This window comes from Rosa rugosa, chromosome 5 (assembly GCF_958449725.1).
Source record: "Rosa rugosa chromosome 5, drRosRugo1.1, whole genome shotgun sequence".
In the NCBI taxonomy this organism is placed as follows: Eukaryota; Viridiplantae; Streptophyta; class Magnoliopsida; order Rosales; family Rosaceae; genus Rosa; species Rosa rugosa.
In genome coordinates, this window is record NC_084824.1 from 32,510,524 (window position 1) to 32,582,612 (window position 72,089).

At 39.1% G+C, this 72,089-nt stretch overlaps 3 protein-coding genes and 1 long non-coding RNA gene across 4 annotated transcripts; 2 read left to right on the forward strand and 2 right to left on the reverse strand.

Moving 5' to 3' along the window:
• The first annotated feature begins 8,041 nt into the window (after nt 1-8,041).
• Nucleotides 8,042-12,034, forward strand: LOC133713136 (probable transcription factor PosF21). The gene is made up of 4 exons (XM_062139255.1): nt 8,042-8,724; nt 9,401-9,533; nt 10,142-10,226; nt 11,470-12,034. Exons 1-4 carry the CDS (start codon nt 8,042-8,044, stop codon nt 11,922-11,924), a joined length of 1,356 nt encoding a protein of 451 aa, XP_061995239.1. The 3' UTR covers nt 11,925-12,034.
• A 14,712-nt stretch (nt 12,035-26,746) lies between these two features.
• On the forward strand, nt 26,747-29,556 carry LOC133712472 (gamma-secretase subunit APH1-like). Its single transcript, XM_062138577.1, has 6 exons — nt 26,747-26,952; nt 27,092-27,247; nt 27,684-27,769; nt 28,258-28,383; nt 28,569-28,696; nt 28,910-29,556. The coding sequence occupies exons 1-6, from the start codon at nt 26,840-26,842 to the stop codon at nt 29,045-29,047; spliced, it is 747 nt and encodes a 248-aa protein (XP_061994561.1). The 5' UTR covers nt 26,747-26,839; the 3' UTR covers nt 29,048-29,556.
• A 2,418-nt stretch (nt 29,557-31,974) lies between these two features.
• On the reverse strand, nt 31,975-35,689 carry LOC133710592 (uncharacterized). Its single transcript, XM_062136701.1, has 8 exons — nt 35,537-35,689; nt 34,934-35,092; nt 34,701-34,763; nt 33,921-33,987; nt 33,627-33,727; nt 33,435-33,479; nt 32,578-33,051; nt 31,975-32,445 (listed from the first exon to the last, which is right to left on the reverse strand). The coding sequence occupies exons 2-8, from the start codon at nt 35,066-35,068 to the stop codon at nt 32,275-32,277; spliced, it is 1,056 nt and encodes a 351-aa protein (XP_061992685.1). The 5' UTR covers nt 35,069-35,092; nt 35,537-35,689; the 3' UTR covers nt 31,975-32,274.
• A 6,494-nt stretch (nt 35,690-42,183) lies between these two features.
• On the reverse strand, nt 42,184-42,946 carry LOC133710593 (uncharacterized). The gene is made up of 2 exons (XR_009846772.1): nt 42,664-42,946; nt 42,184-42,546 (listed from the first exon to the last, which is right to left on the reverse strand). It is a non-coding gene; the product is annotated as an uncharacterized LOC133710593 (long non-coding RNA).
• Between the last annotated feature and the right edge of the window lie 29,143 nt (nt 42,947-72,089).

Consider the following 72,089-nt stretch of genomic DNA (forward strand, 5'->3'; position numbering starts at 1 on the left):
AAGATCCAATTCAAACTCTAATCACCCATAAAACTCATCAAAAGAAACAAAACACACACAAAAGTGATCTATACCAATCTCAAACCCATTGGGCAAGCATATATTCAATAATTTCCAATCAATTTGAGTACCTTCTGGAGCTGATTGTAGTTGACATCGTCGCGATGCTTGGACCAAAACCCATTGGGCGAAGAGAGTGTGTAAATGGGTGAAGCCCCATCACTGAATTGATCGTCCCTCTTAGCTAAGCCGAGGATTTTGGGTTCAATCAGAGGCAATTGTAGGCCAGAGAATTGAGAGTGAAGTTAGAGGCCGACGATGCCGACGAAGGTCTGGAAAACGAGGATGCAGGGGGTTAGGTTGCCCATTGCTGAAGAGGACGAGGGTGAAGAAGAAGAGGACCATGAGGAAGAAGAAGGGTTTTGCAGGAGATCGAGAAAGGGAATGGGCTCGATGGGCGCGGCGGTGGTGTTGGTTGAACTGATCGACTGGTGTGGTCTGGATTTGGTTGTGGTGGTGTTGGCCAGGAGAGAAGGAGAGTGAGAGGAGAGAGAGAAGAAATAAGAAATTTTTTTTTTTAATTATTATTTTTTTTTATAATAAAAATTTGTAATAAGACAATTTTACCCTTAAATTTAACGATTCCGTGACGGAATTTGGTCGTAGGTACGATGTTGATATGAAAAAATGAGTCCAGGTATCACATTGATAATTTTGTAAGTTCAGGTATCATTTTGACAACTGTTGGTGCATTTTTCCCTTTATTTTATGGCCAAGATTTAGATAGATGTTCAGTTGTTCGATTTTCTTTTTCCAGCTCTCGTTAGTATACTCAACAAACTATGAAACATACCTTTTCTCTAATTCCTTTTGAGTTCTTAAAACTTAATTATTTGTCGTTGGACAAGTGCAAATAAAATTATATTTAAATGATGAAAGAAGATTTGGATGTACATATGAATTTTGATTATGTACAACTGTACAAGAAGATTTCACGTTTCAAAGCAAAAGCCAAGTTTTGGATATATAACTCGTGATTAGGAAGAAAGAAGCATGCCCCTATTATCTTTTTTTTTTTTTTTTTTTTAAATAAGGGTCGGTTTTAAATAAGGGTCGGTGCGGCTGCCCTCAAGTCTTGATTAATGAAACTGCAGAATACATTGTTTGGGGGGGGGGGGGGGGGTGGGGGAGAGAGAACATGGTGCCTAAACCTCGGATTATAATAAGCATCAAGAGAACTTCCTAAGATAATAACAAGAGTCTTAACTAAGACAATGTATTATAGCAAGCACCAATTAGCGAAGAGTGCTCTGATGGCTACTCCATTCGCTTTACAATTGTGGTGACATACCAGAAAGATAACTCTATTACGAAGAAACATCATTACCAATAGCACAGCTTTGCCACTATGTTGCCACCGGAAAATAAATCCTGCGACATTTAGTTTCATCTTGCTACTAGGAGGCTGCGACAATTTGACCAAGCAAAGAACTCGCCGCCTACCTAGAGTAGACACGTTACTGCAACTAAGAGGTTGCTACCATTTGCCATTGCAAGAAAATCGTCGCCTACCTAGAGCAGACAAGGCACATAAGGTGCATAGACCGAGACCAAGGCCACTTTGTCCTACCAAAAAAAGGTAGTAACTTATTGACGCAACTAATAAGAAAGCATAACAATAACTATAAACTTGAACATAAAAAATAAAACATCTTCGACCTAGAGTGGAACCCTAGGCCCAAGACACATTAGGCCCAGAACAAGCCCATAACAGGCTAAGGCCAAAAAGGTCCAGCCAATGATCCTAGCCCAAGAAAACTGCTGCACAGGCAACCCAGCCACAACCAGCCGCGCCGCCGCCGCTACCAAATTCCAACCATCGTCGGAGTACCATCGTCGACAGAGCACCGTCGCCACATCCCCACCACAACCCCAAATCGCGAGAGCCCACCAGCCTCTGTTACACACACCAATTGCAGACCCCAACCTTCCTTCACCTGGTTTGCAGCAAGATCCGAAAGGATCCAACCGCAAAACCATAACCCAGATCGGGCCATACAACCGATGCTTGCATCAAGATCCGGTCGGATCTGATCCGTCACCACCTTCTGCTGTGAAACCTCTACCTATGCCGCCAAAGCTAGCAACTGAAACCGACTTGTCATGAACCCTCTCAGCCCTAATCTCCGATCACCAGACCGTTCTCCTATACCAACATCCTGTCTGGCCACACTCGACGCTCGCTAGGGAGGCCGGAGGCCTACGCAGCCTGGCGGCGTAGCCGGACGAGCACAAATGGGAAATTGGGAATATAGACAAAGCCTAGGTTTTAGGGTGAGCGCGTGGGGCGCATTCCTTAGAAAATAAAAGTTTACTAGTCTTTTTTAATATTTAACTTAATTTTAAAAGATTTACTTCCTTTACTTCTCAAGTTCTCATAATTAGATGAAGCATTTTCTTGATATTATAGCTGATGAACTTTGAAGATTTTTATGGCAATCACTTCTCACATGCAGCAACTCACAAATCAAATATACCAGCCAATTATCCACCAAATAATCATTTTGAACATGATAAATTTTTTGTATAAGTTTAGGGATTAGAGATTTAGAAAATAATATATGGGGTGGCTTGAATGCTCGATGGTTTCTAATTTGATTCTTTTTTTTATTTATTAAAATATAACTAGAGTTTATGACTCCAGCTTTGTATCGAGGGTAGTTATGTTAGTTGAAAGGGGTGTTGTGATTTTTTTTATTTATTGTCAAAAGAATTTGTGAGCTGGTGCCAAAAGCCACAACCTTTAAGGTCGTATTGATACGTTAAAGCAAAAGATAAACTAACATAAAAAAACTGGATGAGAGCTCTCTTCTTCTCTCTCTACTGGCGGCGGCAAACCCTAGTTCTAGGGTTTTGCTCGTCGAGATCTGTGGCCTCCGATGATTCCCCTCGTGACGCCTGTTTTGAAGGAATGGATGGATTTCAAAACTTTTTAATTAGTGCAGAATAAGTTTAACAATTAAACTACTAACTAAACATAAAATCCATTCCTTTAACCCATGATCTTGGCTTATTGTGATATGTATATAAACAAAGCATGCATAGTAAGGAAGAACAAAGAGGGAGTTTATGTTCTACTCACCCTTGGCGCGTGATTTTAATCCGATCCAAGTGAACCACCAAAGTTCCTCTCCTTGATCTCTCCTTGTGTGTGTTTCCTCCACCTTGAAGCACCTTGAATTAAGAACTACTTCTTATACTCCTTCTTGTGCTTGTAATCTCCTCCTTGATGTAACAAGCTAGTAAAGCCACAAAAATATATGGCCTCTAAGGATCTTCACCAAGTGAATCAAGAGATGAAGAAAGATGAAAGAAAAGAAGAAATTATGCAAGTGTTCTTCTTTCCTTTAATTTCTGAAAAATGGACCAAGAGAGAACTCTCTTTCTCTCTCTCTAATCTGAAAATAATAGTGTGGAGACACTCTAGTTATTATGTCCACACTTTCTCTTTTATATAATAGGAAATAACTCCAATTACTAAAAGAAAAATATTGACTTTAATAAAGCCAATATGTTGGCTGGCCAATATGTTGGTTGGTCCATTTAAGTTATTGGGCACTAAAAATGTGTCTTGGGCTTTCATTTAAATCTCATTTAGTGAAGCCCAAGTCCACACCAAAACCCGACAATCGTTTAGGCCCAATAGGTTCGGTTTTTACCCGAAAATCCTAATTATGTCCAAATAATAAATCTAATTAATTATTTGGTCATAACCAACTCTTGTTTAATCTTCTTCATATACAATTTCAAGGATCCACTTATATGGTGTGCGATCTCTTAGGTTCTAATTAACAAGGCAGTGAAGTTTATAGAAACCATTCTATTTTGTTTACGAATCAAAAAACTCCATTTTTGATTCTCCCTTGTTATTAGGATTATAAATGTTTATTAATCCTCGGGGACTTCACAAGTCATGAGTGACGTCTTGCAACATATCATGACTACCCTAGTTAATGTAGAATGACAAAGAACCTATTCAATTGGAATTACAATACAATACGGTCCTTCTCTAACACGATGTTCTAAATCACATCATCGGGGTATGGAATTGATATGTCAATCCCTTAATGTGATTTTCATTCTTATGTGATTCTTAGAATGTGATTAAAAACTCCTTTTTAAATCTCATTCAATGCTTTGGCCAAAGACTCATTGAATCACATCTTTGAACATACACCTTATTTACTTAAGGATATAGATTTCTTGTTGTACACTCACATGTCTCCATGACCGAATTGATTATACCAATGAATGCATCTATTATATCCATTAAGGGACACAATATTATTGCATCATCAAGAGATAATCCATTCACTCATAAGACAACTATGGTGTCTCAGGTCAAAGGACTAATTTGTATTATTACAATTTAGAGTTCAAGTTTGACATGTAAGTAAGACTTCATACAAGAACTCTAATGATCGCGTTCAGTGTACTCTTTAAGTTAAGAGCACCCACATACTTGTATTAGTGTCTCTATACAAATGACAAGAGACATATCATCCTCCATATTGAGCATACATAGTATGTGCTAGTCTTTCCGGATTATCAATGTCCAAGTGATAATCCTATGACTAGGAACCTTTTAGGATAAGAGTGTGAAAGAGTAAAGGTCTCACACATCTAACTCTTTAGATTACTTTCTCTTTAACTCATATTCCTTGGACCTTGTTCAATCAAATATTAAGTATAAGCAATGAACAATAAACTTGCCCTTTTGAATAATAATAATTACAATAATAATTACATCAAAATGATTGTTTTAGGACACGATTCCTTCATGTTTGTCGTCCTCCTTGAGGTCGTCTGTATCCTATGCTCAACCATTGGGTTGTGGCATCCGTTTCTTGATGGACTGTCGCTCTAAACTATACGGCGGTGCTCGTGGGGTGTCTGCTCGGGAGATCATGTGCTCGAGGGATTCTCGCCGGAGGAGGTGTTTCTCCAAAGTGAGTTTGTGGGTGAAAATCCGTCTGTGGGATCCTGGATCTGTTTCGTCTCTTTCGCGGGGATGGAGAAGTGGGTGCGATAGGGACTTGGTAGGCCTAATGGTGGCAGTCGGTGACGGACCGCAGGGGCTGAAGAACTCCAGTTGGTATAGGGGTCTGATCCGGGTTGCAAGGTTGCTTTGGGATGGTGGTCTTCGGAGCGTTGTTTCCTTCCGGCGCACCTATGCTTCCTCTAGTGGCGGCCGTTCATTGCCCTCGTGCTCTGGTGTACTGGCAGCAGTGGTCGGGTGGTGCCGTCGAAGGGCTAGGGAAACCGATCGGAGTGGTCTGGGTGCCCATAGTACCTCTCTGTGGGCTTGGGTCTATATGTTGGGCTTTGCAGGGTGTGTGTGGGCTTTCCCTAGGCCTTACTCACTCTTGGGCTCGTTTTTGGGACCCAGGTGGTTGTTGTTGCTTTATTCAGGCTCTGGTTCAATTCTGGGTTAGAGACTCGGTCTCATGGTTCTGGTTCTTGAGAGTTCGATTGCTAACGTCCAAGTTTTTGACACCCTTGGTCGCCTTCGTCCTCTCGGGAGCCTCACTTCACTCTCTTGAGGTGTATCTCCCAAGTTACGGTTACGATCCTGGTTACGGTTACTACTACAGTTTCGCTGCTGAATTGATATATGCAGTGCAGTTCTTGGCTTTTCGGCTTCTACTCATGTCCGAAAGGCATTTAGTCATACCCTGGTTACTTTTCAAAATTAGATGCACTTGTGCATCCTGTTATGTTTTATTGCTTTCTTTCGATGCGTTTGCATCGCTCCATGTACTCTTCAGTTTTACTTAATAAAGCTTGTCATCTTCTCTTCAAAAAAAAAAAAAAAAAGCCACAACCTTTAATAAGAGTCATATCATATAGATAACAATAATGAATGATTCCTTAACTAATTTGACTACATTAATTAAAAATTAACGTCATTCTTAAAGGACAAAGATTAAAAAATTAATGGTTGCTAAGGGGGGCTGATTTGTGAAAATTAAGACAATGAGTGAAATTAGAAACGGAGTTCTTCTCTTGATCTCGTAAGTTATAGTATTGAAAAATGTATATGACAATCTTTAAGTTATAATACCTAGTTATAGAGTGATTAAATGGACAATCAAAGATCCATAAACTTCAAAAACGTAAAGAATAAATTGAATGACAAGTACTCAATACACACCTCACTTTTTACTTCACTTAATTCTTTCGGCTCCTGGTTAAATACTATATAGCACACATGAGAGTGTGTGGAATTAGGCGAGAGTTGGTGTCAAAAGGCTTAGATTTAAAAAAAAAAAAAATTATGGTAAGAGGTAATTACTAGCCACAGCCTTTAATAAGATTAAAATTTGAGACATATAGAAATAATAACTAATGATTTCCTAACTAATTTGACCACATTAATTAAAAAATTAATGCAATTCTAAAAAAAAAAGATTAAAAAATTAATGGGTTTGCTAAGATCTGCAGGCTGGTGAAATTTAAAACTATGAGTGAAATTAGAAATAGGGTTCTTCTTTTGGTTACGTAAGTTATAGTATTGAAACATGTATATAGATATCTTTAAGTTGCTAAATATATTATCTAGTTATAGAGTGATTAAACGAACAATCAAAGATCCCACTACTCTACGATTAGGGGGTTTTTAAATTCTGCATTTTTATCAGCAGTTCCTTTAGAATTTTAGTCTTTTGGACTTTAGTTTTTTGGATTTCTTTTGGATTTAGTTCTCTTCGTGAGCATGCGTTGTAATATGAGGGGTGTTATGTACCCTTCATGCTTGACCGAGTGAGGTCGTATGATTTACCATCAATTGATTAGTCTTCCATTACCCTAAAAAAAAAAAAAAGATCCCACTACTCTAAAAATATAAAGAATAAATAGAATTACAAGAACTCGATACGCACCTCACTTCTTAATTACTTCACTTCTTTTATGTTTTTCAGTTCTTGTTAAAATATTATTTAACACACATAAGAGTGCGTGGAATTATGCAGGAGTTGGCATGGTGGCAAAAGAATTAGATTTTTCAAAAAAAAGAAATTTAATTTTAGTAAGAAGTAATTAATACACCCGGACAAAAGAGGAAGTTAATTTCAGGCCTTGAACAACCAAGGTTGACTGACCAAGTAGACAGTGTGTCTGAATGCTGTACCAACCAATCAGATACATACACGCGTCTTCTTACTAAAGAAGTCTAATGTCATTAGTATAAATTGTCACATTTTGAGTGAAAAGAAACCATCTAACACCACTATCATCATCGTCGTTCCAGAGATCTCCCAACAATGAAATGAATTAATGAAACCTAGTGACCAGATAGAATCCTAGTTTACAGATCCTTGTTTGCATCGTTGATTATCAGAGCTCACTCAATTCCAGTCATTCTTCTTCATCTCATCTGTAAGCCCTCTTGGTTTAATTCCAATTGCATGTATGGGATGCTACACTTTACTTGCAATATTTCTCTACTCTATGAAAAAAATTGAATTTCATGAATTGACCAAATTTCTTGTTTTGATTTTGTATTTGTCTGTTTATCTTTTTTTTTGTCTGTTTATCTATTTTTGATTGGTTTGGTGTATTACATTTGAACAAGCTGTTAAAGAATTTTGATTCTTTGGGTTGGCTGCTTTAATATCTTTGGTGTTGCAGAAATGAATTCTTGCATTGTCATATGGAAATTTGGTTCATATTTTAAATTGTGGCATAATGTTCAATTGTTAATGTGATAAAGGTTGGTTTCGTATCCAGTCTCGACTTCTTGACTAGTAATCAATTATTTGTCTAAAACCTAAACAAAATCTATTTTTGTTCTAATCCAAAAATAAAGCTCTCTTTCTTTTCAAAAATGAAATTTGTTTGACTAGTTGTGACTGGATGTTTTGGCTTTGCAGGGTTTGGTAAATACTGAACCCTAGATCCTGGGTAAATGTTATTTTTATCATCAAGTTGAGCTCATTTCTTGGGTTTGGTTGTAACATTTTAATGTTTGTGATTATTCTAGATGGATAAGGACAAGTCTCCTGCGCATGGTGAAGGTTTACCACCACCATCAGGCAGGTACTCAAGTCATTTGCCGACTTACAATGTGAAAACTGAACCCTCTTCATCACCATCATTTCCACCATTGGCCTCTGGTGCTACTGCAGAACCAGATCATTTTGGTCACGGAATGTCCACTGAATCTAATCACTTTAGTCATGATATTAGCCGAATGCCAGATTACCCACCAAGAAAATTGGGTCATAGACGTGCCCATTCAGAAATCGTGACCCTTCCAGATGATATTGGCTTTGATAGTGACCTTGGTGTTGTGGGTGTTGCCGATGGTCCTTCATTTTCAGATGAGACAGAGGAAGACTTGTTGTCTATGTACCTTGATATGGACAAATTCAATTCTTCATCTGCTACATCAGCCTTTCAAATGGGCGAACCATCAGCTTCTGCTACACCAGCTGCTCCAGCAACAAGAGCGGTCACTAGTTCTACAGAGAATATCAGCATGGGTATTCATGAGAGACCCAGAGTTAGGCACCAGCATAGCCAATCAATGGATGGATCAACAACAATCAAAACAGAGATGCTGGTGTCGAGTTCAGAAGAGATGTTTGCAGCTGATTCCAAGAAAGCCATGTCAGCTACCAAGCTTTCAGAACTTGCCCTAATTGATCCAAAACGTGCAAAGAGGTATGTTTTTGATTACTCGTAGATATGTCTATATAGACCAATATTTGATGAAGTACGTGAATGGATTTTGTATTATTTTTGAGTTGATAAAGTTCTTCAGTTGTTATTATCCTTTGACTGAGTATTGCTATTTATGTTCTATTTAACTTGAACAAGTGAATCTTAGTCTATTTTGAATTGTTGTTACTACACTATGCAGTTCCAATTTTGTTAGTACGTAGTATATAGTGTCTTGTTGTCGGTGAGCCGTGATCTATTGGTTAGTTAGCCTAACTAATATTATAGAGGTCATGGATTCAAATCTCACTGGCATCAGAGGTGGGGTGGGGACATTGTTGTCCAGAATAAAAAAAAAAAAAAAGCAATAGTTATTTATCAGTGTATGTAAGGAGCATACCTCTAAAAGTTTACTTCAAGCAAAAGTTTATGATTTTTACTTCAAGTTCATGAAATTTTTTCAGTATGTTTATAATTAGAGGTGAATAAATTTGTTCTTATTGAATAAAAGGTATGGTTCAATTTCTGTATCTCTATTTATGCCTTTATAGGTTCCCTTCTCTTTACTTTCTCACTTGAAATGTAATAAGAATATAATGGTGCCTTGATTTCTGTTTTGTTTCAACATCATCATGCATCATGATTAATTTATTTATTTATTATGTTTTGCCATGCATAGGATCTGGGCAAATAGGCAGTCAGCTGCAAGGTCAAAGGAAAGGAAGATGCGGTACATTGCAGATCTTGAACAGAATGTTCAGACCTTGCAAACAGACGCAACATCGTTGTCAGCTCAATTGACTCTCTTGCAGGTGCTTTCCATAAGCTTAACCCTAATGTCTAGTTGATTATTCCTCTTGAAATAAGTGTTCACTAGATAAAAACAAAACAACAGTACGATACAAGGGACAAGAAGTTTTTTGTAAAAACTAGAGAAAACTGCATTAGATAGAGACAAATGGTACTATAACATTCCAATAATAGATTGCATGATAAGAATTATCTCTTAACTCAGATGATACTCATGCATTGGAGGCCCGAACACGGGCTTTATCCCACAGAAGATCCACCTCTTCATCCCCTTACTCTATTCCCCCAAAATGGACTTTATCCCACAGAAGCCCTACATCTTCATCCCTTACTCTATTCCATCGAAATGGACTTTTCCCATAGAAGCTCCACTGCTTCATAGGTCAATTATCCATCTCACATCTCAAAACCATTGCCCACTCCTTAACTTTTCTTTCGGGAATATATACCTCTGCAATTGAGCACCTACCTCTCTCGATCTTCGATCACGAGAAAATACCTCTTTTCACAAGAAGATCAATTTGAGAAATTTGCAGTCACCTTAGATTTAACTAACTTACATGTATTGAGGAAAACGAGTGATTATTTTTCTTGTTAATTTCTTATGCAGAGTGACACAAATGGGCTGACTGCTGAAAATAGTGAACTGAAACTGCGCTTGCAAACGATGGAACAACAGGTTCACTTACAAGATGGTGAGACAATTTCTACTTTCATGATTATTTTCAATAAGTTCATTCTCTCTTTAGCTCTCATATTTTCTGTTATTAATATGGAGAATATTAGAAATCATGGACCCTTAGTTTATTGGAATGGTCATGTGGGGGGGGGGGTGCATTAACCACTTTTCATCTCGTAATCCAGTTAATTTGGTATTTTACTATTTTACTTTTATTAGATTAAAATATTTTTTTCAACAATATCCAGTACCATTTGGTCTAGTGGCATAAGTCTCCCCTTTATAAGTGGGAGGTTGTGCGTTTGACTCACAAAAAGACTAGTTGTTGATGTGATAAAAAAAAAACAATATCAAGCATAGGCATTGTTTTTTTTTTTTTTTTTTTTTTTTTTTTTTTTTTTGCAAAATTTAACCAGGACCCCTTTTTCCCATTCTTTGGGGGGTTTTTGTTGGAGTTGGCAATGATGCAAAATTTTGTTTCAAGTTGTTACATTTTAGTTGCTGACTTGCTTTTATTGTTGAATTATAAATTTTTAATTGTTTTGACCATTTTTACAGCTTGTTTATCAAGTTGAGTAGATTTTTGCTATTAGTGTCTTTAATTGATCTTGATCATATCTATACGTACAGAACTAATTTATGCATGCCTATAAAACTGTACTCGAGAGCTTTATTTGGGTATATGTTCTTTTCTATTCGTTTCATTTCAGTGTATACGTTATCTCATTCATTTCCCTTTGAGCTTATTTAAAAGAAAATATGACCATTGATTTTGTTGACAAAAATGCTTCCTCCGCACTTTGTCATATTATGTTCTTATTCATTATGATGCTTAATCATGGGTTTAGTGCCTATATGTGTAAAAAATTCTGGTCTTCTTAACCATGGGGTTGGTGCCTGTATGCTATTGTACTGTCCGGTATATGGTATGTTTTAAACTGTATTATGCTGATGTAGTTCCCCTTATATGACTACACGGTTTTAAAATTTTAACTCCATAAAATGTTCTTGTAGACATCCCATTAGTGGATGACATATCATTAGAATTTTCTTCACTCATATTATAATAAAGCCAATAGCATTAAATCTAGAAGTCTAGCTTCTTAGGGAACAAAGAGAGTCTAGCTTGTCGAGTTTTGGAGTCACACTATAGTATAGTTTTCTTTTAACTTAAATTCTAGTTTGTTCTTATGTTCCTTGCCTTTTTGTGGATGAGATTAAAACTTATCAGAAAATGTTGTTTTTGGTTTTTCTAATAGCACTTAATGATGCACTGAAAGAGGAAATTCAGCACCTGAAAGTTCTGATTGGCCAAGCAATGCCAAATGGTGGACCTATGATGAACTTTGCTTGTTTTGGTGCTTGTGCTGATGCTGGTCCTAGTGCTAGCCATCAATTTTATCCAAACAATCAAGCCATGCACACTTTTCTAACTGCACAGCAATTTCAACAACTCCAGATACATTCTCAGAAGCAGCAGCATCAGTTTCAGCAGCATCAACTACATCAACTTCAACAACAACACATGCAGGAACAACAACAACAGCAGCAACCACAACCACAACAGCAGCAACAACAACAACAGCAGCAACCACAACTACAGCAGCAGCAACAACAACCAAGTAAGGACTTGAAAATAGAAGCGACCATGCAGTCTCCAAGCCAAAAAGATAATGCTTTAGAGGTCAACCAAGTAGTAGCAAAGGATTGTTGAGAGAAATTCTCCAGTTGTCAGAAGTAGTGGGGTCAGATATGCCTCCCCTCTTGTTTCAATTTCTGGATAATTTTTTTGTAGTCTCTTCCATAGAAAACTACAGTTCTAGGTTATATTTCATATGATATAGTTTTAGTGCTGGACCTTGTAGTTTTGTTCTGCTCTTGGTGATAATAAATTTAGATTATGCAGGATTATTTTTAGGTTATCCTTGCCTCCCGGCCACCCTCTTTTCTTAATATTAGGATTGATAGGACAAGCATGATTACATTTCCCCAGTCCATGTATTCTTCCTAGCTTCGAAAAATTGTTTTGCTCTCGGTGATGATAAATTTATATTATACATGATTGTTTTGAGGTCATCCTTACCCTCTTTTAGAAGATTAGAATCCTCATTGATTACTTATATGGCCCCTCGCTCATTCTGCAAAGTGTGTTCCTTAGGGAAATTAGGACCAAGACTGTCCTATGCAAAAGATATGAAGGATCTCATTCCGTTCTTACATAGAATCCAAGGGGATATATGTGGATCAATTTAACCAACTCACAGACCTTTCAGATATTTTATGGTGTTGGTTGACGCGTCGACACTCTGGTCACATGTCGCGCTATTGTCTACTCAAAATACTGCTTATACTAAACTCCTAGCACAGATCATATAAGTACGGGCTTAATATCTGGATCATCCTATTAAGTCGATTTGACTTGATAATGCTGGAGAGTTTACATTGAAGTCTTTTGATGACTATTGCATGTCCGTGGGGATTGATGTTGAGCATCGTATTCCTCATGTACACACCCAAAATGGTCTCGTGAAAGTCGCCATTAAAAAGCTACAAATGGTAGCTCAGACATTGGTAATGCGCACCAATCTCCCTATTTCCTCTTGGGGTTATGCAATATTACATGGAGCTACGCTAATTCGTTTACGACCCACCGCCACCCAACCCTTCTCTACGTTACAGCTAGCGACTGCGTACGAGCCTGATATCTCACACTTACGCATATTTGGGTACGTATTTTATGTGCCAATTGCGCTGCTGTGACGCACCAAGATGGGTCCTCAGAGACCAATGTGCATATATGTTGGATATGAGGCTTCCGATCGTCTGCTACTTAGAGCCCTTCTCTTTACCTCTCATTTTGTGGATTGTCACTTTGATATGAGATAGTCTTCTCATACTTAGGGGGAGATAAGAATGTAATGTTCAACAAGAACAACAAGATTGTCATGGTCTGTCTCCACTTTGTCTCATCTCGATCCTCATACCGCACAGTCCAAACTTGAAGTGCGAAGGATTATCGAGCTTCAAAACGTAGCAGATACTCTACTTGATGCGTTTTCTGACATTGCTAAAGTGACGAGATCATTTATACTTGCTGCAAATGACATCCCGAATTCAGGACGTAGCGCCTCCCATAAAGCACCAAGGGATGGCGCCACTGCCCCTAGTGGTGGTGATGTGGCGTTATAGGCCACCTGCCTCATGAGGAAGCACGGGAGGCTGAATCATTCGAAGTCTCCCTAGAAAGAGAGTGATTGTGGCACAACCAGATCCTTTGATCATCAATACTCAATATTCGTCTCATGAGAATATTCCGGATTATAGTTATGTCCAAGAGACATCGTTGGGGGACGCCTCAACGGCAGAACTTATTCCTAAGAACGTAGAAATCTCTGTGAACTACATTAGTGTACATGGAACATGGGAGAGAACTCCATCATTATAGATGATGTATTCGCGTTTTCCGTTGCGCTTGAGATTATTGAGTTTGATGATATCGAATCTGATGTAGGACGAGATTTTAGCCAATTTCAACAAAAAATCTCGAAAAGGAAGAAGTATTTTCACATTAAGAAGAATAATTTGAATATTGGAAATTGGTATTCAAATAGGCTTCTTAATGATGGAATTAATCATAAATTACTCTTTTGGATATATCGGGTCCATTCTCATCCTACATCATTAAATGATGCGGGAAGAGTGTACACGATAGTAAGAGGCTCCGTCAAGCGTCGAAAGCCATATGAGATGAGCTAGAATCCACTAGCAATTACGGGCACAGCCGTAAGAAAGATAGAGAAACTTCTCTAATATTTGGTTTTTTTATTGATAACTTGAATTAAAATTACAATTTAAGAGGTGCCTTATATAGGGCACATAGCATAAACCTAATACAACTAGAAAACAAAAAGAACAATTTATTGTAGACTAAAACTAGGAAACCTAATTAAACCTGATTAAATAAAAATCAAAAATAGAATCCTAGATACTAAAGAATATTACGCTTGGAATTCCAATCAAGATTTTGCTCGAGAATCCCGATATATCCAAAAGAGTAATTTATGATTAATTCCATCATTAAGAAGCCTATTTGAATACCAATTTCCAATATTCAAATTATTCTTCTTAATGTGAAAATACTTCTTCCTTTTCGAGATTTTTTGTTGAAATTGGCTAAAATCTCATTCTTTGTTAGGTTTATTGCTGGTAAACCTAGGTTATCAATCTGATCATTCCGACTGCGTCAGAATCACGCTCCGTTGATGAATGCCAACGTAGAGCAGATTGGCCTAAATGGAAAGGTGCTATCCAGGCAGAATTGGATTCTTTAGTGAAAAGGAAGGTATTCGGGCCTATTGTGCCAATACCGCCTAACACAAAACCCGTTGGACACTGTTTCTACTGAAGAATACGGAAACGAGACTAAGTGTGGATCATGAGAGGGAGAGAGAGAGAGGGACACAAGCATGTATAGTGGTTCACCTTGCCCTTGAGGCAAGGCTACGTCCACTTAGATATTTTACTATGTAGTGAGGCCAAGTAGCCTTTGTAGTGATACAAGTGTGGGGATCATGGATCCATCCACTCTAAGAAGGGGAGGACTTCCCTTTATAGCTAAGGGAAGTCCCACTCTATTCTATATTTCCAATGTGGGATACAACATACATATTGCTTCTCTTGAAGCCTCTTGGAGAGCATGGGAGGGTGGCCTCCCTACGAGGTACCGGTCGACCTCCACCATGACAACGTAGCTCGGGTGTCGGCCTACCGGATGCATGCCATAGGCGGGGCTAGCCATGTCGCGGGGCCCACCTAAGAGGTCGTTGCTTATGCTTGGCGGTATGTGGTATAAGTGATATCAACAAGTCCCCCAAGTCCCCGAGTAAGAGGCGCTTCTTGGTTGGGGAGTTTAAGTATGATGCCGCCAAGTATGAGTGATGACCTTGTTGAACGCCATACCCATACTAGTCCCCCAACTCCGTAAGTAAGAAGGGACTCTACGGGTATGTTGGTGCCCCGGGGCCCTCATCAAGCTAGTACCTGCAAATAAGATGAGTGCACACAAAGCATATTGATTGCGCTAGGGCAATCGAAGTGACATTTGAGTCAAATGCATCGAGGTGCATGAATGTTTATATGAGATGTATGTTACACATTGTGTGTATGCACGTATTATGTAATGTTTGACATACGACGTATAAGTCGAAAATGTATGTGTTTGTGATAGCATACAAAGTGCATATGATGCATAGATGTGTGATGAACACAATGATATGTACATAATGATATGTATATGTTGTATGCATATGATGAACACATGTCAGGATCGGGAGTGTAGTTACTCGCCGAGTCCCCCAAGTCACGTAGTAAAACAGGAATTTGGATTTAGGCTACGTTAGACGAAGCCGGTAAGGCTAAGAATGAAGCTCCGGTATCGAAGCAACCATTGACAATACTAGCAAGACTATGGCGTGACCATGATAGTCCCCGAGTATAGGTTAGAGGAAGGAACTCTAACTTACCTAACCCGAACGTATAAGCCATAACCTGATTGTTTGGCTCATGTGTAACGGGAACGGAAGAGATGAGCTCGCTCATGTTGAGCTGGTGTGAGTTTTGTTAATGGGATGTAAAAGAAATTTAATTGTTGCGATCAACAATAGATGAAAAATTTCAATATTTCCATTAATAGACCATAACACGAAAGTATGAGCGTGAAGCTCAATGATAGTCCCGGTCGGGTACTACCTCCACTTGTGATAAGTGGTATGAATAAGTCCCCCAAGTATAGAGAATGCTCGGGAGGTGAGGGCTTGAGCCTATGGTTCCCGATGGGGTAGAATGAGGATTTGGGTCTCTGATACCCGGAAGGGTATATTGAGGATTTGAGCCTCTGATACCCGGAAGGGTAGAATGAGGACTTGGGCCTCTGATACCCGGAAGGGTAGAATGAGGACTGGAGCCTCTGATACCCGGAAGGGTAGATTGAGGACTGGAGCCTCTGATACCCGGAAGGGTAGATTGAGGACTTGATGCCTCCGATACCCGGAAGGGTAGAATGAGGACTTGAGCCTCTGATACCCGGAAGGGTAGGTTGAGGACTTGATGCCTCCGATACCCGGAAGGGGTAGAGTGAGGGCTTGATGCCTCTAGTACCCGATGGGGTAGCATGAGGGCTTGATGCCTCTAGTACCCGATTGGGTAGCATGAGGGCTTGATGCCTCTAGTACCCGATAGGGTAGAGTGAGGGCTTGATGCCTCTCGTACCCGATAGGGTAGTATGAGGGCTTGTACAGCGTGGCCCGGTGGGGTCACGTGAGGGCTTGAGCCTCCTTAACCCAATGGGGTTGAATGAGGGCTTGTAGGCCTCCTTTACCCGGTAGTGTGACCCCGGGTAGAATGATGTAACCCCGTTGGGGTAACCGGCGGCCTTCGCCTCCGGTACCCGGTGGCGTGGCCCCGGGTAGAATGATGGCATTGGCCTTGTAACCCCGTTGGGGTACCTCGCCGATTGGAGAGGATTTATGTAATGATATGTCCTTGACTTACCCCTTGGAGGTACCGCACTCGGGGCGAGGATTTATGAGATGCATGTTGCATTTATTTTAGTGAGTGTCATATGTGTATATGTAGCAATTTAATTGGATTGCAATTAAATTAAAGCTTGATGTTAATACATAGTCGTAATAGATATGATATCGAGACTATCACATATCGTAGGCATGCTTAGATTATAGAAACCGTTATTTGAAGCATGTGAATAATTGCATTAGCTCAAATTTAAAAGTGTAAATGAGAACTTATCTTTTGCCGATTGGGGAGGTTGAAAATTGGGATTGACCCAAATATCAAACCATGTTGGAGTCGTCCAAGTATAACGCTCCATGTAATCGACAAATGATCGTCGATAGTTTACTTGGCCTTGTTGTATAAACAAACGGCCCATTGAACAAGTGTACCACTTCAAGAAGAAATAAGCGATTAACAACTTATTAATGTGATGTAAAATGACTAATTATTTGACCATAGAAATATGGAATTGATTAATTTGTGAAAAGGATTGAACTGAATCAATGATCATGCTCAATAAGCATTGAGTGTACAAGAATAATCATGGCATGGCACGGCACATAACTCATACTTGATTACACAAATTGAATGGCACTAGAAATCATGCAAGTTTAACCATGAGTGGTCATGGACTCATGGTACTGTAAATATCAACAATGAATTAAAGCAAAGGTGCTTGATTGGTACGCATGAGTTTTGCAAGTGGGTACGTATATGGGGCCATGTTTGACATGTGTAAGACGGCATGTATGAAGTCTGTGTCTTAAGAGTCATGGCATGGCATATAGCAAATAAAAACTGAGTGCAGTGAAACTTGATTGTTTGAGTTTATCATGTAGAAGGATAAACTAATAATTATGTTTCTTGTCATGTAGCCTAAATGAATAAGCATATACGTGTAGATTGTGCCAAATAACAGTTATGTTTGACATTTGATGTGGATCACATGCACACATTCACTAATATGCACCACGTAGTGGTGAGGACATGTAGAGAAGCTAACAGATGTCATATATACGTGAAGCATGCTTTGAGGTTTTGAGCTCTCATAAAGGACAGCGAAAAGAACAACTTATCTCTGAAGAGTGGGCGAATAGAGTAGATATCAGTAAGCCCAGAAAATTTTGTTGTCAAAGTGGACCTCGTTCCCGCTGGGATCAGTACTTTCGTGAGGATAAAACGAAGTTGCCGGGAGTGAAGAAGGTACCGATGATATCAGCGAGGTGAAGAAATTTCCAGGTTGGTGGGGAGCCAACGGGTGCCATGGATTGTTTCCGGGTTTGCTCATCGAGAGGTGAATGACAGTCTGCCGGAGCTCTTTTTTTTTTTTTTTTTTTTTCAAATGCTGGAGCGTCTCTGTTGCCCGGGAGAACAAAAATTGGTGGAGACCAGCTGGTACCGGTGATAGCAAGGGTACCGGTGAAGGCTGTAGGTACCGGTGATGGCAGCAGGTACCGTGAGGGCTGTGGGTACCGGAGATGGCAGCAGGTACCGTGAGAGCTGTGGGTACTGGAGATGGAAGCAGGTACCGTGAGGGCTGTGGTGGGATGCGAGTCACCGAGTTCCCGGGGAAGGGAGTGACTTGCCTGTTACCGGTGAGGAATCGAGCGAGAGCAGTAGAAGAGGTTGGCTTACCGGTATGCTAGGGCCCGGGATGCTGGCTCCGTCGGATTGACCACCGGGAGGTGAGGAAGGTAGCGAGGCCCGAAGTCATTCCGGGTGTACCGATCGAGTAGCTTCTCATCCAGAGGCAGTGTGAGGTGGTGGATAGAGCCGGCGGGTGAAGTTTGTGATGAGGCACCGAGAGGATGTCCAGGGAGGCATCCGGGGAAGCCATCAAGAATTTGCTTGGGTGAACTCAGTGTTCCCGGGACGTCGATCATGAATTGGACAGGGATGCTAGATGTAGTAGCTGCTCGGTGCCAGAGAGACTACCGGGGTGCCCAAATCAATGTTGCTGGTGAAGTTCTAGATCGAGGAAAGATCACCGGGATGCTAAGTTGTGAGCAAGTGATAGTGGGCGGTGGTGATCACAGGGAGGTGAGGATGCTGTCGGTGAGGCCTGATCCCAGATCAATTTTTGAAGTGCCGGGCGGGGTTGTACAATGGTACCCAGAAGCTCATGTACCCGATGGCCTGTGGTACCCGTCCATGACTCGTGGTACCCATCCATGACTCTTGCCCAAGGTCGGAGGCTCGTTACCCAAACTTAGGGACCCTCCTTCTAGCGCCAATGTTTCTACTGAAGAATACGGAAACGAGACTAAGTGTGGATCATGAGAGGGAGAGAGAGAGAGGGACACAAGCATGTATAGTGGTTCACCTTGCCCTTGAGGCAAGGTTACGTCCACTTAGATATTTTACTATGTAGTGAGGCCAAGTAGCCTTTGTAGTGATACAAGTGTGGGGATCATGGATCCATCCACTCTAAGAAGGGGAGGACTTCCCTTTATAGCTAAGGGAAGTCCCACTCTATTCTATATTTCCAATGTGGGATACAACATACATATTGCTTCTCTTGAAGCCTCTTGGAGAGCATGGGAGGGTGGCCTCCCTACGAGGTACCGGTCGACCTCCACCATGACAACGTAGCTCGGGTGTCGGCCTACCGGATGCATGCCATAGGCGGGGCTAGCCATGTCGCGGGGCCCACCTAAGAGGTCGTTGCTTATGCTTGGCGGTATGTGGTATAAGTGATATCAACAGACACAAATAGGTCTTCGTTAGAAAGGGTAATGAGAAAAACGAGATCGTAAGATGAAAAGCTCGCCTTGGGGTGCAAGGCTTCTCACAACACCCTGTAATTGACTACAAGGAGTCATATTCTCCCATAATAGACGTCATTAGGTTTCGCTACCTTATCAGTTTGGTAGTTTCCAAAAAACTGAACATGCAACTTATGAATGTGGTCACTACGTATCTTTATGGGGATCTAGATGCATAAATATACTTGAAGGTTCCTGATGGACTTCAGTTACCCAAATCAAGTGGCTCTAGGCCACAGAGCACGTTTGCAATAAGGTTGAAATGCTCACTATATGGATTGAAACAATCCGGACGGATGTGGTATAACCGTCTAAGTGACTATTTGATTGGGAAGGGATATGTCAACAATGAACTATACCCGTGCATTTTCATAAAGAAAACAAGTTCCAGATTCGCTATTGTCACAGTTTATGTTGATGACATGAACATTAATCCTTGATGAGTTAAGGAAAACCACTGAACATCTTAAATCCGAGTTTGAGATGAAAGATCTTGGGAGGACATGGTCTTGTCTCGATTTGGAACTTGAGCACCATGTTGATGGTATCCTGATTCATCAAACAACTTATACCCAAAAGATGCTTAGACGCTTTAATGAAGACAAAGTTAAGCCTGCAAGCACCCCCATCGTCGTTCGTGGTCTTGACCCTAAAAAGGATCAATTTCTTCCCAAGGATGATTACGAAGACGTTCTAGATTCAGAAGTGCCATATCTAAGTGCAATAGGTGAATTATAGTACTTAGCACAATGCACAAGATCAGACATCTCATTTGTTGTGAACTTGTTAGCTAGATATAGCTCTACTCTAACGTGACGCCATTGGACTGGCGTGAAACATATCTTTCGATACTTGAGAGGTACGATAGATATGGACTTGTTCTATCTATACAAAGAGAAGATGGATTCGAACCCATCATACACCAAAGTCACCGCCGCCAACGCCGGCCTGTGCTTTCTATCCCCACCCCAAAACATGAACGATGTTGTGGAAGGTTTGACTAATGCTGGGTATCTTTCTCACCCCCACAAAGATCATTCCCAAACTGGTAATGTGTTTACCATGGCAAAGAGCGCAATATCTTAAAGGTCTACTTTGTCACTACATTTTCGAATCATGTAGAGATTATAGCTCTTCACAAAGCTGTTCGTGAATGTATATGGTTGAGATCCATAATTACGCATATTTGAAGTACTTGTGGTTTGAAGTCTATCACAGATGAGTCTATGAGCATTTTGAGGATAATGCTGCCTGCATTGAGTAAATGAAGCAAGGCTACATCAAAAGCGACAACACCAAACACATATCGCTCACATTTTTCTATAATCAACAACAACAGACTCTGCCCAAGATCAAGGTGAACCAAGTTCGATATGAGGACAATGTAGCAGACTTACTTACTAAGTCATTGCCCAAATCCACTATTGATAAACATGTTAAAAGCATTGGTCTACCGAAATTATCTGAGCTCTCATGATCATTGTAATCAGGGGAGGTGCAGACATTAGGGGAAGATGTTTACATGTTTCGGTCTCGAAACGTGAAGGGTGTGTTGTATTCTTTTTCTCCTTCGACTGTGGTTATTTTGTCCCACCGGGTTTTTGTTACTTGGCATGGTTTTTGACGAGGCAACGAGAGGAGCACCAACGTTTGAGCGACACGGGGAAGTGTTTAAGGATACATTAATATGTGTCTGTCCCAAATTCTGATTACTTGTTTAAGTTGTAATAGGGTAGAATCTTCTAGATATCTCTTAGATATCCTAATCATTATACGATTCAGATTCTATATCTTATAATACTCTATATAAATAGACCTCTATTATTAATGGATTCACAATCATTCTCTAAAACAAAGAGACCATTAAAAACAAAAGGGGAGTAAAATTTATACTCTTCATTTTACAATCCACACTCTATGTTTCATTTTTTAGTGTCTTAAGTTTTTTTTTTTTTTTTTTAATTTTTATTTATTATTTTTTTTTTGTAGTGTAGATTGTAAAACTGTGATGTTGAGATACTAAAAAAAGAAATATAGAGTGTGGATTGTAAAATGGGGAGTGTGAATTTCACTCACCAAAGAGAAACTTTCAACTTCAATTAAAAATAGAAAGATAGGACAAAAAAAGAGTTAAGAAAATTTTGATAATGTTTAAGGACACCTAGATTGTGTGTCTGGCCCAAACTCTAGTTTCTTGTCTGAGTTGTAATAGGGTTAGTCTTACAGATATTCTCAGAGATATCTTCGTAGATATCCAATCATTGTACGATTATGTTTCTTTGTAAGACTCTGATTCTATGCTTGTAATCCTCTATATAAAGATGCCCCTATTATCAATGAAAGACACAACTCAATTCTCTCACAATTTTGATTTCCTAAAACACATTATCAGCACGAAGACCTAACCCTGAAACCCTAGCTACCCCTGCCGCACGTACACCTTGATGCCCTTGCTCCCTAAAGTCTAGAACTGGTGGCAGAACCACCAGAATAGGCTGGAAAAGCTCTGAATCGGCCACCAGAAGCTCCAAATCGGTCTGGTTAGCCTCGCTTCGCTAGTCTCGCTAGCGCCTCCTCCTGCTGGCATCAGCGCGCCCCTGTGCCAGCGTTGGCCTCACTTGCCCCTGCGCGTTAGCCTCGCTAGCCCTCTGTTAACCTCGCTTGACTTCAGCCGCCATCTGTTGAGACTTTTAGTCTCGCTTCGATAGCACACTGCGCCCTAGCGCACTGCTGTTAGCCTCGCTCGCCCAGACTGTTAGCCACACTTGCCCTCGATCAGCCTGCACCCCAGCACCGTCAGCCTTGCACGCTAGCCCGCACGCCCAACGCAACGCGCATTAGCCTTGCTAGTGCTAGCAGATAGCCTCGCTAGTGCCCATGCCCAGCACTGCCTATGCCTGATGCCCCCTGCATGCAAGCACGCACAACAGCCTAGCAGATAGCTTTGCTGCCAGACGTGTTACGCCCCGAATTTTGAATAAAAATATTCAAAATCCGAAACGCGAGAACAAACAATCACAAGAAGACACTTAGAAAAATTTTCATTTAAATTAAGCAACTAAACAAACTGAGCTCACAATGTCAATACCGACTCATTCTTTAGAGTCACATATTACATCACCAAGTGTTTCCAAATTAAACCGAATAACAATTCAATAAGTAAACACACCCACCACAACTCTCTACACAGCGGAAGACTTAAAACTAAGAGTACCCTTCCCCGTCCACGCTACCGAACGTACACCTTAGCTTTGGCGATGATCACTCGATAATCTAACCTGCACAATAAACCCTACACCATAGAATAGTGCACCGGGTTGAACAAAACAAACTCGGTAAACTTTTTAACCCGTATGAGTAAACTCAATTAAAGTGACTCACGTCACACATGCTTACAATTTCTCAACTCGTGAGATAATTAAAGCAATAACATTTAACTCCACAAAACACAACCAAACATACAATCACACTCGGTAAAAATTAGTAATCCCTGCATAGAGAATTAGTTCAGGAGATCACCTAAATCACGCAATTCAAATCATAGCAATTCCTGCATATAACTTAGTTCAGGAGATTACATTAAAACAAACAATTCAAAAGGCAGTAATCCCTGCATATAACTTAGTTCAGGAGATTACATTAAAACAAACAATTCAAACGGCAGTAATCCCTGCATATAACTTAGTTCAGGAGATTACATTAAAATCAAACCATTCAAATAAAACCGAAATCAACTCCACACTCTAGAAAGAACTCAAGTCCCTCAATGGATAATAAAAGAAAGAATCCACCCGAACTCTCTTTTAAAAACACGTGTACTCATGGGTCTCAAGTAACCCAACGCATCACCCCCATGCAGTACAATGACAGACAGACTAGAGCTCCAACTGTATCGTAACCTGCCCCCTTGACCAAGGTACAAGCATCCGATAACTGAATCGTAACCTACCCCCTTGACCAAGGTGCAAGCATCCGATGACTTACACCCTAACTGTATCGTAACCTGCCCCCTTGACCAAGGTACAAGCATCCGATAACTGTATCGTAACCTGCCCCCTTGATCAAGGAGCAAGCATCCGATGACTTACACCCTAACTGTATCGTAACCTGCCCCCTTGACCAAGGTACAACTATCCGATAACTGTATCGTAACCTGCCCCCTTGACCAAGGTACAACCATCCGATAACTGTATCGTAACCTACCCCTTTGACCAAAGTGCAAGCATCCGATGACTTAACAATAGGTTACCACTGTAACCATCGGACTTCGGACTACCTGGCCCTCAGAACAAAACCCCCCCTAACAGGTTACCACTGTAACTGTCGGACTTCAGACCACTTGACCCTCAGAACAAAACCTTTTAAGGAAATCCCACACGACTCACAATGTCACATCACAGTTTCAATTCACTCTTTCAATAGTATAATCATCAAACATATACATATCACAACGCCACACCATCCAGATATATATATTCCACGTAAATATATATATACGTAGTCATTCACGCAGGAATGACCACTAATACCAACTATAGTTTTACAAATTAACTACTCGAAAATCATTTTATATCAAAACATGTTTTAACTTACCCAGAACCATTGTCGATCAAGTTCATATATTTTAAAACAAATAATTTGTTTCGAAAATGATTTAACAATTAAACAAGTAATTCCGAGTAATAAATAAATCCATTCGTAAATTAACCACGTGAGATTTACTCACCTCCAAATCCTGCTGCGTCTTCTCTAACAACCAAGATACAATTCACAATCGTCCGCCAACTCAAACCATCAATCACCTAACCAAATACGATAATTAACTTAGCGCACAATTCATAAAACGCACTTATACAAAGATCCAGCGGTCGGATCTTCACCCATGACCACACAATGTCATCGGAACAATCCTACGATCATTATATCAAAACTACAAGTCGATCGGATGGCCCGATCCTCACGGATCACAAACCGATCGATCGGAATCGATCGAAATCGTAAAATTCATAACTAAATCAATCGATCTCCAAAAATTATGCATTGTACATTAACATGATCGTATCAACATATAGAACATAAAAATGGGCAGAAACTGCCTTAGAGGTCCCCGGAGGTGGCCGGAAAAGGCCGCCAGAGTTAGAGGCAGAGCCGCCATCGACCACTGCCAATGGTGTCGAGGCTAGGCTGCTCCTCTTCGTTTCATCAAGCCTAACAACTTTCATAACTATCACAAAGCTTGAATCGAAGTAAAAGGGGTCGAAAACCTACCCCGAAAATCGGTGAACTCGGAATTTTCCCAGTTTTCCGGCGAAGCTCCAATCTACTTCTACGCTCTACTACAGCCTAAGTCCGTCTAGGAGCATCATCAGCGTCCTCAGGCGATCCCAGGGTGTCCAACAACTCGAGCCATGGTGGCCGGAGAAGAGAGAAAACATATTAATTGATCAAAATATGATATAGGACTTTTGTAGTAAAAAAAATAATTTAAATGGGTATTTTCATCAAATTACCCTGCTTTGAATATATGTCATGTGCTATGCAAATGTCAATTTTGAATGAAAGATTAACAGAAGTTAGTGATTGGTATCATTTAAAATGAAATCGAAAAGTTCAGGTACTGGTTGTGATCAAAATTGAAGTTTAAGTACCATCGATAAAGAGGATAAGTTCAGTTACCATTTATGATAGTCAAATTAACCTTAATTGCCTCATTGAGTATTATGATAAGACTAAGTAATCAAATTCGAATTATGTTGCAACATATTCTGACTTTGGTGAAGTTATGATTTAATTAAAGCCCTCAAAAAGCTTATATGAGATTTATTTAAAGAGCTCAAAAAGCTTATATGAGATTTATCAGTATATTTACTAAAAACCAAAAACAAAACCAATGCAACCCAAACCCAAATGCAAAATAAGACAAACTTGTTGTCTCTTAAATGGTCAAGTATTTTATAGTGGACATTGACTCAAATGAATATTTATTACTCTGTCTAGCTAGTCTGTTCGATCTCATTCCTAATCTCTCAACCAACATAAAGGTACAATATAGATCACTTGATGTTTATGGTTAATTGTTCTTATCAATTTTGTTTTCGCCGATTAACATATATCATAACAGTACATTGGTCAATGTCTTGATCTATATCAATCAATTGAAATTCAATTGTTCAAAGAGAATAATTAAGAAGACACAATTCAGTATTTCATTGCAACATTATTCAAGATTGTAGGAATAGACCACAATATTTGGGTTTTGGGGTTTCATAAATCATTTTTATTGCTATTAGGGTTCCAAGTATCCCAATTAAAAAAATAAAAAAATTACATTCAACAACCATAATGAACATGTTTGGTGTAAAAAAACGTTGATACCATAAAAGATTAGAGAAAAGACAAAAAAAAAACCAGAAAAGAGAGATGATGGAGAGACCAACCTCTTCGCTCTCTACGCGAAGAACTTTGTTAGATTTTCCAAAATTTTTGGTCTGGTGGCTGGAAAATTATTAGAGTCAATTATACATATCATAGATTTATCCTTGATTTTCTAATTCTATAAGTATGAATGATATTTTAAAAATCCTAATTGAATACCTCTAGACTTTTTTAAAATCTTGATTGAATATCTTTCCAAAATTTTCATGAAACTGCTAAAAGTCTATATTAAATACACCGAAACTTTTAGAGTGTGTTTGGATGAGGGAAAAAATGATGGAATTTAATTGAAAGTGAGGATTTCATAATTCCTAAAAGCCAATTCCCTCGTTTGGCATTATCAGATTGGAAATTTTAAATTTCTCTGTGGAAAAAAACGAAGGAATTCGTTATTTAAATTCCTCACTTCAATTTCCACCAAAATAGGTGTCATTTACGAATTCCTTTGCAGTATTCAATTTTTATTTCCAAAACCAGACTTTTTTCTATTTTATCTTTTTATTTTTTTTAAAACTTTCTTAATTTATTACACATTTCAAATCCTCAATAGATGCAACCAAACAATAGAAAATGCAATTAATGGAATTTTAGATTGATGGAATTAAAGATTCCATCATTTATAAATTCCTACGGATTTTATAATTTTCTCATCCAAATGCACCGTAAAAGAAATTAACTTAATATTTTAACAGAAGTCAGAGTATAATTCAAGGAAAAATAAAAAAATAAAAAATAAAAAATAAAGGGCGAACCGAGAGGGCTGGAAAGTGTGTAAGAAGAAGTGGCACAAAACCCTGAATAATATGGAATGGAATGAAGGGATGAAGTGAGTGAGAGAGAGAGAGAGAGAAAGAGGTGAATGACGATAGCAGCAGGGATCGGTTACGCCTTGTTAGCACTCGGCCCGTCTCTCTCCCTTTTCATCTCTGTTATCTCCAAAAAGCCCTTCCTGGTTCTCACCGTCCTTTCCAGGTATTCTTCTCGCCCTTCTACTTTCGATTTAGGGTTCATCGCTACTCCTCTACAATTTTTGGGAAAATCTGAAATTGGAAGATCGAATTCAAACTTGAGGTCAGGAATTCAAATGGGTTTGTTGTTGATTTGTGTACAGTACATTGTTATGGCTTGTAAGTCTCATCATGTTGTCGGGACTGTGGAGGCCATTTCTGCCTCTGAAATCATCCGCATGGTGGCCCTATGCCCTCCTCATATTCACCTCAGTTCTCTTTCAAGAAGCCCTTCGGATTCTTTTCTGGAAGGTCTATAAGTAAGTTTAAATCTTTTCGATTCATATATCATGTTTTCTTCTGCCGTTGGCTATTAGCAAGTTTGATTTGATGTAAATCAATGTGTAAGGGAAGCTAAGGTATAGTAAAGAGTCAGTAGTGTAACAAGTTGGGTATTGTAACATCAATTTCTCTAATCATTCTTCGATTTAAAACATCTATTGCCACTCGACGGAAGCTAACAGAAACCCTTTATTTAGGTGTTCCGAATGTAAGTTTAATAATTCATTCTTCCTCTCTGGCATTTCTATGTAATTTTTTTTTTCCCTCAAGTTTGTTGTACATAAGATTTGTTCATTTGGTTGGTAAGGTATTCACTTTTCCAAATACGATTATATCTCTAAAGTCTGGGTTACTAAAGTCTGGGTTACTAATTGGTAAAGGTATATAACATCAGTTGCTTTATATATTATCTAGGAAGTTGGAAGATACATTGGATGCATTTGCTGATAGAGTATCTAAACCACGCCTGTATCTGACTGATAAGATGCAAATTGCTCTGGGTAAGGTTTATGAGGTTCTCAGACTTGTATTCATCATATTTCAAATAGGCTACCATTCATTCTATTTCAGCAGTTTGTTATTACAATTCAATTTCTTTCCATGTCGACTCCTAAATCTGGTGGTTCAGAGGGAGGTACTAAGAACCTCTTGTTGAAAGATTAGCTTTGTCTGCCTGCAATAGCACCCTTTGAGATGTTTTGATAAAATACTGTATTGGGCTAGCAATTGCATGTCTTAGTGTTATTCATGCTGATACTTTACCTAATGTAGGCTATATATATGAAATCATTCTATTTTAAATAGTCTAGCAACCAAAGTATTGAACCTTCTAATTTTTCTGGTGATATGTATCCATCTGCGGCATAGTTTCATGGTTTTCCTCTCTTACCATACCTTTAAACTTCAAGAAAGGGATAACTATTTTAATCATCTTTTGCCACAACTAGACATAGCTGTAGCTGATATCTTTTCAATAAATTCTACGCAGCTGGTGGTTTGGGTCATGGCGTGGCACATGCTGTGTTCTTTTGTCTCAGTCTTTTAACACCAGCATTTGGTCCAGGAACTTTTTTTGTCGACAGGTGCTCAAAGATACCCTTTTTTCTTCTTTCTGGTGAGTCAAGCCTTATAGTAGCTTCCATGCATCTATTCAAGGTTGAAATAATTCAATATATGGTACATGAATTTAGGAAAACTGAAATCGAATTCTCTGATGCTTATACAAGTGCTGATTTGGTGGTTCAGAAAAGTTCAGATATTCCGTCACTTTATCTAACATTTCTTTCTTGTATTTTGCAGCTATCATTGCCCTTGCATTTGTTACAATTCACACATTTTCGATGGTCATTGCATTTAATGGATATGCAGAAGGCAATAAAGTGGACCAGATTTTTGTACCTTTAGTTCATCTTGTTGCAGGGATGGTGGTAAGTGTCACTGACCTCATGAGACTGTTGGTGTTTAAATATGTTAAGATATCCTACTGATTGTGAATGTCGGGAAGAATGCCTTATATACTCATGCATGATAAATGTAAAAACAGATTCACAATAGTTTTACTTTTTATTTTTATTTGGTGTACTATTTTTTAGAAATCTTGCTAAAATGCATCTCATTGACCCTTTGACTCTGTTTCTCAGACACTAGTTAATTTTGCATCTGGGGGATGTATTATCGGTATTCCTCTCCTCTACTTTGTCGCTGTGTTAACCTTATTGCATTGTGGGAAGATGGTGTGGAGAAGGTTAACAGAGAACAGACACAGACCGGTCATGTAGAATGCAGTCACTCATCTAACTACACGTGCAGGTCCTTTGTGTATCCTAAAGATTGAAGGGCATCATCTACTGCTGCCTGAAGAACTGTTTTGTTACTCTTAAGCTGAAGAACTGTTTCGTTACTCTTAAGCTCTTAAGGGCGACTACATTCGGCATTTCCAGCAAAGAACAAGATTTCGTGTTCTGATATTCTGGGATAAATGATTGTTTCAAACAGCTATACAAAAGACTTCAGTATCTTATGAATCAAACTGTGTACATTTTAGACTTGTGTAAAGATTTTTTTTGGTTCATTCACATAGCCCCAGCAGAAGAGTAAGAATGAAATTAATAGGACCATGGATTTTGGTTGCTGTAAAATTCGGCGGTGGCTTCAATGTTTGTAGCTTCTTTTCTTCCGAGTGTAGTTGCTCTATATACTATGTAATGGCAAATTATATTATCACTTTGAACTGTATGCTAGGGGAATGGTCACTTCAAAGCCTCCCACAATGCTGAATTGCCCCATCTATGTTGCCCTTTATGATATCATTTACAGGCTTAATACATCAAGAAATTGATGTATGCTTGTGGTACCTCTCTTATATTTATTTTCAAAGAGTGAGAGCTTCAACATGCGGCTATATTGGTGAGAGACGAGTTTGAAGTTTTTATATTGTTCATGGCCTTGCCAAATTATGGGATGATAGTCCTTTCTTGACCAGAAATGTAACAATGTCTATTTGTTTTCGAGTTACAAGGCTGTTCGTTCCCTTGCTCCACACTGCAAGCTTTCACTCCACGGTTTCCTGAAGTGCAACATAGATGGGGCATATGTCAAGCTGAACCCAACAATTCCTTGGCCGTAAAGCAGTCTTCCGAGACATCCTTAACGGATTCTTTTGGACAATCACACAATAGCTACGAGATATCACTTACATAACCCTTTGTAAGAAGCCTCTCTCTAGTAGTAAATATTTTAAACCTAGCATGGTAGTTTTGGCCCCTCTTAGGCAAGTAAGGACAAAAGTTTACCCCTACAACAATGCAGGTTTTGATCACTTGGCTTGTATTTCTAAATAGGGGCTGCAAAATTGACATAATACCGAAAGAACAATGACCTTTTTTGCTCATGTGACGCGAACAATGAGATTCGCTTTTGGAATATTAATCAGTATTTGTGCATTCGTGTTTCTAAGGTTAAATTTTGGTATCTACTTTAATTCTTTGAAAGTTGCCAGTAATTCTGGTTTGTTTTTGTTCTAAATCTTAGTCATTTAATGATGCAGGGAAGTTCAGCACAGGTGAGGTTCCTGCCAAGAATTGGACAATTTATCGATGCTGAGAGTGATAGGCAGACACATGCATTCACTGCAGGCATGATTAGCTGCTATTTATTTCACTAAATTCTTAACAGTTTCATTGATCTGTTGACCTGCAAAAAATGTCTTATATTGTCATATGTTGTTTACTAATCAAACAACACAATATTTTGAACTTATACAGGGCACTCCACAGAGGTGCACTCTCTTTGTTGGGATACAAATGTGGCTTCTGTCAGTCAAGAGTATGTCAGAGTGTCTCTGGAAAGTGCATTCACGAGCTCAGTTCTATCTCCATAAAAATGTTTGGTGGAGTTGTATAGTTTTATAATTGTCCTGCATTTAGTAAGTGCTATCAAGTACTTAATATTTGGTTCTTTTAGCTAGTCTAGCTATTTATTAAAACAAAATAGAGCATGGTACTCTCACATTTATACTGTTCAGATGAAAAATATGAAATTGGCGTATTAATCACTGATCTTAGGTTGTTCCTGCTAACTTCTTTTAAGCTGTAATTAAATCAGTGTTATTCAAGCTTTCCCTTAATGTTTTTGTAGAAGTGCAATGCAAATTGGTATTTAAAAGGTGTAGATGTACAGCCCGTTTTCATTCCGAAAGTTTTCCATTCCTTTTGTAGGAAACTCTAGAAGTTGAGATTGAAGAAGCTGACCTTTAAAGCAACTCCAATGCCTAACGCTGATCCTCTTTCTAATATCTCTAGGTAGTTGTTCAAGTCTATAGCACCTGTTGAGTTTAAGGGTCTGTAGATTCTGCAGATTGCTGATAAAGCAAGGAGTGCTGTTACTAACATTACCAGAGAGGTCAAGGTACCTAAGATGGGTCAACTTGCCTACGAAATTTGAAAGCTCATCAATTATTAGGTTATGCAGATCTAACACACACAAACACCTCAAGTTTGAAATGATTGTACGATGCTTGATCCTGAAGTGGTAATGCTGATTTCAATTTCACATTGGTTGACTTATCGCCAAATCAATTTTACGGACCATTTGATTGTTATTTTCCTGCAAACAGTGAACAACATTTCCCAAGAATAGAATCATTGTATGCACCCTTAGCTCTGTGCCATGCATTAGTTTTCTGCATGCCTTCTGTTAGAGCAAGTTCACCCGTTGGGTCACCAAGTCACCCACTATTCACTGCTTTTTAGTGTTAATTTCCACCCTCTGGGTCACGGACACAGTTTTCATGGTGACCTGGGTCACCAGGTCACTTTGCAGGTCACGATGGTGACCCAGAAAGTGACTCCGGGTGACCTAGGGCACAAAATACACTGTGCCCACCGAGAGGGTGAAATTAACACTATAAAGTGGTGAATAGTGGGTGACCTGGTGACCCAACAGGTGAACTTGCTCTTAGCATTATGGCTGGTCTCTTGATCTTGACAAGTAAATGCATTCAGCTTATTGTCTTGCTTCAACTGATTGAATGAGCTCATCAACAGGGTTATAGGGCCTTACATACAAAATTATTAACAACAAATCCCGCAGCATCGCTTTTGCTAGTATGTTCGTAGATCAAGAATCTAGTCCTAATGCTAATGCTGTCATTTTCATTTCCTTAAATCTTGAAGTTACTTAAACTCAACCGGAAACACCTGGAATATAATGGCAATCTATCCCCAAGTGGAAATCAAAATGTTCCGTTATAATAGAACAATAATACAATTAGAAGAGAAACGTGATCAAAGTTGAACTTACACAGATTGATTTAATTTACAGTATAATAATGAATAAATGCCAACAAAAACTGGATTAGACCCATTTACTGTTATATAAACTTTCGACTTCATTATCATTAACCCCAGCAGAAGTAGACTTCTGTATTATACGGATAGAAATTACGTTGATTAACACCTTCCGAATGTTTTAAGCGTTGGTTTTTGAGAGCTTCTGTATTTTCAGTTCACTTGTTAAAAAATTTCCATACATCTCTGTCCGCCATCTCCTTCACTAGATGAGCACCAAAAATTCCCTCTTCATCTACCAGGTTTTTCAGGTGCCGAGCACCACCGTTAAAGCCAACATAATTCCTTTTTGTGGCCAAGTATACAACACCATATGGTGGCCTTGAACACTGTTCAGTTAAAACAAAAGAAATTATTTTCTCCAATGAAGATATTCAAGTTTGTCCAAAAGAAAACATTGGAAGCATGTATGTTTCTCCGCCGCTTTTACATATAATGATTAAAGGAGCCAAGAAACTGACCTTTTTTATGAGTGCATAAAGCTTTTTCAATGAGGCTAATGAATATGGGATCTCGGTCATCAAGATAATATCATATCCACCTTCTCCTTGTTCGGTCTCACTCGCTCTCTCCCACGCCCGACTTCCTGAAAGCTTCCTTGATCGCCTTGAGGAAGATTCTTGTCCCAAGATGCTTCCATCTTGGCTGCTGCTACAACCCTCCATAAAATCTTCCTCAGAGAAGCTCAGGTTCATTCCTGCTGTCACTTCAGACCCATCATTCCTCACAACAGACAAGACAGTGGGAAGCTCTTCCCAGTCACCAGCATAAAAGTGCACCGACTGGGTCACAGTTTGTCTTGATGGAGTCAGGGGGCTCTCTGGCTGTCGGCTCTGCCTATCTCGAGCTTGCTCAAGATTGGCAAGGACATTTGGTATTGTTGTGCATCTAATACTTTCTGCACTGAGGTCTTGAAAGTGCACTGTGCCCGCTCCCTATTAATCAGTGAGTCAGATAGGAACATTCCAAAATAATTTCTAGCATGTAACACAAATTGCGCTATTGAACGTTTTTGTTTCTTATATAACTGGTCACTTATTTAAACTTCTACTGGAGTACAAAGCCATTGTGCACACAGAACAATACCATCTAAACAATTGAAACCTAGAATCCCATTTTCATCAATATTTTGCTATATGCCTATGGAAATATTTAATACATACGATACTTCAGGTAGAGTAAAGGTAAACGTTTATTCCAGTGTTTACAAAAATGCATTACTTACTGAAACATCAGGATAGGGTACGGAAAAAAAAAAAAAAAGGATTGAGCACACTCGCATACAAAACTTTTGGCTACAGGGTTTATTGATGCATACCTTCAGACAAGCAAAAATTCCTGGAAGGCCATAGCTGCAACCCAGCTGAAAGAACCACCAAGTGTGTGGATATTAAACACCCAATCAACAAAAGGAAGCTTAATACCAGAACAGCACTAGAATGATAAAGCCTATAGAAATCAAAAACCTCCGGGAAGACAATGCAATAAAATTTGAATTCAATAGACGTACCTCAAGTACCCTTTTTCCTCTAAAGCTCAGTTGCCCATCTCGAATCTCATGCTTCAGGACATTAACAAGATCAATAGAGCTATCCCAAGATTTTAGATACCCTGCATAGTAAATGAATCTCCAGTTTTAAACTCAAATTGAGCAAGTTGATAATCCTTAAGATGTAGTGAGACTAGGATAGTAACACTATCGTATAATTAAGACTGCCAAAGTGGATAAACATCACTTCAAAACATAGAGAATGAAATTGCATTTGAAGCCTTCACTTTAAGTATTGGAATATCATGTACCTACCATCTGGTTTTGTAGATATCATTTCTGAACCATTGAAGCCGATGATATCAGCAACACTAACTCTTCCCTGTTAAAGATTGAGAAATGGGTAAATCAATCTTATGACCACAATTTAAGATAAGATTAATGGATAACACACTTGAACTGTCAATTCTACTTTTTCAACCATTATGACAAAATTTTCAATAAAATTCATGAACATATATATAGTTCCAATAAGCTCAGATATTTCTCTTTTGCAGCTATCCCTAGAGACTGGAAGCAGCAGCTCACTAAGTTGTCTAAATTTTAAGTTTTTCTTGTTATAGGCGGTTTGCGTGTTTTCTTAGCTTGTTTAAGGGTGAAGCTTTTTGTTTGCCCAAGTTTTCTTTTTGTGTGGATTACTTGTCCACTGCTTTGCAATCTCTCTTTATTATCATCACACAATTCTGTAAGCCACCGCAGGGAAATAAACATTCAGCAATGTTAGGAAAAAAAAAAGAAAAAAGGTGTGAAGGTAAGTCGCATTCCAAGACTATATTAAGAGCACACCTCATACACCAGAATCTTGATAAATAAAAACAGTGCCCATAAAAACTGATCCGTGAAAGGAATAGACATTGGGTTAGTTCTGTTGGTATAAATCTCTTGATAACAATAAATGGTTTTGTTTTTATCTTTATTTTATTAACAACGAATTTCAGTCTGCAATTAATCTTCCATAAAGTAATGAAATAACTATGTTTTTATACCAAGCCAGGACATAAAGGAGAACCAACAAATAGTAGAATAAGGGCATACCTTTGACGCATTGAGTCTTTGCAAGTCAATATTCTCACCAGCATACTTGTATGGGTGAGCGGACTGCATTGCATAAAGAGAGCATTTTTAGAAATTAAAAAGATCTTGTCAACTTTCTCTGCTGTAACTAGAGGTCCAAAACCTAAGACCCCTTGATATAGTAATGAAAATTTTTATTCTTCAATCGAACATAATAAAGCTTCGATCACAAAATGGTTGAAGATGAGTAATACCTTGGAAGGGAGAATCTCAACAGCTGGTGAAGGGAGATGTGATTCTCTCTCGGAAATAGAGGACAAGCTGTGACTTGCTTTGTCATGTGGCACCAAACCCGGCAAGCACTGTGCAAGCAATGATGGCGCGCGCATGATTTTCTGAGTCTAGAATACACCCTGGAATTATTGATACATCACGTTAGTACTTGAAGCATTCCAAGAATCTTAAGTTTCAGCTATACTTGTTCTTTTTCTTATCCTAAGTTGGGAAACCAGCTCAACAAACACTTACCATGTTTGAAGATATTGCATTGTGAATCAAAACCTAAGGACCCAGAAATTGTTTGTTTTTAAAATTTAGAAAAATTGAAGAGAAACAAGAACAAGAATGAAGAAAGCAAAGGCAAAACTGCATTACTTGCATTCACTAGCTAATACTAAGCACCCAGTACAAACTCCAATTACAGAAGAACATATATGAAGTTAGAAAACTAAATCTAAATAGATTACTCAATTGGGTTTTGCAGAAAATCAAAATCAAAATCAAACCCAAACGCAACAAGTACGTATGATCCAAAAGCAAACCCATGAAGCATATCGAAATCAAGAAAGGAAAAATACCTTTCACTAACTTGAGCACGAGAATCTGAATGAATCGGAAGGAACAATATATAGCCTTGGAGTTGAGAGAAACAGAGGAGGTTGTAATCAAAGTCAAAAAAAAAAAACCAAACAAGAACAATTAGCTTCTGAAAGCAGAAAGAAACTTTAGAGGGAAGGTTCGGTTTTCAGACCCGACCCGCAATGCAAATTACCAAAATGACTACGCAATTACGGGGATGATTGGGGTTAAGCCTAGTGCCACTTCGATAAATATTAAAGAATATAAGGGCAATTTCGGGACTCAAATCGTCGTGGTTGCTTGCTTCGTGTTACATTCCCAAACGTGGAGAACGAAGTGTTCGTCAACGCTGTCCATTTAGTCAACACGTGTAGGTTGGAGGTAGGTGACACATTTTTCCTCGTGTCATTCTAAAATTGGTTAATGTTTGTTTTTTAATCAGTAAATTAGTCAGAAGTGCCTTTTTAAAACTTAAATTAAGCCCACCAATTTTTCTTCTTCTTCTTTAGAACGCCACTTATGGAAAAATGAAAAATGCAGAGCAAAGTTTCTCCATACATAAATTAGAGATGAAATGTAAAAAATAGACGAGATTCAGGGATATGGATAAATTTGCGTTGGCGAGAGGACTACATTTGCACTGGTCCATCGTCCACCGTTGAAAGATGGTCGCACGGCAGATGTCTAATCAAGTCGAGTTTGGCCTAAAACAGGTCAGTACAGTAGTTTATGGGTCGAGGCGAAATTTTTTCGTTTTGTGATAATAGTTTTTTAGTTCTCCAGTAGTAGCATTTTGGTTCTTCAAAAGTTGTTTTTTGGAAGATATTGATAGTTTTTCAAAAAAATACAATACTGTTTCTAAGAATGGCGTAATTTTTAGTTCATTGGCAATATTTTTTCAATTCGGAGCAGTACATTTTCCAAATATGACAATGACTTTTCTTGAGAATGAGAATAATTTTTTTGAAGAATGATAGTACCTTTTTTTACATCGACAATAGTTTTTTAGCTCGAGGTAGTAGCTTTTCAATTCGGGATAATAACTTTTCAATTAATAATAATAGCTATTTGGACACGGTAGCCTTTTCGTAAATAATGAAAATTTAAAATGTTGTGTATGTTCAAGTAAATTCAGAATTGCATAACTCTAGGTTACTTGACCTAGTTGTAATAGGGTTTAGAATTAGAGATATTCTCGGATATATTCATAGATATCCGATTAATTGTACGATTATCTTTCCTTGTACAACTCTGATTCTATGTCTTGTAATCCTCTATATAAAGAGGCCCCTATTATCAATGAAAGCACAACTCAATTCTCTCCCAATTTCATTTATCCTTAAACACGTTATCAGCATGAAGTCCTAACCCTGAAACTCTAAATTCGTAGCCTTCAAACCCTAGCCATCACCGCCACATATATTGAAGCCCTAAATCCCAGTATTCCAGAACTGGCGACGGAACCACCGGAACCGGCCGGAAAACCACCGAACCGGCCACTGGAAGTATCGAACAAGCCCTCCAAGAAGAGAAAAAGAGATCCTTGCCCGGTTCACAAGTTTTTAGACCGTCTTTCATCGTTAAACTTGGGAACCATCTCAACCTTGACCCCAGGCTCCAGGAACCGGAATCACCTCCCCGGAAACCGGCCAAAAAGTGACCGGACGGGCAGCAAATCTGCAAGGAAAAAAAACTAGAAAGAGAAAGAAAAAGAAGAAGAGAAGCAGCCCAAGACGCCGCCCAATTCCAGACGAGCCCAGAAAAGGAAAAGGAAGGAAGCCTTCGGCCCAGAAGAAAAAGAAAGCCTTCGGCCCAGAAGCCCACTGATCCAGGCCCGCTGACGTCAGCCCTGCAGCCATCGACACGTCAGCGACCAGTCAGCTTCGCTGCGTCAGCAAAGATCCGCCACGTCAGCAGCTCCGGCGACAGGTCACCGCTGGCCACTTTTCTGGACGCCGTTGGCGATTTTTTCGGCGACTTTTCCGGCCAAATTCCCGACCACTTTTCCGGTCAATTTCAGGCGACTTTTTCCGACCACTTTTCCGGCGACTTTTTCCGCCCAAATTTTCCGACGACCTATTTCGAGGTAATTTTTACTAAAAGTTTCCGTTTTTGAAGTTTTTATTTCTTTTCTCTTTTTTTTCTCGGGGACTTGCAACCTCCCTTCTTCTACCCCCCTTTCTTCATCATAGGGGAGACCTAATTAAGCCGAACTGTGGGGGTTCGTGCTCACTCTAAGCTTGGAGCTTGTTAAGATCTCCAAACTTAGAGTTTGTAGAGAATTTATGATCGACCACTTACGTCATTGTTTCGATCTAATCCAATACATCTTGGAATTGAATTTCTTGGAAGCGATTACGCTCAGAAATTCCTAATTTCTTGGAAACGATTACGCTCAGAAATTTTATATGTTTTCGTGGTAGCTTTTTCCGCTCCGAAACTAACCCTTTTTCTTGTTCTCTTTCAGGATGAGTAACTTGAACAAATTGGACTTTGCTCCATTGGGAACAACTGGCTCTGGATATCACAGGTGGGTTCGTGATGTCCGCCAGCATCTCAAGGCCGATGGAATCCTGGATACGATTCTCGAGCCTAGCCAGGACATGCTAACTGTTGAGCAAGCTCAAGCTTTGGAAGCAAATAGAGCAACCTTAGAGGCAAATAAGGCGAAAGCCATCATCCTAATGACTCGTCATATGAATGATTCACTCTAGTACGAGTGTATGAATGAAGAAGACCCCAGAAGGTTGTGGGTCTCACTCGAAGAAAGATTTGGTAACGTCCATGACTCCATTCTTCCTGAACTAGAAGTGAGATGGCATAGCCTCCGCTTCTGTGATTTCAAGTCAGTTATTGACTACAACTCGGAAGCACTTCGCATTAAATCCTTAATGGAATTCTGTGGTAAAGAGATCACAAATGCGATGTTGATTGAGAAGACTCTCTCTACCTTCCCCGTCTCTGCATTGTTGGTTGCTAAGAACTATCGAATCAATGTTACTGCAGGAAGGATCACAAGGTTTCATGAGCTTATTAGAGCTATGAATGTCGTTGAAAAGCATGACAACATAATTGTGAAGAACTATAATTCAAGATCCGTGGAAACAGAGCATATTCCGGAATCCAATTATAGTCGCGCCCCTAAGAGCTGGCGCCAAGAGTGAAACCCTAATCTTAGGGATACTTCTGGACGTTCTAGTCCATATAATCGCTCTACTTGGGAAGGTAACCGCCAAAATAAGCGAACACAGAACCGAAGAGGTCAACGTGGAAAGAGAGAGGGAGGCAACGCCTCTGACCATGTTGGTGGCGCCACCAACACTAAGAGTCATCTAAATGACGCTTTCAAAGTGCCTCAATCAATGGAGTTTGAGCAAAGAGATGTATGTTCTCGATGTGGAGTATCCGGTCATTGGGCACACATTTGTAGAGCTCGTGAAGAAATTGTCACCGCCTACAAAGCATATTGTGAAGCAAGAGAAGCTCACGATGTGGAACAAGAAGATCAAGATGATAATCTAGAGTAAAGGGTTAAAGACTACAAATCTGGCTGGGATCAATAGATCGCCAATTCTGTTTAAGTCTTTATTTTTCCAAGAGATGTAATAGGCAATTGCCATATATTTTTGTAGTAAATGCCAATGGTTTAGTCTTTCTTCAAAGAAGACTCACCCAGAGTAAGTGTGATGTCTAGGAAGGTTATGAGATTAGTGGTACTTAAGCGAGCCTTGCTCCATCGACATCTCTCTACTCACTTAGTCACATTTATTTTGGAATTACCGAAAGAAGTTAGACGACTACCATTGTTTTGCATTAGCTAGCATTTTGGATTAGATTTTCTTTGGTCAAAGAGACAATGATGTAACTCCATTGGCTTATGAATAAAATTTTGAGTTCTTTTCATTATGACTCCATTTTGATTCTGAGCATATTACTTTGTGACTACGATGGCTGGGCCATCAGTATTAATTCAAGGACATGGAATAGCCCAAGTTCCCCTTGCCAAATGGCACCTTGATTACTGTCACAGAAACTCTCTACGCTCCTAGGGCAAATCGCACCTATGAATAGCCAACGGATTCCATGCGAAAATGCATGTAGAGAACGGAAATGAGTTACTTTGCAATACCTCTAGTGATTGCGAACAAAGACGCATCTTAGAGAAGTTTATGTGTCTCTCTAGTGGACTCTATGTCACTATTCGAGCTATTAAATCCAATAAAGTTATGAGAGAAGATCTCTTAGATTTAGACATATATTGGCTTTGTCACGACAGGATAGGTCATCCTAGTCATGATATGATGATCCGTCTACTAAAGACTTCACATGGACATCCTTTCTTTCGAGCGAAATGAAGCATGAATCAAAAGTTGATTCCTGGACTAAGTGTGACCGACGCTGCTGCCTAGGGCACCGCCTCCGTCCACCACCAGCCTAGGGCTGGCACATTCCCTATCCATGATGCCATGGATGGCGTCCATTATGGTGATGGCGCCCCAGTTGATGCTGCAATCACTAACTTTGCTTCAAATAGCGTTTCAGACGCTCAGACCCAACCAAAATCCTCATTGGTTGCTTTTAAAGCGTCTCGCTCGTTTTACAAAGCCTGTTCCTTAGGGAAATTAGGACTAAGACCGTCCTATGCAAAGGATATAAAAATACTCATTATGTTCTTACATAGAATCCGTGGGGATTCTGTGGACTAGTTCAACCAACTTGCGGACGTTTAAATATCTCATGATGTTGGTTGACACGCAAACACGCTGGTCACGTGTTGTGCCATTGTCCACTTGTAATGCTGCTTATGCTACACTCCTAGCACATATCATACCACAACAGACTCACTCCCCGAATCATCCTATTCCGTCAACTGGATTTGACGATGCTAGAGAGTTTACATCGAAGACTTTCGATAGTTATTGTATTGGGACTAATGTTGGACATTATATTCCCATGAACACACCCAAATGGTCTCGCGGAAACGACTACGATAGTAGTCCGGACATTGGTAATGCGCACCAATCTCCTTATATCCGCTTGGGGTGATGCAATATGTAACGCCCCAAGCTGCACCTCACCAGCTAAAGCACGTCACAGTGCCGCGAGTCTCTAAAACATAAACCGAACGCTCGATTTACATCCTAGAGAACCGCTAGGCATTTTGTTTAAAAAACTTTTTGTAAAACACAGCGGAAGCTACAAATATTTTTGAGGTGAAAACTTGAATTGCTAAAATCTATTTCGTTTGTCTAGAACTTAGATAAAGGCTCACACGAGGTACGGATTTCAATGAAAGAGAATTCAACTGAATTTAACACGAGGCTAGATAACAACAAGCTCTGAAACACGAAGTTCGAGAAAGAGAATTTAAAATAAAATCCAAACAATGATTTACCGAGCTTTCGCACACCCAGCTCCGCCAGCTGCTGTCCCGTCACCAGTGCACAGTACCTGCATTCATACTGTTGTAGGGGTGAGCTTTCGTCCTCGCTGCTCAATAGGAACTCTAACTCGACTAGGTTTGAACCGATAAATAGATTTTGGAGCTCCAGTATGAAAACATGCTTAAACCAAGTATTTAAAAGAACGACAAACTTTAATGTTTTTCAACTTGAAAACTGATGCATGATGCTTAAATAAATACGGCGCCAAATCAAAGTTTTACCTGATGGCCGGTCCCATAGACCCACTACACGACCTTACCTTAATTTAAGTTATCACCAGGTAAGCGTAGCGAGAGCGTCCGCTACCTAGCTACACACACGGATCAGGTCGTCATTGCGATCGCTCACCGTCCTACCGGTGTAGCTAACCCTCCGGAGGTTTAGGGAATCGAACCCAAGGAAGTCAGTGTCCCTTTCGCCGTCAAGCCATCACATTTCTCATATGGTTTGGTCAGTATGCATCGCATTTTAACTTAACCAAGCCACACTATGTCACGTGCATCATATTGAAAACAACTAAGGAAGTAAAAATACGCATCGAGGAGAGTTCCGAATCCCTACCTGAATTTCGATGCTTTCTCTCACGTACTCCGAGAGTCGCGAACCTTCCGTTCCTCGGGTAACTGGAGGCCTAAATTCCGACATTTCGACAGTTAATATCTCACTAAACTAATAATTGAAATCTAGACGATTAATAAATCGTACAACTAACTTTTCCTGGTTTGACCAGGAGTTAACCAGGGTTTGACTACCCTTTCCTGGTTTGACCAGGATTGACCATTTTGACCAACGTCTCTTAGTTTGACCAATGTGTGACCAATCGTAGTAAGTTCGACCATTAACTTAAATCTTCGAACATTCTCTTGAAATTACAGTACCGATCAAACATATATTGAGCGCACCCGATTCACTAAGGCCACCCAACATATGTAATTTCTTTTCTTTACTTATTATCAAACCGCGAAATACACAAGCAAACCAATAACGACTTCACTAACGAAAGATCTCAAATTTACTTAACCGTTTTGCCGCATAGTAATTCCACGGAATTTACTATGGACACCCAATACTTTCCAATTTCCATGCAAGGTGTGCCCAAACTACTATAGACTCCCAAGCCTTATAACTTCACCATTTTTCGATTATTCCACAACCAATTCATAATTTCTATACTGCTACCTCCTAAATAACAACAGCCACAATCAAACATGATAATCATAATTCATTCAAGTGTTCACAACTCATCCAATCTGTCCTCCTAGTTCAAACATATCTTCAAACCAACAATTCAACCAAATTTCTGATTCAAGATCACAATATCAGATTATGATCTCAACCCACTATCATAGTATTTAACTCCCAATCATTCCCAGAAGAAAAATACTTGATGCAAGGGTGGTATCTACCTTCGAAAACCAACTCGGTTTGCTGAAATTCCTTGCTGCACTGGACTACGGATGAACTGATGACCTTGGTGTTAATATCCCAGAAACCTTCACAATATCTCGCCTAGAGCTGCAACCGAAGCCGAAACCCAGACCAGAATGCCGGAAAAGTCGCCGGCGCTGAAGAACACGGCAGAACCGAGATGAACCCAGAAACAAAAACCATCAAAACCCAATCCAAACTGAAAACTAATTACGCAGACATGTAGAGGAAGATGAGGGGAGGAATTTCTATACCGAATGCGGCCCAGACGGTGGCCGGAAATTGCTGAACTTCGCCGGAGCAGTCAGAACTTCTCACTGTCGTTTCTCCCTCCTCGTCCGGTGCATGGGCGATCGAAGCCCACAGGCGTGACGGCAATGACTAGAGGAAGAGATCGATGGTCGTGAGTCGTTGATCGGTGGCCGGACGGCGTCACTCCGGTCGGGTTTCTCTCTTGGGTCGCGGCTGTGTCCGGGTCAGAGAGCTCTGATGCTCTCTCGAGCTTTCTAGGAGCAATCGATCACGATCCCTGATCTGATCAAGGGTATTTTATAGCCCCAAGCTCAATCTATTTTAATGGCTAAGATGAAGCGGTGGATTTATGGATGGTTAGGATTGCACCGCAGAAATTTCTTTTTATTTAAATGAATTTCCATAATTTCCAAACTTCGGAAATTCATTATAAACACTTCGGGTGTCCGAAAAATCTCCCGAAAATTTTCACGAACTCGTCGTGTCGTGTACTTTATTATCCAACTCTTAAATCGAGGATTTCACTGTACAAAAATTTCTGAAAATATTCTCGACCACTTTGACAATTACCGAGATCGTAAATAAATAACTTGTTGAAAGATCTCAATTTAAGCTCGATAAATTTTTCGGGGCTCACTGATGCGCTCAAAGCAAGCGCATAATTTAACCCTGAAATGTCATTAGTAGTATAAGTAAGTAGGGATCGTTCTATTCCGGGGATTGAGGGTACACCTGTCATTGTCAAACAATTAAACAATTAAAATCAAAACAAAGTATAATATTCACACATATGCACATTATTTACGAATTAAAAGGGGGTTTTTGATTTTGGTTTTTCTGAAAATAAAACTAAGTTAATAAAACAATTAAACTGCAAAAACATAAAATTATAAATGGAATGCGAGAACAAAGATCAAAATCGAAACATATGATTAAAATTAATTCAAGTTCATCATTGTTCATCATAGTCATGCAAGAGGAATTGATCATGTGAAACGTTCAAAGCAAACAATTTTCCCATATTTTACTTTCAACGCTAATTAATCTAAGTGAAAGCACATAGACTAATCCTATCAAACATGCATTCAAGCCCTAGAAAGCTAGTCAATCATACATGTCTAACGCATTAAGCATCTAGAAAGGCTATCAATTCAAATGTGCAACTTAGTATGAAAAAGTCCACCTAATTGCAATCTTCTTTGATTAAATTCGGTTTTTGTGCAAAACCTTTACTACTTATTGATTCAAGAACACAAAACCAAAAAGTTGATTCATGTTCTTAAATTCGTAGCACCAATTATATAAAAACCCTAGGTGTTTGCAACCACATAAGATTAAAATACAAAAGTTATCTATCATGCAAATTTAATCAAACACTCACACATAAGCAACCATAAATCGCAAAACATGAATCTGAAAATTAACAATTAATCATAGAATTTCAGAATTCGAAACTTGTTCAAACACATGTGTCAACTAGGGCATAACCAACGAAAATTACAAAGCAAAGGTTACAAGGAGAATCGGATTACACCAAGAGATGGAGATGGGATGAATGGTCTCTTGAATTTCGAAAGCAATCTTCAAGGATGGTGATGGATGATGTGCACGGCTTGTCCTCTTCTTCCTTGGCCTTGCTTGAACTTCGTGGTTGCCCTAGAGGATGGAGAAGAACACGGCTAAGCTAGAGAGAGTTTTCTGATTTTTTCTAAAGTTGTAAAACGCAAAAGTGGGAACTCCTTGACGTTGAGAGAAGAGAGGAATATATAGGGGACGGCCCCTAGGTCTCCATGCCGTCCAAAACCCTAGAAAAGCTCACGGCAATTGCTTGCACTTCCACATAATTTCCTCCAATGACTTCTTGCCACATAAGCCCTATGAGGTGTCTCAACCAATCACATAATTTCCTAGAATATTTCCCTTGATTTTCTTGCCGAAATTCTTGAGATAATTTCTGATTTTCTGTCTTTAAATTCGGCCAAAACTCTTTAGGGAATGTAGGAATGTATCTAGTCTTCATTTGAGCTTTTCTTGGTCTCCACCTTTTTCTCTTTCCTTAAAACTCTCTAGGGAATATCTTTGCCGTCCAAAACCCTAGGAATTTCACGTTCTCCCTTGTTTATCTCTTCCTTTTTCACGGCAAAGCATCTAGGGTTTATCTCCAAGTATTTTCTTTCCATACAAATAGCCCTAGATAATCTCCCTAGAAAATCTCTTTTTAATTTCTGATTTTTGGACGCCTCTTCCTTGTTTCTCTCTTGCAAATTCACGGCAAAACATCTTTAGGGCTAGGGTTTGCGTCACAAACCCTAGTTCCATGGGCTTTGGTGGGCTTTTATCCAATTAGCCAAAAATCCAACAAGTCTTGAGAGTTTTTGGGCCTCCATGCGTCACTTCTATGCCATGTCATCTTCCAACATCACAACACTTTATTTTCTTCATTTCTTTTCATAGTTGCGTTGGAAACTTCATTGGTAAGCTCTCCTCCATTTCGCAGGGTTTCCTGGTTGCACTAGGAAAGCTTGTTTCTTCATTTCTGCTCAAATGTGTGGACCGTTTTCTCTCATATTTGTTTGTCTTGATGTTCGCAGGCTCCTCTTTCCATTTGTGAGTTCATTTCCACTTTCTAGCTCGGAGGTCCTGAAAATAGAAACTAGTATGAGAAATAGAAACTTTCCTAATTTGAAAAATAGCAACTTACCAAAAATGAAAAATAGAAAGTTACTAAAAATGAAAAATAGAAACTTGCCAGAAATGAGAAATGAAAACTATAAGAATAGAAACTTTCTAAAAATGGAAAATAGAAACTAAGAAAAATGGAAACTTTCTACAAATAGGAACTTTCCCAATCAAAGAATGGAAACTTTCCTAAACAGAGTTTTACTAAGGAAATGGCGCAAGAAATGTAAGGAAATGCAGTTAAAACGTCGCATTAAAATGCTCCTATCAAATTCCCCCACACTTAGCTTTTGCTAGTCCCTTAGCAAAATCAAACAAAGACACACACTAAGACTCAACGAAAATTAAAGACTCAAACAAACAAAGACTCTATTGCCCTTCAACTATTTGTCTCAGCAATCTCTTACTTTCACAACACCAAGATTAGCACTTCACCAAGAATCAATGTTTAGGCATTCGAGAGTTAATTAAAACATATAATTCACATATACACAAGTAGGACTTGGTTGGAACAATGGTGATGGTTTCTGTTAAGCATGCTTCAAACAAGTTTGATTCAGTTCCTCACAAGGTATATTCACTCTTTCTTCTCTCAGATCATGGCAATGCTTAAAAGCTTATACACTCAAGTATATGTGAAAGATAGCAAGTATATCACATAGTGCAAGAAACGAAAGCACAAGTATAATTTTCTTTAAAGATCTCATGAAGGATACCAACTACTTGCACAGATGGACCCAAGCCATAGGTTCAACTCTTGTAACTCATCTCCACATCAAGGGCTGTCCCATCTTAAGGATCAAGAAGGTCTTCTCAAGGGTTGTAATGGGGCCATGGCTCAAGGTTTAAAGAAACGAAGGGTAAGGAATTTAACAAAGTGTCCTAAAAACCTAGTAGAGCTTCTGTAAATGTAGAGAGTCCTCGAAATATGTCACCAAGGCATTGCAAAAACGTCACTTTCTCCTAGTGGTCACATAAAAGGGCCAAATGTCTTCATGTTGGGCCCAATCTTCAATGTAAACTTCCCTTGACTCTAGTGAAATGGACAAAGGCCAAATTTTTCTGTAGTGGGCCTTCAATTTAAAGTAAACTCCGAAATCACTAAGTATGGGGGACTAAAATCCATAGATATTTCTTTCTTTTCTTTTCTAGCCGTGTACATTTTTCTTTTCTTTTCATTTTCTCGGCTTTTTCATACATTTTTCGTTCATGGACAAGTTTACCCCCACACTTGAACCTTCACCTCTTCTTATTCTTCAAAATTGACGTCAAAAATCTTCAAGTAAAGTCTCAATTTAGCTCCACTAAGTCCTTAGGACAAAGGGTAGGGTCATAGCTATACTAAGGCTTAGGTTAAAGATTTTAAGGGTGATGAAAGAAAAGGCTTAACGTAGGCTCAAAGGGGTTTATCTAGGGGAGTCCCACGACGGGCACAATTAGGGACACAGGTTCATTTGGCAATGATGGTAATTCCTAGGGTGCCTCTATCCTTTCCAGAATCAGGGCCATATATTGATATCACGTCTCAACAAGCACAAGAGCGAATTCTAGCATTCTCTAGTCCATCAAACTTAATCTATGGCAAGTAGTCAATCAAGATGAAAGAATAATGAGATCATCAAAACATCGCCAAGAAATTAAGAATATATTTTTCATTTCACTCCAAGAAAAAGGAACATGGTTCAATTATCTCACATGGGTTTATATGAATCAAAACTCATCTTAACATGCTCATATTCTGTACCAAAGTTACGAAATCCATATCCACTACAAGGCACATATTTTTCGTATATCTCAATTAACCAAAGAATACCATTTTAAGTCATCTCAATTTCGTGATCCTCTTTTAGTCATGATTTCAGAGATATAGAATCATCCTAGACAGTTGAAAGGGCATCCTAAGACTCAAAACAAAAACAAAAGCAACGAAATTTTTTTATTTTTATGACATTTTTCGATTTTTTTGTATTTTTCAATATATATGACTCAAAACAATAAAAGACAAAATATAAATCCCTTCCCCCACACTTAAATATTGCATTGTCCTCAATGTAATCAATTATAAGCATGCAATGAAACACTTAAGCATATAGAGATGGAATTTACGAAAATAAAGTTCAAAGAAAAACAAAAGTTACAAAAATAAAGAAGTAGGGAAGAAGAAGAAAATCTGCGTTGAAGGCTCCTCCACAGCTACTTCTGAATTGGGTTGCCTCCCAAGCAGCGCTTAATGTTTATAGTCTTTCAGCCTAGACTTGGTTTCCTCTCGTCCTCAGTTGGGTGGGCCTTCAGAGCCTCCTTTTGGGTTTGGAATTGTGTTGCTCGGAAGCCTACCAGTTTCATGAAACTTGGTCATGAAGTCCACCACTTGTCCCATCTGCTTTTTGAGTTCAGCAATGTCCTTGGTGTGGGTCTGTTGTCCTTGCATCAAAGTCTGTGTGGCACTAGTCAATGCCTGAGTGGAATTAGTCAATGCCTCAATAGTCTTATCATAGTGGGAATTTGAATTCCCTGAGTTGTGTTGAGGAGGCATGTAAGGCCTTTGAAAAGAAGGTCCTTGAAATGAAGGTCCTTGAGGACGTTGGAAACTCCCACCAAGAGGATTCTGAACATTCTCATTGTTGGTCCACTTGAAGTTGGGGTGATCCCTCCATCCAGGGTTATAGGTATTCGAATATGGATCATACCTTGGACGTTGGGGACCCCCTTGGTTCCCTTGATAGCCTCCTATGGCATTCACAGACTCCCAACCACCATTCTCACTTAGTTGAGGACATTGATCCGTAGGATGCCCTTGGGTAAAGCATACCCCACAAGCAGAAGATCCTCCATGGCCTTGAGTAGTCGCTACCTTGTTCACAAGAAGGGTGAGTTTGCTCAATTGATCCGCAATGGCAGGACTGGTGCTCACCTCATTGACCCTACGAGTGGTCTGTCTCACACCCTCATACTGTTGAGTGTTGAGGGCACGATTTTCAATAAGTTCTTTCCCAGCAGCAGGTGACTTATCCACAAAAGCTCCTCCAGCTGCAGCATCAAGCATTTGCCTTTCCAAAGGTAGGAGTCCTTCATAAAAGCAAGTAAGGAGGGTCTCATCCTTCATCTGATGTTGAGGACATTGCGCAAGTAAGGAATTGAACCTCTCAAAATAGGCAGAATAGGACTCATCTGGGGCTTGTTCAATTCCACTGAGCTTCTTCCTAAGTGTGATGACCTTTGAAGCTGGGAAGTATTTTTCCAAGAAGGCCTTCCTCATTGTTTCCCAAGAGGTGATACGTCCAGCAGGAATCTCATATAGCCAATCTTTGGCTCTGTCAGCTAAGGAAAATGGAAATGCCTTCATCTTCAGAATGTTCTCATCTGCTCCTTGTGGTTTCATGTTAGAACACACAACCTGGAATGCCCTAAGGTGCTTGTGGGCGTCCTCCATAGGAAGTCCATGGAAAATAGGGAGTTGGTGCAATAGTCCACTCTTCAGTTCAAACTCTGCTTGTCTTCCTGCTGCAGGGGCAGGGTACACAATGCCTGTAGGGGGTCCTCCCTCGACTGTTGCTGTGGATAGTTCCCTAATGGATGCCATTCTCTCTTCTTGAACTTCTTCAGGTGGTGGTGTAAGTGGTGGTGAAGGTGAAAGAGGGGAAGTAATTTGTGGTGATGGTAAGTTAGGCGAAATCAAAGGTGATGGTGAAAGTGGTGGAGATGGAGTTGGTGTAGGTGATGTGGATTCCTCTGAAGGATCTAAGATTCTTTTCCCTTGCTCGTTGAATGTATATGGCTTGAATTGCAAGGGAGAAGGTCTTCTGTACTCAAGTTGTGGAGGATTCTTCAAACGAGCAAGTCTTTCTTCAATCTCTCGTATGGTAGGGAGTTTAGAGGACTCGGACATTCATGGAATTCCTGAACAACATTAAGATGTACAAAAGTGAGTAACTTACGAAAACAAACAAAATACAAGTTAATATTTTCATACAAAAACGTCACTATTCACAATGCAACAAAAGAGACTTACATTTTGTACAAGTAAGAGAAGTAAAAACAAGGCACTTTACATGTGAAGGGTATGTACAAGTATTTTATTACTATTTTTTTTTAGAACTTATAAACATCGTTAATAACTCAATTGATTCCAAGTTGTAAGTCGAGCCCAATAGAAACCACTACTATTGGTGAGCTACGATATAGGGATAGTCGCCTAGACATAAGTCTCTTTCCGTGGTTTCAGAAGGCCAGATAGCCAGATTAAGAGGTAAGTGAGAGGGAGGACTCATTTTGGTGATACTACGGAGGCTACTCCCTCATTGAGGTTTACGCCCCTATTGGCTACTTCCACATTGTGGTTTACGCACAGTCTATAGTATCTCTGAGATCCAATTTGAACCCATCACCCAGGGTCTCAACCTAAGACACCATCTGTAATGCCCCTTACTCAGTTTGGAAAGTACTCATGTGTTAGACTGTTCTCCTAATGCTAATAAAGGCCGCCCTCAACCTCATAAGACCTTAGAAAGGTACCAATGAAGGGTTAAGGCCAATATTAACAAAAGGGCCCTTGTCTACTCATACGATTTTACACACTTATAACAATCAAATAATTAACAACATTTATAAATCAATTTTTTTTTTTTTTTTTTTTTTTTACTTTTTCTTTACAAGTATATTAGACAAATTACACACAAAACTTTCACACAAAACACATGTACAAAACGTCACTATTCACAATTATTATTATTATTTTTTTTCTTTTTCCGATTTTTTTTTTTTTTTTTTTTTCTTTTTTCTTTCTTTTATTTACAATTATTTTCAACACTTAGGTACGGGAACAGGGAATCTCGTTGTGCAATGGGGCTGAAACAGCTACCCTTCCAAGATTATGTTTAATCCAATATACCTTAAGTGCCACAACAATTTCTTACATTTTCTTTTGTTATAAATACTATTGATATCAAATTTAATTCCAAGCGGTAAATCAAGTGGACATGCGGCCCAAGTATAATCGTCTAGACACAAAGTCCCTCCTACATCCGTTGGGCAACCTTACTGAAATGGCCAGGTAGGGGAGGGCGAACACAAGAGGTAGGATCCATTTTGGCATAGGCTACTCCCTCATTGAGGTTTACGCCCATTTGTAAGCACTTCTGAATCCAGAACCCGTCATGAACGTTGTCCCCTTCCTAGACACCATCTCACATAGGATATTCTTACTAGGATGTAAAAGGTCCTAAGTGTGTTAGACAGTTCAATGAATGTTAATAAAGGCCGCCCTCAACCTTAAGGGACCTGAACTAGGTACCAATAAGGGGTTTAGGCCAATATTAATAAACACGACTTCACCTATTCCTTCTTTAATTTACAACTCACAATTAAACTAGTATTCAACAATATAAATAACAACCTAAGTAATTGATTATCTAATTTTCGACAATTACAAAATTAAAAAGCAAAATTTTTTTTTTTTTTTTTTTTTTTTTTTTTTTTTTCGATAACAATATAAACAAAACAATTATTCACAATATGGCAAATGATTTTTCAATCCCCGGCAACGGCGCCAAAAATTGATGCGCTCAAAGCAAGCGCATAATTTAACCCTGAAATGTCATTAGTAGTATAAGTAAGTAGGGATCGTTCTATTCCGGGGATTGAGGGTACACCTATCATTGTCAAACAATTAAACAATTAAAATCAAAACAAAGTATAATATTCACACATATGCACATTATTTACGAATTAAAAGGGGGTTTTTGATTTTGGTTTTTCTGAAAATAAAACTAAGTTAATAAAACAATTAAACTGCAAAAACATAAAATTATAAATGGAATGCGAGAACAAAGATCAAAATCGAAACATATGATTAAAATTAATTCAAGTTCATCATTGTTCATCATAGTCATGCAAGAGGAATTGATCATGTGAAACGTTCAAAGCAAACAATTTTCCCATATTTTACTTTCAACGCTAATTAATCTAAGTGAAAGCACATAGACTAATCCTATCAAACATGCATTCAAGCCCTAGAAAGCTAGTCAATCATACATGTCTAACGCATTAAGCATCTAGAAAGGCTATCAATTCAAATGTGCAACTTAGTATGAAAAAGTCCACCTAATTGCAATCTTCTTTGATTAAATTCGGTTTTTGTGCAAAACCTTTACTACTTATTGATTCAAGAACACAAAACCAAAAAGTTGATTCATGTTCTTAAATTCGTAGCACCAATTATATAAAAACCCTAGGTGTTTGCAACCACATAAGATTAAAATACAAAAGTTATCTATCATGCAAATTTAATCAAACACTCACACATAAGCAACCATAAATCGCAAAACATGAATCTGAAAATTAACAATTAATCATAGAATTTCAGAATTCGAAACTTGTTCAAACACATGTGTCAACTAGGGCATAACCAACGAAAATTACAAAGCAAAGGTTACAAGGAGAATCGGATTACACCAAGAGATGGAGATGGGATGAATGGTCTCTTGAATTTCGAAAGCAATCTTCAAGGATGGTGATGGATGATGTGCACGGCTTGTCCTCTTCTTCCTTGGCCTTGCTTGAACTTCGTGGTTGCCCTAGAGGATGGAGAAGAACACGGCTAAGCTAGAGAGAGTTTTCTGATTTTTTCTAAAGTTGTAAAACGCAAAAGTGGGAACTCCTTGACGTTGAGAGAAGAGAGGAATATATAGGGGACGGCCCCTAGGTCTCCATGCCGTCCAAAACCCTAGAAAAGCTCACGGCAATTGCTTGCACTTCCACATAATTTCCTCCAATGACTTCTTGCCACATAAGCCCTATGAGGTGTCTCAACCAATCACATAATTTCCTAGAATATTTCCCTTGATTTTCTTGCCGAAATTCTTGAGATAATTTCTGATTTTCTGTCTTTAAATTCGGCCAAAACTCTTTAGGGAATGTAGGAATGTATCTAGTCTTCATTTGAGCTTTTCTTGGTCTCCACCTTTTTCTCTTTCCTTAAAACTCTCTAGGGAATATCTTTGCCGTCCAAAACCCTAGGAATTTCACGTTCTCCCTTGTTTATCTCTTCCTTTTTCACGGCAAAGCATCTAGGGTTTATCTCCAAGTATTTTCTTTCCATACAAATAGCCCTAGATAATCTCCCTAGAAAATCTCTTTTTAATTTCTGATTTTTGGACGCCTCTTCCTTGTTTCTCTCTTGCAAATTCACGGCAAAACATCTTTAGGGCTAGGGTTTGCGTCACAAACCCTAGTTCCATGGGCTTTGGTGGGCTTTTATCCAATTAGCCAAAAATCCAACAAGTCTTGAGAGTTTTTGGGCCTCCATGCGTCACTTCTATGCCATGTCATCTTCCAACATCACAACACTTTATTTTCTTCATTTCTTTTCATAGTTGCGTTGGAAACTTCATTGGTAAGCTCTCCTCCATTTCGCAGGGTTTCCTGGTTGCACTAGGAAAGCTTGTTTCTTCATTTCTGCTCAAATGTGTGGACCGTTTTCTCTCATATTTGTTTGTCTTGATGTTCGCAGGCTCCTCTTTCCATTTGTGAGTTCATTTCCACTTTCTAGCTCGGAGGTCCTGAAAATAGAAACTAGTATGAGAAATAGAAACTTTCCTAATTTGAAAAATAGCAACTTACCAAAAATGAAAAATAGAAAGTTACTAAAAATGAAAAATAGAAACTTGCCAGAAATGAGAAATGAAAACTATAAGAATAGAAACTTTCTAAAAATGGAAAATAGAAACTAAGAAAAATGGAAACTTTCTACAAATAGGAACTTTCCCAATCAAAGAATGGAAACTTTCCTAAACAGAGTTTTACTAAGGAAATGGCGCAAGAAATGTAAGGAAATGCAGTTAAAACGTCGCATTAAAATGCTCCTATCAAATTCCCCCACACTTAGCTTTTGCTAGTCCCTTAGCAAAATCAAACAAAGACACACACTAAGACTCAACGAAAATTAAAGACTCAAACAAACAAAGACTCTATTGCCCTTCAACTATTTGTCTCAGCAATCTCTTACTTTCACAACACCAAGATTAGCACTTCACCAAGAATCAATGTTTAGGCATTCGAGAGTTAATTAAAACATATAATTCACATATACACAAGTAGGACTTGGTTGGAACAATGGTGATGGTTTCTGTTAAGCATGCTTCAAACAAGTTTGATTCAGTTCCTCACAAGGTATATTCACTCTTTCTTCTCTCAGATCATGGCAATGCTTAAAAGCTTATACACTCAAGTATATGTGAAAGATAGCAAGTATATCACATAGTGCAAGAAACGAAAGCACAAGTATAATTTTCTTTAAAGATCTCATGAAGGATACCAACTACTTGCACAGATGGACCCAAGCCATAGGTTCAACTCTTGTAACTCATCTCCACATCAAGGGCTGTCCCATCTTAAGGATCAAGAAGGTCTTCTCAAGGGTTGTAATGGGGCCATGGCTCAAGGTTTAAAGAAACGAAGGGTAAGGAATTTAACAAAGTGTCCTAAAAACCTAGTAGAGCTTCTGTAAATGTAGAGAGTCCTCGAAATATGTCACCAAGGCATTGCAAAAACGTCACTTTCTCCTAGTGGTCACATAAAAGGGCCAAATGTCTTCATGTTGGGCCCAATCTTCAATGTAAACTTCCCTTGACTCTAGTGAAATGGACAAAGGCCAAATTTTTCTGTAGTGGGCCTTCAATTTAAAGTAAACTCCGAAATCACTAAGTATGGGGGACTAAAATCCATAGATATTTCTTTCTTTTCTTTTCTAGCCGTGTACATTTTTCTTTTCTTTTCATTTTCTCGGCTTTTTCATACATTTTTCGTTCATGGACAAGTTTACCCCCACACTTGAACCTTCACCTCTTCTTATTCTTCAAAATTGACGTCAAAAATCTTCAAGTAAAGTCTCAATTTAGCTCCACTAAGTCCTTAGGACAAAGGGTAGGGTCATAGCTATACTAAGGCTTAGGTTAAAGATTTTAAGGGTGATGAAAGAAAAGGCTTAACGTAGGCTCAAAGGGGTTTATCTAGGGGAGTCCCACGACGGGCACAATTAGGGACACAGGTTCATTTGGCAATGATGGTAATTCCTAGGGTGCCTCTATCCTTTCCAGAATCAGGGCCATATATTGATATCACGTCTCAACAAGCACAAGAGCGAATTCTAGCATTCTCTAGTCCATCAAACTTAATCTATGGCAAGTAGTCAATCAAGATGAAAGAATAATGAGATCATCAAAACATCGCCAAGAAATTAAGAATATATTTTTCATTTCACTCCAAGAAAAAGGAACATGGTTCAATTATCTCACATGGGTTTATATGAATCAAAACTCATCTTAACATGCTCATATTCTGTACCAAAGTTACGAAATCCATATCCACTACAAGGCACATATTTTTCGTATATCTCAATTAACCAAAGAATACCATTTTAAGTCATCTCAATTTCGTGATCCTCTTTTAGTCATGATTTCAGAGATATAGAATCATCCTAGACAGTTGAAAGGGCATCCTAAGACTCAAAACAAAAACAAAAGCAACGAAATTTTTTTATTTTTATGACATTTTTCGATTTTTTTGTATTTTTCAATATATATGACTCAAAACAATAAAAGACAAAATATAAATCCCTTCCCCCACACTTAAATATTGCATTGTCCTCAATGTAATCAATTATAAGCATGCAATGAAACACTTAAGCATATAGAGATGGAATTTACGAAAATAAAGTTCAAAGAAAAACAAAAGTTACAAAAATAAAGAAGTAGGGAAGAAGAAGAAAATCTGCGTTGAAGGCTCCTCCACAGCTACTTCTGAATTGGGTTGCCTCCCAAGCAGCGCTTAATGTTTATAGTCTTTCAGCCTAGACTTGGTTTCCTCTCGTCCTCAGTTGGGTGGGCCTTCAGAGCCTCCTTTTGGGTTTGGAATTGTGTTGCTCGGAAGCCTACCAGTTTCATGAAACTTGGTCATGAAGTCCACCACTTGTCCCATCTGCTTTTTGAGTTCAGCAATGTCCTTGGTGTGGGTCTGTTGTCCTTGCATCAAAGTCTGTGTGGCACTAGTCAATGCCTGAGTGGAATTAGTCAATGCCTCAATAGTCTTATCATAGTGGGAATTTGAATTCCCTGAGTTGTGTTGAGGAGGCATGTAAGGCCTTTGAAAAGAAGGTCCTTGAAATGAAGGTCCTTGAGGACGTTGGAAACTCCCACCAAGAGGATTCTGAACATTCTCATTGTTGGTCCACTTGAAGTTGGGGTGATCCCTCCATCCAGGGTTATAGGTATTCGAATATGGATCATACCTTGGACGTTGGGGACCCCCTTGGTTCCCTTGATAGCCTCCTATGGCATTCACAGACTCCCAACCACCATTCTCACTTAGTTGAGGACATTGATCCGTAGGATGCCCTTGGGTAAAGCATACCCCACAAGCAGAAGATCCTCCATGGCCTTGAGTAGTCGCTACCTTGTTCACAAGAAGGGTGAGTTTGCTCAATTGATCCGCAATGGCAGGACTGGTGCTCACCTCATTGACCCTACGAGTGGTCTGTCTCACACCCTCATACTGTTGAGTGTTGAGGGCACGATTTTCAATAAGTTCTTTCCCAGCAGCAGGTGACTTATCCACAAAAGCTCCTCCAGCTGCAGCATCAAGCATTTGCCTTTCCAAAGGTAGGAGTCCTTCATAAAAGCAAGTAAGGAGGGTCTCATCCTTCATCTGATGTTGAGGACATTGCGCAAGTAAGGAATTGAACCTCTCAAAATAGGCAGAATAGGACTCATCTGGGGCTTGTTCAATTCCACTGAGCTTCTTCCTAAGTGTGATGACCTTTGAAGCTGGGAAGTATTTTTCCAAGAAGGCCTTCCTCATTGTTTCCCAAGAGGTGATACGTCCAGCAGGAATCTCATATAGCCAATCTTTGGCTCTGTCAGCTAAGGAAAATGGAAATGCCTTCATCTTCAGAATGTTCTCATCTGCTCCTTGTGGTTTCATGTTAGAACACACAACCTGGAATGCCCTAAGGTGCTTGTGGGCGTCCTCCATAGGAAGTCCATGGAAAATAGGGAGTTGGTGCAATAGTCCACTCTTCAGTTCAAACTCTGCTTGTCTTCCTGCTGCAGGGGCAGGGTACACAATGCCTGTAGGGGGTCCTCCCTCGACTGTTGCTGTGGATAGTTCCCTAATGGATGCCATTCTCTCTTCTTGAACTTCTTCAGGTGGTGGTGTAAGTGGTGGTGAAGGTGAAAGAGGGGAAGTAATTTGTGGTGATGGTAAGTTAGGCGAAATCAAAGGTGATGGTGAAAGTGGTGGAGATGGAGTTGGTGTAGGTGATGTGGATTCCTCTGAAGGATCTAAGATTCTTTTCCCTTGCTCGTTGAATGTATATGGCTTGAATTGCAAGGGAGAAGGTCTTCTGTACTCAAGTTGTGGAGGATTCTTCAAACGAGCAAGTCTTTCTTCAATCTCTCGTATGGTAGGGAGTTTAGAGGACTCGGACATTCATGGAATTCCTGAACAACATTAAGATGTACAAAAGTGAGTAACTTACGAAAACAAACAAAATACAAGTTAATATTTTCATACAAAAACGTCACTATTCACAATGCAACAAAAGAGACTTACATTTTGTACAAGTAAGAGAAGTAAAAACAAGGCACTTTACATGTGAAGGGTATGTACAAGTATTTTATTACTATTTTTTTTTAGAACTTATAAACATCGTTAATAACTCAATTGATTCCAAGTTGTAAGTCGAGCCCAATAGAAACCACTACTATTGGTGAGCTACGATATAGGGATAGTCGCCTAGACATAAGTCTCTTTCCGTGGTTTCAGAAGGCCAGATAGCCAGATTAAGAGGTAAGTGAGAGGGAGGACTCATTTTGGTGATACTACGGAGGCTACTCCCTCATTGAGGTTTACGCCCCTATTGGCTACTTCCACATTGTGGTTTACGCACAGTCTATAGTATCTCTGAGATCCAATTTGAACCCATCACCCAGGGTCTCAACCTAAGACACCATCTGTAATGCCCCTTACTCAGTTTGGAAAGTACTCATGTGTTAGACTGTTCTCCTAATGCTAATAAAGGCCGCCCTCAACCTCATAAGACCTTAGAAAGGTACCAATGAAGGGTTAAGGCCAATATTAACAAAAGGGCCCTTGTCTACTCATACGATTTTACACACTTATAACAATCAAATAATTAACAACATTTATAAATCAATTTTTTTTTTTTTTTTTTTTTTTTACTTTTTCTTTACAAGTATATTAGACAAATTACACACAAAACTTTCACACAAAACACATGTACAAAACGTCACTATTCACAATTATTATTATTATTTTTTTTCTTTTTCCGATTTTTTTTTTTTTTTTTTTTTCTTTTTTCTTTCTTTTATTTACAATTATTTTCAACACTTAGGTACGGGAACAGGGAATCTCGTTGTGCAATGGGGCTGAAACAGCTACCCTTCCAAGATTATGTTTAATCCAATATACCTTAAGTGCCACAACAATTTCTTACATTTTCTTTTGTTATAAATACTATTGATATCAAATTTAATTCCAAGCGGTAAATCAAGTGGACATGCGGCCCAAGTATAATCGTCTAGACACAAAGTCCCTCCTACATCCGTTGGGCAACCTTACTGAAATGGCCAGGTAGGGGAGGGCGAACACAAGAGGTAGGATCCATTTTGGCATAGGCTACTCCCTCATTGAGGTTTACGCCCATTTGTAAGCACTTCTGAATCCAGAACCCGTCATGAACGTTGTCCCCTTCCTAGACACCATCTCACATAGGATATTCTTACTAGGATGTAAAAGGTCCTAAGTGTGTTAGACAGTTCAATGAATGTTAATAAAGGCCGCCCTCAACCTTAAGGGACCTGAACTAGGTACCAATAAGGGGTTTAGGCCAATATTAATAAACACGACTTCACCTATTCCTTCTTTAATTTACAACTCACAATTAAACTAGTATTCAACAATATAAATAACAACCTAAGTAATTGATTATCTAATTTTCGACAATTACAAAATTAAAAAGCAAAATTTTTTTTTTTTTTTTTTTTTTTTTTTTTCGATAACAATATAAACAAAACAATTATTCACAATATGGCAAATGATTTTTCAATCCCCGGCAACGGCGCCAAAAATTGATGCGCTCAAAGCAAGCGCATAATTTAACCCTGAAATGTCATTAGTAGTATAAGTAAGTAGGGATCGTTCTATTCCGGGGATTGAGGGTACACCTATCATTGTCAAACAATTAAACAATTAAAATCAAAACAAAGTATAATATTCACACATATGCACATTATTTACGAATTAAAAGGGGGTTTTTGATTTTGGTTTTTCTGAAAATAAAACTAAGTTAATAAAACAATTAAACTGCAAAAACATAAAATTATAAATGGAATGCGAGAACAAAGATCAAAATCGAAACATATGATTAAAATTAATTCAAGTTCATCATTGTTCATCATAGTCATGCAAGAGGAATTGATCATGTGAAACGTTCAAAGCAAACAATTTTCCCATATTTTACTTTCAACGCTAATTAATCTAAGTGAAAGCACATAGACTAATCCTATCAAACATGCATTCAAGCCCTAGAAAGCTAGTCAATCATACATGTCTAACGCATTAAGCATCTAGAAAGGCTATCAATTCAAATGTGCAACTTAGTATGAAAAAGTCCACCTAATTGCAATCTTCTTTGATTAAATTCGGTTTTTGTGCAAAACCTTTACTACTTATTGATTCAAGAACGCAAAACCAAAAAGTTGATTCATGTTCTTAAATTCGTAGCACCAATTATATAAAAACCCTAGGTGTTTGCAACCACATAAGATTAAAATACAAAAGTTATCTATCATGCAAATTTAATCAAACACTCACACATAAGCAACCATAAATCGCAAAACATGAATCTGAAAATTAACAATTAATCATAGAATTTCAGAATTCGAAACTTGTTCAAACACATGTGTCAACTAGGGCATAACCAACGAAAATTACAAAGCAAAGGTTACAAGGAGAATCGGATTACACCAAGAGATGGAGATGGGATGAATGGTCTCTTGAATTTCGAAAGCAATCTTCAAGGATGGTGATGGATGATGTGCACGGCTTGTCCTCTTCTTCCTTGGCCTTGCTTGAACTTCGTGGTTGCCCTAGAGGATGGAGAAGAACACGGCTAAGCTAGAGAGAGTTTTCTGATTTTTTCTAAAGTTGTAAAACGCAAAAGTGGGAACTCCTTGACGTTGAGAGAAGAGAGGAATATATAGGGGACGGCCCCTAGGTCTCCATGCCGTCCAAAACCCTAGAAAAGCTCACGGCAATTGCTTGCACTTCCACATAATTTCCTCCAATGACTTCTTGCCACATAAGCCCTATGAGGTGTCTCAACCAATCACATAATTTCCTAGAATATTTCCCTTGATTTTCTTGCCGAAATTCTTGAGATAATTTCTGATTTTCTGTCTTTAAATTCGGCCAAAACTCTTTAGGGAATGTAGGAATGTATCTAGTCTTCATTTGAGCTTTTCTTGGTCTCCACCTTTTTCTCTTTCCTTAAAACTCTCTAGGGAATATCTTTGCCGTCCAAAACCCTAGGAATTTCACGTTCTCCCTTGTTTATCTCTTCCTTTTTCACGGCAAAGCATCTAGGGTTTATCTCCAAGTATTTTCTTTCCATACAAATAGCCCTAGATAATCTCCCTAGAAAATCTCTTTTTAATTTCTGATTTTTGGACGCCTCTTCCTTGTTTCTCTCTTGCAAATTCACGGCAAAACATCTTTAGGGCTAGGGTTTGCGTCACAAACCCTAGTTCCATGGGCTTTGGTGGGCTTTTATCCAATTAGCCAAAAATCCAACAAGTCTTGAGAGTTTTTGGGCCTCCATGCGTCACTTCTATGCCATGTCATCTTCCAACATCACAACACTTTATTTTCTTCATTTCTTTTCATAGTTGCGTTGGAAACTTCATTGGTAAGCTCTCCTCCATTTCGCAGGGTTTCCTGGTTGCACTAGGAAAGCTTGTTTCTTCATTTCTGCTCAAATGTGTGGACCGTTTTCTCTCATATTTGTTTGTCTTGATGTTCGCAGGCTCCTCTTTCCATTTGTGAGTTCATTTCCACTTTCTAGCTCGGAGGTCCTGAAAATAGAAACTAGTATGAGAAATAGAAACTTTCCTAATTTGAAAAATAGCAACTTACCAAAAATGAAAAATAGAAAGTTACTAAAAATGAAAAATAGAAACTTGCCAGAAATGAGAAATGAAAACTATAAGAATAGAAACTTTCTAAAAATGGAAAATAGAAACTAAGAAAAATGGAAACTTTCTACAAATAGGAACTTTCCCAATCAAAGAATGGAAACTTTCCTAAACAGAGTTTTACTAAGGAAATGGCGCAAGAAATGTAAGGAAATGCAGTTAAAACGTCGCATTAAAATGCTCCTATCAAATTCCCCCACACTTAGCTTTTGCTAGTCCCTTAGCAAAATCAAACAAAGACACACACTAAGACTCAACGAAAATTAAAGACTCAAACAAACAAAGACTCTATTGCCCTTCAACTATTTGTCTCAGCAATCTCTTACTTTCACAACACCAAGATTAGCACTTCACCAAGAATCAATGTTTAGGCATTCGAGAGTTAATTAAAACATATAATTCACATATACACAAGTAGGACTTGGTTGGAACAATGGTGATGGTTTCTGTTAAGCATGCTTCAAACAAGTTTGATTCAGTTCCTCACAAGGTATATTCACTCTTTCTTCTCTCAGATCATGGCAATGCTTAAAAGCTTATACACTCAAGTATATGTGAAAGATAGCAAGTATATCACATAGTGCAAGAAACGAAAGCACAAGTATAATTTTCTTTAAAGATCTCATGAAGGATACCAACTACTTGCACAGATGGACCCAAGCCATAGGTTCAACTCTTGTAACTCATCTCCACATCAAGGGCTGTCCCATCTTAAGGATCAAGAAGGTCTTCTCAAGGGTTGTAATGGGGCCATGGCTCAAGGTTTAAAGAAACGAAGGGTAAGGAATTTAACAAAGTGTCCTAAAAACCTAGTAGAGCTTCTGTAAATGTAGAGAGTCCTCGAAATATGTCACCAAGGCATTGCAAAAACGTCACTTTCTCCTAGTGGTCACATAAAAGGGCCAAATGTCTTCATGTTGGGCCCAATCTTCAATGTAAACTTCCCTTGACTCTAGTGAAATGGACAAAGGCCAAATTTTTCTGTAGTGGGCCTTCAATTTAAAGTAAACTCCGAAATCACTAAGTATGGGGGACTAAAATCCATAGATATTTCTTTCTTTTCTTTTCTAGCCGTGTACATTTTTCTTTTCTTTTCATTTTCTCGGCTTTTTCATACATTTTTCGTTCATGGACAAGTTTACCCCCACACTTGAACCTTCACCTCTTCTTATTCTTCAAAATTGACGTCAAAAATCTTCAAGTAAAGTCTCAATTTAGCTCCACTAAGTCCTTAGGACAAAGGGTAGGGTCATAGCTATACTAAGGCTTAGGTTAAAGATTTTAAGGGTGATGAAAGAAAAGGCTTAACGTAGGCTCAAAGGGGTTTATCTAGGGGAGTCCCACGACGGGCACAATTAGGGACACAGGTTCATTTGGCAATGATGGTAATTCCTAGGGTGCCTCTATCCTTTCCAGAATCAGGGCCATATATTGATATCACGTCTCAACAAGCACAAGAGCGAATTCTAGCATTCTCTAGTCCATCAAACTTAATCTATGGCAAGTAGTCAATCAAGATGAAAGAATAATGAGATCATCAAAACATCGCCAAGAAATTAAGAATATATTTTTCATTTCACTCCAAGAAAAAGGAACATGGTTCAATTATCTCACATGGGTTTATATGAATCAAAACTCATCTTAACATGCTCATATTCTGTACCAAAGTTACGAAATCCATATCCACTACAAGGCACATATTTTTCGTATATCTCAATTAACCAAAGAATACCATTTTAAGTCATCTCAATTTCGTGATCCTCTTTTAGTCATGATTTCAGAGATATAGAATCATCCTAGACAGTTGAAAGGGCATCCTAAGACTCAAAACAAAAACAAAAGCAACGAAATTTTTTTATTTTTATGACATTTTTCGATTTTTTTGTATTTTTCAATATATATGACTCAAAACAATAAAAGACAAAATATAAATCCCTTCCCCCACACTTAAATATTGCATTGTCCTCAATGTAATCAATTATAAGCATGCAATGAAACACTTAAGCATATAGAGATGGAATTTACGAAAATAAAGTTCAAAGAAAAACAAAAGTTACAAAAATAAAGAAGTAGGGAAGAAGAAGAAAATCTGCGTTGAAGGCTCCTCCACAGCTACTTCTGAATTGGGTTGCCTCCCAAGCAGCGCTTAATGTTTATAGTCTTTCAGCCTAGACTTGGTTTCCTCTCGTCCTCAGTTGGGTGGGCCTTCAGAGCCTCCTTTTGGGTTTGGAATTGTGTTGCTCGGAAGCCTACCAGTTTCATGAAACTTGGTCATGAAGTCCACCACTTGTCCCATCTGCTTTTTGAGTTCAGCAATGTCCTTGGTGTGGGTCTGTTGTCCTTGCATCAAAGTCTGTGTGGCACTAGTCAATGCCTGAGTGGAATTAGTCAATGCCTCAATAGTCTTATCATAGTGGGAATTTGAATTCCCTGAGTTGTGTTGAGGAGGCATGTAAGGCCTTTGAAAAGAAGGTCCTTGAAATGAAGGTCCTTGAGGACGTTGGAAACTCCCACCAAGAGGATTCTGAACATTCTCATTGTTGGTCCACTTGAAGTTGGGGTGATCCCTCCATCCAGGGTTATAGGTATTCGAATATGGATCATACCTTGGACGTTGGGGACCCCCTTGGTTCCCTTGATAGCCTCCTATGGCATTCACAGACTCCCAACCACCATTCTCACTTAGTTGAGGACATTGATCCGTAGGATGCCCTTGGGTAAAGCATACCCCACAAGCAGAAGATCCTCCATGGCCTTGAGTAGTCGCTACCTTGTTCACAAGAAGGGTGAGTTTGCTCAATTGATCCGCAATGGCAGGACTGGTGCTCACCTCATTGACCCTACGAGTGGTCTGTCTCACACCCTCATACTGTTGAGTGTTGAGGGCACGATTTTCAATAAGTTCTTTCCCAGCAGCAGGTGACTTATCCACAAAAGCTCCTCCAGCTGCAGCATCAAGCATTTGCCTTTCCAAAGGTAGGAGTCCTTCATAAAAGCAAGTAAGGAGGGTCTCATCCTTCATCTGATGTTGAGGACATTGCGCAAGTAAGGAATTGAACCTCTCAAAATAGGCAGAATAGGACTCATCTGGGGCTTGTTCAATTCCACTGAGCTTCTTCCTAAGTGTGATGACCTTTGAAGCTGGGAAGTATTTTTCCAAGAAGGCCTTCCTCATTGTTTCCCAAGAGGTGATACGTCCAGCAGGAATCTCATATAGCCAATCTTTGGCTCTGTCAGCTAAGGAAAATGGAAATGCCTTCATCTTCAGAATGTTCTCATCTGCTCCTTGTGGTTTCATGTTAGAACACACAACCTGGAATGCCCTAAGGTGCTTGTGGGCGTCCTCCATAGGAAGTCCATGGAAAATAGGGAGTTGGTGCAATAGTCCACTCTTCAGTTCAAACTCTGCTTGTCTTCCTGCTGCAGGGGCAGGGTACACAATGCCTGTAGGGGGTCCTCCCTCGACTGTTGCTGTGGATAGTTCCCTAATGGATGCCATTCTCTCTTCTTGAACTTCTTCAGGTGGTGGTGTAAGTGGTGGTGAAGGTGAAAGAGGGGAAGTAATTTGTGGTGATGGTAAGTTAGGCGAAATCAAAGGTGATGGTGAAAGTGGTGGAGATGGAGTTGGTGTAGGTGATGTGGATTCCTCTGAAGGATCTAAGATTCTTTTCCCTTGCTCGTTGAATGTATATGGCTTGAATTGCAAGGGAGAAGGTCTTCTGTACTCAAGTTGTGGAGGATTCTTCAAACGAGCAAGTCTTTCTTCAATCTCTCGTATGGTAGGGAGTTTAGAGGACTCGGACATTCATGGAATTCCTGAACAACATTAAGATGTACAAAAGTGAGTAACTTACGAAAACAAACAAAATACAAGTTAATATTTTCATACAAAAACGTCACTATTCACAATGCAACAAAAGAGACTTACATTTTGTACAAGTAAGAGAAGTAAAAACAAGGCACTTTACATGTGAAGGGTATGTACAAGTATTTTATTACTATTTTTTTTTAGAACTTATAAACATCGTTAATAACTCAATTGATTCCAAGTTGTAAGTCGAGCCCAATAGAAACCACTACTATTGGTGAGCTACGATATAGGGATAGTCGCCTAGACATAAGTCTCTTTCCGTGGTTTCAGAAGGCCAGATAGCCAGATTAAGAGGTAAGTGAGAGGGAGGACTCATTTTGGTGATACTACGGAGGCTACTCCCTCATTGAGGTTTACGCCCCTATTGGCTACTTCCACATTGTGGTTTACGCACAGTCTATAGTATCTCTGAGATCCAATTTGAACCCATCACCCAGGGTCTCAACCTAAGACACCATCTGTAATGCCCCTTACTCAGTTTGGAAAGTACTCATGTGTTAGACTGTTCTCCTAATGCTAATAAAGGCCGCCCTCAACCTCATAAGACCTTAGAAAGGTACCAATGAAGGGTTAAGGCCAATATTAACAAAAGGGCCCTTGTCTACTCATACGATTTTACACACTTATAACAATCAAATAATTAACAACATTTATAAATCAATTTTTTTTTTTTTTTTTTTTTTTTACTTTTTCTTTACAAGTATATTAGACAAATTACACACAAAACTTTCACACAAAACACATGTACAAAACGTCACTATTCACAATTATTATTATTTTTTTTTTCTTTTTCCGATTTTTTTTTTTTTTTTTTTTCTTTTTTCTTTCTTTTATTTACAATTATTTTCAACACTTAGGTACGGGAACAGGGAATCTCGTTGTGCAATGGGGCTGAAACAGCTACCCTTCCAAGATTATGTTTAATCCAATATACCTTAAGTGCCACAACAATTTCTTACATTTTCTTTTGTTATAAATACTATTGATATCAAATTTAATTCCAAGCGGTAAATCAAGTGGACATGCGGCCCAAGTATAATCGTCTAGACACAAAGTCCCTCCTACATCCGTTGGGCAACCTTACTGAAATGGCCAGGTAGGGGAGGGCGAACACAAGAGGTAGGATCCATTTTGGCATAGGCTACTCCCTCATTGAGGTTTACGCCCATTTGTAAGCACTTCTGAATCCAGAACCCGTCATGAACGTTGTCCCCTTCCTAGACACCATCTCACATAGGATATTCTTACTAGGATGTAAAAGGTCCTAAGTGTGTTAGACAGTTCAATGAATGTTAATAAAGGCCGCCCTCAACCTTAAGGGACCTGAACTAGGTACCAATAAGGGGTTTAGGCCAATATTAATAAACACGACTTCACCTATTCCTTCTTTAATTTACAACTCACAATTAAACTAGTATTCAACAATATAAATAACAACCTAAGTAATTGATTATCTAATTTTCGACAATTACAAAATTAAAAAGCAAAATTTTTTTTTTTTTTTTTTTTTTTTCGATAACAATATAAACAAAACAATTATTCACAATATGGCAAATGATTTTTCAATCCCCGGCAACGGCGCCAAAAATTGATGCGCTCAAAGCAAGCGCATAATTTAACCCTGAAATGTCATTAGTAGTATAAGTAAGTAGGGATCGTTCTATTCCGGGGATTGAGGGTACACCTATCATTGTCAAACAATTAAACAATTAAAATCAAAACAAAGTATAATATTCACACATATGCACATTATTTACGAATTAAAAGGGGGTTTTTGATTTTGGTTTTTCTGAAAATAAAACTAAGTTAATAAAACAATTAAACTGCAAAAACATAAAATTATAAATGGAATGCGAGAACAAAGATCAAAATCGAAACATATGATTAAAATTAATTCAAGTTCATCATTGTTCATCATAGTCATGCAAGAGGAATTGATCATGTGAAACGTTCAAAGCAAACAATTTTCCCATATTTTACTTTCAACGCTAATTAATCTAAGTGAAAGCACATAGACTAATCCTATCAAACATGCATTCAAGCCCTAGAAAGCTAGTCAATCATACATGTCTAACGCATTAAGCATCTAGAAAGGCTATCAATTCAAATGTGCAACTTAGTATGAAAAAGTCCACCTAATTGCAATCTTCTTTGATTAAATTCGGTTTTTGTGCAAAACCTTTACTACTTATTGATTCAAGAACACAAAACCAAAAAGTTGATTCATGTTCTTAAATTCGTAGCACCAATTATATAAAAACCCTAGGTGTTTGCAACCACATAAGATTAAAATACAAAAGTTATCTATCATGCAAATTTAATCAAACACTCACACATAAGCAACCATAAATCGCAAAACATGAATCTGAAAATTAACAATTAATCATAGAATTTCAGAATTCGAAACTTGTTCAAACACATGTGTCAACTAGGGCATAACCAACGAAAATTACAAAGCAAAGGTTACAAGGAGAATCGGATTACACCAAGAGATGGAGATGGGATGAATGGTCTCTTGAATTTCGAAAGCAATCTTCAAGGATGGTGATGGATGATGTGCACGGCTTGTCCTCTTCTTCCTTGGCCTTGCTTGAACTTCGTGGTTGCCCTAGAGGATGGAGAAGAACACGGCTAAGCTAGAGAGAGTTTTCTGATTTTTTCTAAAGTTGTAAAACGCAAAAGTGGGAACTCCTTGATGTTGAGAGAAGAGAGGAATATATAGGGGACGGCCCCTAGGTCTCCATGCCGTCCAAAACCCTAGAAAAGCTCACGGCAATTGCTTGCACTTCCACATAATTTCCTCCAATGACTTCTTGCCACATAAGCCCTATGAGGTGTCTCAACCAATCACATAATTTCCTAGAATATTTCCCTTGATTTTCTTGCCGAAATTCTTGAGATAATTTCTGATTTTCTGTCTTTAAATTCGGCCAAAACTCTTTAGGGAATGTAGGAATGTATCTAGTCTTCATTTGAGCTTTTCTTGGTCTCCACCTTTTTCTCTTTCCTTAAAACTCTCTAGGGAATATCTTTGCCGTCCAAAACCCTAGGAATTTCACGTTCTCCCTTGTTTATCTCTTCCTTTTTCACGGCAAAGCATCTAGGGTTTATCTCCAAGTATTTTCTTTCCATACAAATAGCCCTAGATAATCTCCCTAGAAAATCTCTTTTTAATTTCTGATTTTTGGACGCCTCTTCCTTGTTTCTCTCTTGCAAATTCACGGCAAAACATCTTTAGGGCTAGGGTTTGCGTCACAAACCCTAGTTCCATGGGCTTTGGTGGGCTTTTATCCAATTAGCCAAAAATCCAACAAGTCTTGAGAGTTTTTGGGCCTCCATGCGTCACTTCTATGCCATGTCATCTTCCAACATCACAACACTTTATTTTCTTCATTTCTTTTCATAGTTGCGTTGGAAACTTCATTGGTAAGCTCTCCTCCATTTCGCAGGGTTTCCTGGTTGCACTAGGAAAGCTTGTTTCTTCATTTCTGCTCAAATGTGTGGACCGTTTTCTCTCATATTTGTTTGTCTTGATGTTCGCAGGCTCCTCTTTCCATTTGTGAGTTCATTTCCACTTTCTAGCTCGGAGGTCCTGAAAATAGAAACTAGTATGAGAAATAGAAACTTTCCTAATTTGAAAAATAGCAACTTACCAAAAATGAAAAATAGAAAGTTACTAAAAATGAAAAATAGAAACTTGCCAGAAATGAGAAATGAAAACTATAAGAATAGAAACTTTCTAAAAATGGAAAATAGAAACTAAGAAAAATGGAAACTTTCTACAAATAGGAACTTTCCCAATCAAAGAATGGAAACTTTCCTAAACAGAGTTTTACTAAGGAAATGGCGCAAGAAATGTAAGGAAATGCAGTTAAAACGTCGCATTAAAATGCTCCTATCACTCACACAATATCGCATGCAGCTATGCTAATTCGTCTATGACCCACCGCCACTCAATCTAACTTTGCATTACAGCTAGTGACTGGGTACAAGTATCGTACTTACGCAAATTTGAGTGTGCCATTTATGTACCAATTGCGCTGCCACAACGCTCTATGATGGGTCCTTACAGACGAATGGGCAACTGCGTTGGATTTGAGATTCCAACAATCGTCCGCCACTTAATGCCCTTGCTAGGCGATCTCTTTACCGCTAGATTTGCGGATGTCACTTTGATGAGACAGTCTTCCCGTCGTTAGGGGGAGATAAGAACACAGATGTTCAGCAGGAATAACAGGAATTGTCGTGGTATGTCCCCACTATGTCTCATCTCGATCCCTACTAAAGTGACGAGATAACACATCTGCTGCAAATATGCCTGCAAGGAAGTACGTCCCTACGAGAGGACGTAGCGCCACCCTACAAGGAGGTAGGCATGGCGCCAACGCCAAAGAGAGTGGCACTCTGGCTTTATAGTTCATGGCCCCAGCTAGGATGGATGGGAGGCCCGTGGGTTCGAATGATACTTTGACACATTCCAATCCTTTGATCATCAAGACTCAAAATCTGTCTCATGAGAATCTTCTGGATTAAGGTTACCGTTGGGGGATGCCTCAACGTCATAACCTATTCCTGAGAATATAGAGCTCTTTGAAAATTACACTAGTGTACATGAGACGTGGGATAGAAACTCAATCATAATTGATGATGTTGCGCATTTCGTTGTGCATGAGTTTGTTGAGTCTGATGATATCGAACCACGCTCCGTTGATGAATGAATGCCAACGTAGAGAAATTTGGCCTAAATGGAAAGATGCGATCCAGGCTAAGTTGGATTCTCTAACGAAGAGGAAGGTTTTTGAGCCAGCGATGCCAACACCTCCTGACATAAAACCTATTGACTAATGGGTCTTCGTTAGAAAGCGTGATGAGAAAAAGAGATGGCAATCTCGCCTTATGGCGCAAGGCTTCTCAATAAACGCCCAGGAATCGACTACGATGAGACATATTCTTTCGTAATGGATGTCAGTTTGGTAGTTTCCGAATAACTGAAAATGCAGCTTACAAGTGTGGTCACTACGTATCTCTATGAGGATCTAGATACAGAATATACATGAAGGTTCATGGTGAACTTCATTTACCCAAGTCAAGTGGCTCTAGACCACGGAGCGAGTTTTACAAAGAGGTTGAAAGGCTCACTAAAGTGACTACTTGATTGGGAAGGGAAATGCCCTCGCGTTTTCATAACAAGTTTCGAGTTCTATCGCGGTTCTTGTTGGACAAGAACTTCATTGGAAGCCCTTAAAGAGTTAAGGAAAACCGCTGAACACTTGAAATCTGATTTTGAGATGAATGATTTTGGGAGAACACGATTATGCCTCGGTTTGAAACTTGAGCACCGTGTTGATAGATGCTTAGGCATTTTGACAAGGTAAAGCCTTCAAGCACCCCCATGATCGTCCGTAGTCTTGATCCTGAAAATGATCCTCTTCTTCCGAAGGATGATGACGAAGATGTGTTAGAGGCAGAAGTGCCTTACTTAAGTACAATAGGCGCATTAGTGTACTTACCCCAATGCACAAGACCAGACATCTCATATATTGTGAACTTGTTAGCTAGGTATAGCTGTGCGCCAACGCGACACCATTGGATTGGTGTAAAAGATATCTTTCAGTACTTGAGATGTACGATTGATATGGGCTTGTTCTATCTATACAGAGAGATGATGGATTCGGACCCATCACACACCAGGAACGCCGCCAACACTGGCCTGCGTCCACTATCCCCATCCCAAAACGACATGTGTTTTGGAAGGTCTTGCTGATGTTGGGTATCTCTCTGACCCACACAAAGGTCATTCCCAAACTGGTTAAGCGTTCACCATGGGTAAAGACCGTGATATCTTGGAGGTCTACAGAACAGACCCTAGTCGCTATATCTTCGAACAATGCAGAGATTGTTGCTCTTCACGAAGTGGTTCGTGAATGTATATGGATTGTATCCATAGTTACGCATGTTCGAACAATTTTGGTTTGAAGTCTACCACAGATGAGCCTACGAGCATTTAGGATAATGCTGCTTGTTTTGAACAAATGAAGTAATTAAGGCTACATCAAAAGCGACAACACCAAGCATAATCAGCAACAACATACTCTCCTCAAGATCAAAGTGAACTAGGTTCAATCTGAGGACAGTGTGGCAGGCTTGCTCACTAAGTCATGGCCTAAATTCCACTTTCGAGAAACATGTTGGTAGCATTGTTTGGGGAAGTTATCCGAACTCCCATGACCGTAGTCATCAGGGGGAGATGCAGACATCAGGGGGAGATGTCTACATGTATGGTCTTGAAACGTGAAGGGTGTGTTGTGCTCTTTTTCCCCTTCGACAGAGGTTATTTTTGTCCCACTGGGTTTTTGTTACTCGGCAAGGTTTTTAATGAGGCAACGAGAGGAGCACCACGTTTGGGCGACACAAGGGGGAGTGTTCAAGTAAATCCAAAATATGTGTCTGGCCCAAACTCTAGGTTACTTGACCTAGTTGTAATTGAGTTTAGAATTAGAGATATTCTCGGATATATTCATAGATATCCGATTAATTGTACGATTATCTTTCCTTGTACAACTCTGATTCTATGTCTTGTAATCCTCTATATAAAGAGGCCCCTATTATCCATGAAAGCACGACTCAATTCTCTCCCAATTTCAGTTTTCCTTAAACAGTGTAAATATTGATATTTGTTATATTTTGGTTTCCTTATATTAGGGCTTAGCCATCTGAGAGCTTCTTTTCAATGCAAGCCATTTTTACTCAAATTTCATGGTGAAATTCGGGGCAGGTCCTGTCAGAGGAGTCCAATGCTTATTAAGTCTAACTGCTGAATTATGTAGTTTGGCCTTCTATGCTGACACGTATTCACCATGCCATGTGAAAGAACTTTGCATAATTGCTTGTGCACTTTGAGAAGTATCAAACCAAATCTTACTATTTCTATTTTTCCACAGAGCCCAAATAAGGATTAGTACTTTCTCAAACTTATCATTACACAATTGCAAAGCTTGGTCAAGCATCCACTAAGGGAAGAGAGCTGACCTATAAATTGATTGAGGAGGCTGCAAAGATTTCTTTTACAGTGGGTCATTGACAAAAGACATGAGCAGTAGTTTCCAAAGCCTCAATGCATAACATGCAGTTTGTACAACCAAGATAAACTTTATGTACCAATTGCACCCTTCTAGGTAAGATTTTGTTGATAGCTCTCCAAGCACAGATTTGTACTTTTCCATGAACTCTTCCATAGATCAATCAAGTCTGCAACTCTTTCTATAGTTGCATTCCCAGGCTTATGTATCAAGTATGTGGGGCAATCAGGAATTCACTCATCAGTTACAGGCTTATGTATCAAGTATCTGAGTTCCATTTTCAATTTTCCATTGAATTCCAGTAGCTAAAAGAGATCTGCTTTCAAGGATGCTCCTCCAAGAAAAAGATGGTGCTTCTCCAACTTCAGCTTTCAAAAAAGAATTATTTGTATACAATTCAGCTATCAATGAATGAGGATTAGATAATAGTCTCTAGCTTTGCTTTGCAAGCATGGCCAAATTGTGAGCATATAGATTCTTGAAACCCATAACCCCTTCCTATTTTGTTAAGCATAGTCTTGTCCAACTTCTCA

Coding starts and splice junctions, on each gene's coding strand:
- LOC133713136 (XM_062139255.1), top strand. CDS start 8,042: ATGGATAAGGACAAGTCTCCTGCGCATGGTGAAGGTTTACCACCACCA. Junction 8,725..9,400: donor GATCCAAAACGTGCAAAGAG/GTATGTTTTTGA, acceptor TGCCATGCATAG/GATCTGGGCAAATAGGCAGT. Junction 10,227..11,469: donor ACAGGTTCACTTACAAGATG/GTGAGACAATTT, acceptor TTTTTCTAATAG/CACTTAATGATGCACTGAAA.
- LOC133712472 (XM_062138577.1), top strand. CDS start 26,840: ATGACGATAGCAGCAGGGATCGGTTACGCCTTGTTAGCACTCGGCCCG. Junction 27,770..28,257: donor TAAGATGCAAATTGCTCTGG/GTAAGGTTTATG, acceptor AATTCTACGCAG/CTGGTGGTTTGGGTCATGGC. Junction 28,384..28,568: donor ACCCTTTTTTCTTCTTTCTG/GTGAGTCAAGCC, acceptor TGTATTTTGCAG/CTATCATTGCCCTTGCATTT.
- LOC133710592 (XM_062136701.1), bottom strand. CDS start 35,068: ATGCGCGCGCCATCATTGCTTGCACAGTGCTTGCCGGGTTTGGTGCCA. Junction 33,988..34,700: donor AAAGACTCAATGCGTCAAAG/GTATGCCCTTAT, acceptor AATCTTTAACAG/GGAAGAGTTAGTGTTGCTGA. Junction 33,480..33,626: donor GAGGAAAAAGGGTACTTGAG/GTACGTCTATTG, acceptor TGGTTCTTTCAG/CTGGGTTGCAGCTATGGCCT.